Below are 72,089 nucleotides of genomic sequence, written 5' to 3' on the forward strand. Positions count from 1 at the left end.
ATAATCATAACTATTCAGTCCAACTGAATTCAGGAGCTAGCTCTCATATAACTGCATAACCTCTCAAGACTCAACCTTGCGTACACGACACGGCAACTATAAAAACCTGTACCAAAATACATACTTCAACAACCTGTAGATGGCAAAACCTGCCCCTGCTTGCGTATAGACGTCAGTGTTAAATGAGCAGTATATGCATGCCAAAACCTTTACTATGTGATTAACAGTGTTATCGAACTCACATTTAGCACGAAAACGTATAAACAGATATCCTTGTATTGGTTTGCATTATTTGACAATAAGCAGTTACATTAAAAAGTTCATGGCCAAAGTAACAGATAAACAAAAATGTTAGAAAGGGCTACAAACATAGAAATGTTGAAACATATGCAAAGAAATAATCATAACTATTCAGTCCAACTGAATTCAGGAGCTAGCTCTTCAGCTCACTCTACTGCTATTACTCAAAAGGGTAAATTACACAAAACCCCCAAAAATCTTCAGCATTTTGTAACAAACCTCTGATAACTTTCAAAATCACAATATATCCCCAAAGAACTTTCAGTATATCGTGTTTGCTATTTCAGGTCTATGTCATGCTTGTGAGTTTTAGATGCCACTTTCGTTCACCCACGTCCTGAATGCTGCAATTTGGGAAGACCTTGTATTTTAGGAATGTCCGAGAGATCTCGCTGATATGCGGCGAAGCCGATAGCATTGTTTTACGAATCAAGAATATGGAGATAGTTGTGCTGCCGTTCTGCAACCTGGAGATAGTTGTTCAGCTGCTCCGTCAAAGCCTGCAAGTCTCCGTCAAATACTGTTGACGTTACAGTCGACGCAGAGAGAATCCTGTCAGTACAAAAGAATATTTCGTACATGATTATAACTAATTAAAAATTTTATCTTCTTGATCAACTATTTCATCTTCTTCTAAATTATTACTATCTTCTTCACTAATATTAATATTTGATGAATTAGATTTATGACTATTAGAAAGTTCTTGACAGATTTCTTTTTGTCCTAATAAAGTATCATCTTCTAGTGAAAATTCAATTGTTTTTTTCATTTCGTTTTTCACTTGGTTTTTCTGAGTTATGATTTTTAGTATTAGTAACAACCCGGTTCAGAGTCATAATTACATAAATTCTTGGTTTTTCTGAGTTATGATTTTTAGTATTAGTAACAACCCGGTTCAGAGTCATAATTACATAAATTCTAAAGACTCACAAATTACTCATTGTAAGGATATTACAAACAACTAAGATAACAAATAATGTTCAGAGTCATAATTACATAAATTCTAAAGACTCACAAATTACTCATTGTAAGGATATTACAAACAACTAAGATAACAAATAATTTGAGATGTGGTAATCGATATTATTTGTTATCTTAGTTGTTTGTAATATCCTTACAATGAGTAATTTGTGAGTCTTTAGAATTTATGTATTATTTGTTATCTTAGTTGTTTGTAATATCCTTACAATGAGTAATTTGTGAGTCTTTAGAATTTATGTAATTATGACTCTGAACCGGGTTGTTACTAATACTAAAAATCATAACTCAGAAAAACCAAGAATTTATGTAATTATGACTCTGAACCGGGTTGTTACTAATACTAAAAATCATAACTCAGAAAAACCAATTGAAAAACAAAATGAAAAAACAATTGAATTTTCACTAGAAGATGATACTTTATTAGGACAAAAAGAAATCTGTCAAGAACTTTCTAATAGTCATAAATCTAATTCATCAAATATTAATATTAGTGAAGATAGTAATAATTTAGAAGAAGATGAAATAGTTGATCAAGAAGATAAATTTTTTAATTAGTTATAATCATGTACGAAATATTCTTTTGTACTGACAGGATTCTCTCTGCGTCGACTGTAACGTCAACAGTATTTGACGGAGACTTTCAGGCTTTGACGGAGCAGCTGAACAACTATCTCCAGGTTGCAGAACGGCAGCACAACTATCTCCATATTTGAACGAAAACCTTTACTATGTGATTCGTAAACAACCTGTAGACGGCAAAACCTGCCCCTGCTCGCGTATAGACATCAGTGTTAAACGACCAGTATATGCATGCCAAAACCTTTACTATGTGATTAACAGTGTTATCAAACTCACACTTAGCACGAAAACGTATAAACAGATATCCTTGTATTGGTTTGCATTATTTGACAATAAGCAGTTACATTAAAAAGTTCATGGCCAAAGTAACAGATAAACAAAAATGTTAGAAAGGGCTACAAACATAGAAATGTTGAAACATATGCCAAGAAATAATCATAACTATTCAGTCCAACTGAATTCAGGAGCTAGCTCTTCAGCTCCACAAAAACCTTCAGCATTTTTGCAACAAACCTTCAATAACTTTCAAAATCACAATATATCCCCAAAGAACTTTCAGTATATTGCAGTAAACCCCAATAACTTTTGCAGAAAACCCACACAAAGTTAACATTGCTACATGTTGACATGGCCTGTGCAACTCCCCTGACTTATAAAGACCAAAATACCCCTTAAATTATTAAAACATCCCTTTTTGACCGTTTTATATTTTCAACTCTAAAAACAGAAATCTCTCATCTTTTGTCATTTGTTCTCCCATTGCTCACGCCCATGTTGGGGTCCCTGACATTAATTATTAATTTTAATTTATGTCAATTTTTTGCTGAAGTTGTCCTTCAAAATGTCTTTTATATTGTTTTTTGGTTTAATTTATGCGCTTTATCTGCAACACGAAACCTTAGGGGTTTTCGACAATTCCAAAAGCTGTTTGGGGTCTAGTGTGATTTTATAAGTTATTAGTGGTTTACGACAAAACACTGAAAGTTCTTAGGGTTTTAGTGTAAATTTTGAAAGTTATTAGGGGTTTACGGGAAAATGCTGAAAGCTCTTGGGGATTTAGTGTAATTTATGTTGGGACAAATCCGAGGCCTAATAGAGCAGGATCGCAGCAATAGTAGTGAAAATAGAGATAAAAAAGGACACACAGATTTACGTAGTTCAGTACAAAATTGCCCACGTCCACGGACAATGATAGAAGAATTTACTATGAGGAGAAAACTCTGGAGTTACAATCTCTCTTAACAAGGAGATAGTCTCTCTATTTTTTTCTCTCTCACTCTTCTATATGAGGAGTTGTTTCTGGGATGAGTTTTTCCTTAAGGATTTGGAGCCTATTTATAGTGTTTCGAAAAAATACTATGCATAATAAAGTATTAATATTACACCGTGCATCTTTTGAAATTTCCACACTCGGTGCCTAACCTAGTGCATTTTTCAAAAGTGGGGCCCACTCTTTTGCTTTTGGTCAAAAACGTGGGCTGCTGATTTCGGTGCCTGACAATCTCCCACTTGAAGATTTGATTGAGTATCAATCATATCTTCATACCATTCTTTCTATCTTGCCATCTTCATGTTACTTTACGGCTCTCTCAGACCATAAGAGGATCGACACCAAATAAATTTGTCAATACTGACTGCTTTTGTCAAAAAATATGCTAGGTTATCTTCGGTGTGAATTTTCTGCATATCCACTGTTCCTTCTTCCACTTTCTCACAAACGAAGTGGTACTGAACTCGAATGTGTTTGTTCTTTGAATGAAAGGCTGGATTTCTTGCTAAATGCAAAGCACTCTGACTGTCACAAAATAAAGATATATTCTTTTGTTCATAGCCGAGTTCTTCTAGCACCATCTTCAACCATATCGCTTCTTTACTGGCTTTTTTTTTTTTTAGCTTGTGTAGCTGCTACATATTCTGCTTCTGTTGTTGAAATAGCCACAACTGACTGTAGTTTTAAAACCCAGCTTACAGCCCCGCTAGCAAGTGCAAACACATAGCCTGTGGTGGATTTGCTATTATCACGATAACCTGCATAATCAGAATCAACATATCCCTTGATAATAAAATCAGATCCGCTATAACATAATACAACATTTGAGGTTCTTTGAATGTATCTTAGAACCCTCTTTACAGCATTCCAATACTCTTTACCAGGATTCGCCATGTATCGACTAATTACTCCCACTACTTGTGCAATGTCTGGTCTTATACAAATCATAGCGAACATTAAGCTTCCTACTGCTGATGCATACGGTACTCGAGACATCTCCATCCTCTCTTCTTCACTGCTAGGACTCATATTGAAGGATAACTTGAAATTAACAGGAAGTGAGGTAGAAATTGACTTACAATCTTGCATGTTAAAATACCGTAAGATTTTGTTCAAGTAATTCTTCTGAGAAAGCTAAATTTTCCTATTAATTCTGTCTCGGTAAATTTGCATCCCTAGAATCTTGTTTGCAGATCCTAAATCCTTCATTTCAAATTTCCTAGCCAACTGAGCCTTTAATTCTTTAATACGATCTTTATTGGGGTCTACAATTAACATATCGTCAACATACAACAATAAGATAATAAAGTTATTTTTACCAAACCTCTTGAAATATGCATAATGGTCTGAATTAAGCCTGTTGTATCTAAAACTCATGATGAATGAATCAAATCTCTTATACCAACACCTCGGCGCCTGCTTTAGACCGTACAGAGATTTGTTCAATCTGCAAACCAAGTTCTCTTTTCCATTCTCTTCAAAACCTTATGGTTGGAGCATGTAAATTTCTTCTTCAAGATCTCTATGAAGAAATGATATTTTCACATCTAGCTGCTCTAAATGTAAGTCAAATATAGCGCTCATAGCCAGGACTATTCGAACTGTTGTAAGTCGAACTACAGGAGAAAATATTTCATTAAAGTCAATACCTTCTTTCTGAGCATATCCTTTTACCACCAATCTAGCACGATATCACTCCACTTGATCATCACCATTTCACTTGATCTTGTACACCTATTTATTTTGAATGGTCTTTCTTCCTTGTGGTAGTGACACAAGTACCCAAATCTTGTTCTTATGGAGAGATTTAATTTCTTTCTGCATTGCTGTCATCCACAAAGATGCATCTGTGCCATTTATAGCTTCATGAAAAGTTAATGGCTCTCCATCCTTCGTTAAAAGACGGTATGCAACATTACTCTCCGTAATATACTCCGAGTGCCAAGTTGGTGGTCTTCTCTCACGAGTTGACCTTCGAATTTTTGGAGCCTCGAACTCGATCGGTTCTTGTACATCATGCTCCGGTGTTGCTTCAAAAGAATTCAGATTATCTTCTACCTGAACAGCTACAGTCTCTGAGTCCTTCCACGAATTGCTTTCTTTCTCTTTATTTTGTAGTTGGTTCTCTACAAAGATAACATCTCTGCTGATGATAACATTATAGACAGTGGGATCCCACAAGCGATACCCCTTTACTCCATCAGCATATCCTAAGAGTAAGCATTTTCTGAATTTTGAATCCAACTTTGTAATTTCTTGGGCATTGTACATTACGTACACTGGATTTTCAAATATATGAAGGTTAGAATAATCAGCTGGCTTGTCAGTTCACATCTCCATCGGCGTCTTCAACTGTATTGCGATTGATGGAGATTGATTCACCACTTAACATGCGGTTTTTACTGCTTTCGCCCAAAAGACTTTATCCATATTTGTAGTTGCCAACATAGCTCTTGTTCTTTCCAACAGAGTTCTGTTCATCCGCTCCGTCACTCCATTTTGTTGAGGAGTATAAGTCGTACTGAATTATCTTTTGATGCCTTTATGCTTGCAGAATGCTAGAAATTCACTGTCTGTGTATTCTCCTTCATTATCTGACCTCAAGCACTTGATCTTCTTCTCAGATTCAAGCTCGAACCGCGCTTTCTAGGTTTTAAAGACTGAGAACACATCCGCCTTCTTCTTGATAGGATACACCCAATATCTCCTGGAGTAATCATCAATAAAGGACATAAAATATTTCGTTCCTCTCAAGGATGTAACCGGTGCTTGCCATACATCAGAATGAACCAGTTCCAGAATAGCCTTGCTTCTAGAACTCGATGTGTTGAATTTCAATCGATGCTGCTTACTAGTAACACAATGCTCGCAGAATGAAAGAGCTACCGAATTAAGTTCAGGAAGCAGCTTCTGATCAGAGAGAATCTTCAAGCCTCGTTCTGATATGTGGCCTAGTTTGCGATGTCACATCATGGTTTGTTCTTCTTCACGGCTAGTTGATGTCACACAGGAATCAGCTTCCTGCAGGGTTTTTCCCGTGAGCATGTATAGATTTACAGCTATCTTCTCTCCTTTTATAACAACAAACGCTCCTCTAACAATCTTCATGATCCCGTTTGCTATATTGGTCTTACACCCGAGCTCATCTAATTTTCCTAAAGACAATAGATTCTTCTTCAGGCCCTTCACATGCCGCACATCTTGAATAGTGCGTATTGTACCATCAAACATTTTGATTTTGATAGTGCCAATACCAGAAATTTTTGAGGTATGATCATTTCTCGTGAATACAGATCCTCCTAAGATAAGTTCATATTTGTGAAACCATTCTCTCCGGGAGGTCATGTGCCAGGAGGCTGCTGAATCCAAAAGCTAGACATCAGCAAACCTTTTTCTGCCTTCATCAACAGTGGTTGCTCCACTGTATAAAATTTCACCATCGTTTGATGTGCTGACAACACATCCTTGAGATGTTAATGGCTCTGAAGACTTTTTATCTCCATTCTTCTTATTATACCAACACTCCGATTTGACGTGTCCCTTTTTACCACAGTTGTAGTATTTGATATTCTTCTTACTTCGTGATTTTGATCTACCATGGGTATGACTCCCACTGGAGCCACGTTCTGTTGATCTTCCTCTCGTCATTAATAAGGCCTCTGCTTGTTGCGAACTTACATGTTTGTCTTCCTTGTTCTTTCCGATTATCTTCCTCTAGAACAGCGGCTGCAACGTCGTCGAAAACTAGATAGTCTGTAAGAACGTTGTTTGTCAGGTTGATGATGAGTTGATCATACAAGTCAGGTAGACTCTGAAGTAGAAGTTCTGCACGTTCATTAGAACCAACTGTATACCCTAACGTTGTGAGTTGGAAGAACAATGTGTTTAGGGTGTTGATGTGGTCGGTCATCGATGTAGATTCTGCCATCCTAAGAGTGTAAAGTCTCTTTTTTAAGAAAATTTTATTGTGCATGGATTTCGCCTCGTATAGCTTTGTTAGAGTATCCCAGATCTCATTTGTTGTCTTCTTCTTCTCTATGCTTAACAGCACCCCGTCTACTAATGTCAGATGGAGATTTGCAATAGCATTTTCGTCCATCTCGTTCCACTTTTTATCATTTGTGATGTCGTCCGGTCTTGCACCAATGACCGTCAGACAATTATTTTTTCTCAAAATAGCATTTATCTTCAACTTTCACAGTGACAAATTACTCCCGTCGAATTTCTCGATCTTGAACTTTTCCGCCATTGCTTCTACCATGACTTCTTACTATCTCACGTAAATAGTAATTGTATTTATGAACAGTAACTGTATCCGTGAATAGTACCATACTTGTGAATAGTATCGTATTTATGAACAATACTGTACTCGTGAACAGTGCTCGTCACCTTCAAAGGGTAAATGATAACCTAAATTATTTTCTGATGTGAAGGATCTACCTTTGGTGGCAGTCACAGAACTTACGATAAGTAGATATATACAAGCACCCTAAGTTAGCTCTGATACCACTTGTTGGGACAAACCTGGGGCCCAATAGAGCAGGATCGCAACAATAGTAGTGAAAATAGAGATAAAAAAGATGGACACACAGATATACGTGGTTCGGTGTAAAATTGTCTATGTCCATGGGCAATGATAGAAGAATTCACTATAAGGAGAAAACTCTGGAGTTACAATCTCTCTTAACAAGGAGATACTCCCTCTATTTTTTTCTCTCTCACTCTTCTATATGAAGAGTTGTTTTTGGGAGGAGTTTTTCCTTAAGAATTTGAAGCCTATTTATAGTGTTTAGAAAAAACACTATGCTTAATAAAATATTAATATTACATTGTGTATCTTTTAAAATTTCCAAACTCGGTGCCTAACCCAGTACATTTTTCAAAAGTGGGGCCCACTCTTTTGCTTTTGGTCAAAAACGTGGGCTGCTGATTTCAGTGCCAGACAATTTAGCCATTACTCAAATACTACACACGCGAAAGAAAGAATTTTAGGTAACTCAATGAACATGAATGCATACCCAATTCCCAAATTTGTATAGCACTGTGACCTAAATCACGGTCAAAAATAAAACTGGTATGTGTACTTAGACTTTTAGCATAATATTAGCATGACGTCCCCAATTCCAATTTGCGAATGGATAGACCATTAATAGAAATGAACTCTGAGACCGATATCCAGTAGCTATAGTACAAACTCAATCGAACTTCACATCATTGAAAGGGATTAAGTCTGAACCAATAGTAAGCTGTACCTTTGTTTATTATGTTTCACGGCAAGTAAATATAATGCTCGTCATTTGATTTGTATACTATACATATGCCCTAGGTATGTCTTAGCTTCAGAGCATTTTGTGACATTGCCACAGAGGAAGCCTCTATCCATGTCTCACTCTTCACGTATCACTCTTCCAATGAAATATATTTAAACTACGATTACAAGATTCGTAACCTTGTAGAATAAGCTTCAAAGCTTGTCGCCTTTATCCTCTTTCATTATATTCTTCAATCAAATTTTCCCTTTTGCAAGATCAACAAATCCATTATCATTTAAAAGTGCAATAGAACTAGCAGATGTTATCAACAGAGAACATAAATCATAGGGAGATATATACGAGACCTGTAATTCTGTGAACAAATCTTTATGAAGAGTATCACAGAAAATAATGTGTGACGGTATATTTCAATTATATTTCATTTTATATTTTACAAGGTAATTTGGTATCTCAACCCTTAAGTAAAGCAATACTGGTGAGCATATGACCCTTGTAGCTGTTGTTATCTTCACTAGACCTAAGTGATAGCCTAAGTCTGAAAATTAACGATATCTTTTCTACAGTTATAATGAGCTTGGAGTATAAATTAAGTCACATTGCAACAAAATAATCACTTTGCATATAGAATGCTTTACCCCTTTGGTACTGTGGCATATTACAAGCTCAAGCCGAAAAAAGAAGAAAAAGCAGGCTTTACCTTCAAATGAAGTCAGGATGGACCTCCTCTTCAACAATGAAGTCATTAAACATGTTCTCTTTCACATCCAATAGCTCACTGTCATTGCGATCAAACTTTGAACCGACCCCTTTTCCTTCTTCTTCTTCTAAATAGTTGCTCCATTTTGATGATCCTCTCTCTATGGCAGCCCTCTGGCACTTCGCAGATCCATTGTTCCCTGCAACAAATAAATTGGATCGATGATTATGTGGAGAAACTGAAAGTTAGTGATTTGAAGAAAAATACCTTGAAGGGATTCATTGTGCCTCTTCTTTGAAAAAATTGGCTTCAAATTTCTATTTCCATCGACAGGCTGATTCTGATGCAACTTTGAGGGGCGTTTTGGGAAGATTCGTCTGAACTTTTCCTGTGGCAATTCCGTCGTGACCACCAACCCAGAACACTCCCCTGCAACATATTTCCATGAGGGCATCTTGGAATCAAATGAATATCCAGAAGTATGCATATCCCCGATACTGCAAAAATAGCTTATTGAAAACATACATTTTGATGGCGGCAATTTGGGAATCAAGGAAGTGAACTGTTTAGTGTTTTTGTAAAATTATAATAAATTGTTTTTAGCAAAAAAATAATCATAAAATTTCAAATTAGCAGAAAAACTAATACATGCTATAAGAAAACTACACTGAATTAAATAACATGAATGTCTATTTATATTTTACTGAATATTATAAATTTTCAGACAAATCATCAAACCCTAGGAAATCTACGAATAACTATTATGTATTTTTGTTTAGTACACAAACATTTTCTGTTGATTTGAAACTTTATGATATTTCCCTGCTGATTTGAAACTTTATGATATTTTCCTCTTAACAAAACAAGTTTGTACTGTTTTATACAAAATTCAGAATATTGCACCATAGTGTTGATATAAGAAACAGACCACAGCAGGATATTGAGATCTTAGTAGCCAGAAAACAAGTTTTTTGGTAGAAAAACTATTAATTTACCTTTAATTCACTAAAAATTGACAAAAGCTTATCTTTATTATTTAAGCTTTTCTTTTACCTATATTCCCAACAAATCTATCCTATTGTAGATTTACTTTCAAAACCTGCATATTTATAAAATTTACCTCATATTCACCCGAATCGAACTTTTCAAACAGTGTTGATAGGTGGGACATTTCAAACTCAACATAAAAAAAATGTAGGAGTCAATTAGTAAATATTCACAAATTTAAGTGTAAATCTGCAAATAACATAGTTTAAAGTATATATAGATTAAAAAAGAGTTTTTCCTAGAAACCATTTTTAAGGTAACTATATGAAAACCATCTTTTATTACAATTTATACATAAACCACCTTTAAAGTTGGTTTTCGTTAAAATCAACCGGCTCGTAGTCAAAATTTTCACAAAAAACGCAAAACTACCCTTAAAAACTCATATTCAAGGCACATGACTGTTTCTTTCAGTGTCTAGGTCTTGTTAGAATACAACTCAGGTACATTGAACTTGAATTTTTCAATCTTATTTTTGATTTTTTGGTGAAAGTTTGTGATTGATTGTAACAAAAACAACTTTAAAGATGGTTTATGCGTAAAATAAAAATAAAAGGTGGTTTCTATATGATTACCCTACTTTTAAGGTGATTTCTAGGGGAAAAAACAAGCAATTTAACATCAAAAGGACAAAGCTCACCTCCCTCTTCCTTCTCCTCCTCTTCTCTCTCTTCAACATCCAAATACTCACTCCAATCCCTCCTCTTCTTCTCCCCTCCTCCCTCCAATCTCTCCGATATCTCCGGTCGCAGCGGCGACATCCACCCCGATCCCTCTGATCCCCCCCCCCCCCCCGCCGCCGATCTCGAGGAATTGAACCCCTGAACGAATCCCCTAACATCCTTGGCCTTGTACCCTCGAGCGTGGATTTGCCGAACCGATTGCTTCTCGCCGCAGATCACGCACACCCATTTGTTGCTGCTCTTCTTCTGCTGCTTAACCTGATCCGCAGGAACAGTAGAACGGTGAGGAGAGGGTTTTTTAGGGTTAGGGTTTGGATTTGGGGGCAGCTTTTTACCTGCATCGTTGAGCAGTTGAAGCATTGTACTGCGATGAAGAGGATCGACATTTTGCCGCTATTTTCAATTTTTTTGGGGTTTTTTGTCGATTTTTTTAAAGAAATTTGGGAGGGGTTTTTTTTTTTTAAAGCGGAGGGTTGGTTTCGAAAATTGAAACGCCATTTTGGTGGAATATTATATATTTATTTGCCCGCGCTTTTGCTAGGAGAAGCTTGGGCCGGTCCTATTCGTTTGGGATGTTACATGGGCTGAAGTTACTAGCTGGGAAAGGCCTACTAAGGGGCTGTTCGTTTCGAAAAATAAACTAGGAAATCAAAGAATAGGAAATCAAAGAATAGAATTTCTTGTATTATGATTGTTTGGTTGGTTAAAAAAAGAAGAAAATTAAAGAATAGGAGATGAGATGAGATGAGTTGTCACCATATTATTGGATGATGTGAGTGATTTTTTAAGAAAACTTGTTTTGAGGTTGTTTGGTTGGTTAAAAAAAATAAGGAAATATATTATAAGAAACTTATTTCCTATAATGATTTCTTTCTTGTGTTTGGTTCATTCTTAAAAATAAAAAAATAGATGAGATGAGATGAGTTGTTTGTATATTATTGGATGATGTGACCCACACTTAAGGAAATCAATTTCCTTTTTTTTTGAGGAAATGGGTGGAAATAAAATGTTAATGAGATGAGATGAGTTGTCACCATAGTATTGGATGATGTGGGTGATTTTTAAATATGAGATGAGATGAGTTGGATGATGTGACCCATTTCTTGTGTTTGGTTTATTTTTAAAAGTAAGAAAAGATATGAGATGTGATGAGTTGGTGGATAAAAATAATATTTTATTGATAAAAGTGTATGGATTTCTTTTTATTGGGATGAGTTTTAGGGATGAAAATAGATTATAATAATATTTTAATACAAAAAGTACATGGAAATCCTTTTCTTGGTTTTTAGGAAACCAACCAAACAGCCCCTAAATAGACTTTTTTTTGGGCGCGTATATATTCTGTATATATAGAATATGATCCTAACGAACAACCTTACATTGAATCTAAAGATGCACCTCACGATGCATGGATTAGGCTATTTCAATGGACGATCCGCTCCATTTATTATGATCTAAATATCTTAGAAATTTTATAAAATAAAAATCATAATTTTTAAATACTTCTAACACATTTTTTCATTGTCTTTTTAAGTGTACTGTCATAAAATCATTAATTTTACAATCACTTGATGCATGAGTAACTACAATCCAACATGACTAGTTTTTTGTTTATACACCATCCAAAAGATATAGATCAAAATGAATGGAGTGGATTAAGTAATGTGATTGTTGCATATATTGTAATTTTCAAGATGCATCCTTAGATTCAATCTAAGATGGCTCCTTAGAATCATATTTCCTGACATATTTACATATATACCATCTAAAATAATAGGTATTTTTAGAATTAACCTCTAAAATCATCATAATTGCTACATATACCCCCATATGGGAGTCATCTCCCACTCTTAGTCCATCCTAACTTTTTTTCTTCTCTCCTATTTCATCTTTAACCTTTTAAACCGGGTACTAAACAATGCTCTAATAATAGTAAAATTTAAAATTTTTAATTAAGGACCTAAAATAAAGAGTAATTTGGTATTTTGTTTTGGAAAAATGTTTGTTTTTTCATCAAAATATCTCAATTATATCCCTCGTAAAGTTATGATGAATGGTGAAATTGAAAGACCACCTAGACCTAGAGGGTAAAACGCAACTAGAATGATTTCTTGGGTGAGTTAAGAATATCTATAATGTGGAGGATATATATATGAAAAATATATATATATATTTATATGAAGCTTTGACAACAATACCATATTACGTACATATATGCATCATTTTCAGTGTGAACAATCCTCAGCAAACAAAGGAACAGAAGAACCCCCAACCACTCTAATCACCCTGGTCTAAACAAATTCTCCACCTGTTACTTTACTTAACTTTGATTCCGGCGAAATAATAATAATAATAGTAATAGTAGTAATAATAATGTGTATGAAAATGAAAACGAGCTTAATTATATTAAGTCCTCAAACCAAGCTATTGACCTTTTTCTCAGATTAAGGAGTTAAAATATTCAATCTAAGGTTGTAACCATATAATGAAGAATAATGAAGACATCATTGTCTCGTGTTGTATCGTTGGGGCATTAGGCAGAGACAAGGTGAGTAAAAATTTTATCAGGACATGCCGCATAGAAAAGAGTTCATAGATTTTAAGCGTCAATTCTTTCTATGATTCAGAGCTCGCATGCAGATGCTCTGATAAGATTTGTATTCCACTACAGAGTAAGGCAAATGTGGGAGAAAGACGAATGTGGCGTCAAAAATTGGTGAAAGGATATTCTCGTTTTTGTGGTACGTCAATTCTTTTTATGATTTAGAGCTTGCATACAGATGTTCGGGTAAGATTTGTACTCAACTAAGGAGTAAAACAAATGTGACGTCAAACATTGGTGTAGGGATATTCTCATTCTTGTCAAACACTCAAAAGAATGCATCAGTTTGAAACAAGACATGTCAATTGAGGAATAGGAGATGGAATATGAGATTCAAGTAGAATTGAGGCAGGGAGGTAGCTAACCAAAAAAAAAAGTATTAAATAAACCATTACTATCATAAAGCACAATCAACAATTAGTAGACAACAGAAAGCAACATCAAAGCTCAACAAAGTCAGAGACAGAATGTTAACAATGACAACTTAAACCTGTACTTAAATTAGATGGGGCTCAGATAATTCAACTAAAGAGGAGTTAAATATTGCATAATTTTGACTTTTAAAGCATTTTGATTGCATAACGCACAACCACCCTACCCCACGAAAAAGCTACACCTGCTTATATTTATGTTAAATATATCACAGTTCAGAAAATCAACATAACATGTATATCAAAACCCCGAAAAAAGTTGTATCCTCTTTCCCGTGACAAGGTATAAACTGTAAATTATGTCATTTGTTAGCACCAAAAGTAACAGGAGCCTCCTGATCAGAGTTCTAAGATGCGGATGCAATTCCTGATTTTAAGATGCAGATGCAATTCCTGGTTCAACTTCAGGTACAAGCTTGACACTTGACAGTCTCTACAACATCCCAGCTCAGTCGCGACACGAACTCATCAGGCTTTGGCGCGTACTCCTGCAAAATACGCAAAATTAAGAGCATCGGTGAAGAAATTTTACGCGATGATTGATTGCATAATTACTTGATATAGCTACATATCAGTGCATGGTGATAATAGAAAAAGATAAATGCACAAATTTCTTTCGCCAAAACCAGGGGTAGAGCCAGAAGTTGTCTTTGTGGTGTGTGTGGGGGGGGGGGGGGGCGGCTAAGAAGGACAATAATCTATTACATTATATTCACTCTTATTTATTTCATATAAAGTGCACTAAATTCAAACCAAATTTGTATGTTTTTTCATTCAAAGATATTCATAATAAAATGCATATACTAAAGGTCATATGACAATATGAAACAATGTAAGAACGAGAAATAGATAAAAGACCTATCAAAAAAGATGCACCCTACGACTAATTTAGAAACAATTGAGCGACATTTAACAGCATCAACTTCCTCTGTGATCATGTCAGTGGTAAAAATTCTATGCAAGTTCCTTTTCAGTGTAAACAACCAGGTTGTCTGCAAGAAATCTTTCAGTCATCTTGTTGCGAGTAGTTTTCAGTGTAAACAACCAGGTTGTCTGCAAGAAATCTTTCAGTCATCTTGTTGCGAGTAGTAGCAGTAGACACATCAAGTGTTAAACAAGATGAGCCAATCTATCAATTAAATTGTAGACTTGTTTTCTTTCATGTAATTGATTGATAGTCCCGGCACATTGTATTTTTTTTTTTTGGGTATTCCAAAACTAAAACCTACTAAAAATCTCACACGCTGGTTAATGAATATACCTACAAATTTTCTATTCCATTATAATATATAGTGGGGCCTACGTGCTCTTACTTCTTCCTTTCCTAAATCCTAACGTATTCTGTTTTATTCCTATTAGCATGTGAAGTGGGGTTTTCATCCTTTTCTAATCTCGTTTATCACGGTCATCGGCTAGCTATTTTATTCATACATATGGTACGCAATAGGTTAAAAACTTCATTCAAAACTTTTTTTTTTTTTGCGGGGGGGGGGGGGGGGTGCCAAAGCCCCTGATTTATTGGAATTGTCATAACCGACATTAATGTAAAGGGTGAAAGGTCTAACTACCTTTATTAATATCTACCAAGCCTAACAAGTCACCTGTGACACAAGTGACAGCTTAATTTGTCGGTAGACATGGTATTTAGTATAAGAAGTTGAGGAGGTTTTCACTAATTTATAACGTTAATTTAGATGTGGGTTTGTGTAAAAATCCTATAGTTCAGAGGGATTATGAAATTTACCCAGGATTTTATTAGAACAGATAGCATATCGCAAGCGAAAGAAGTTCGCTTACTCTCAACTAGAAACGCTATCTAATTGTATTCTATTTGATCCAGTCAAGTGTAAAAGACTTACAAACTAACTACATTGTGATCATTGTATTTATTCATGGAAAAAGTACGCCAGATATTATGCAAACTGTTCAAAATTGAATTTTAGTTTTAACAATTTGTAAATGAAGGAATTTTTTCCATGAATAAAATGTTGACCCGCAATGTTATGTTAAGTTGGACGTATACGAGTTCTATTTTGATATTATTTACCTCCAACTTCATGACCAATTCCTTAGCCGACGGCGCAGACACTATGATGCTTCTTGCATTGCTTGATATAAACCCTTCGCCAACAGCCAAATCAATGAAGGACAGCAGTGAATCATAAAACCCATCAACATTCAAAAGCCCCACCTGCCATAATACATATACATGTTAGAATATATGTTAATATATTTTGTATTAGGCAATTATATTAGTAATCTTGTATATTTGTTAGGAGTATATTTAGTTCCCATAATTGTAGCCTAAGATTACGTAATTGTAGCCTAAGATTAGTCTTGTACTATGTGTATATAAGCCTAATCAAGTGAATGGAATAATCAAGGAATTAACTTCTTTCATGGTATCAGAGCCCTAGGGCACGATTCTCTCCTCTCCTTCCTCTTCCGCGGTGCCCTAGGTCATCTCCATCTCCATCTCAGAATTCTCATTCATGTCTTCCTCCATGGCTGACTCTAAAAACTCCTTTCACCCGGCCCTTGCTGTGTCAAACATCAAGAACCATATCTCTATTACTCTTGAGATGGAAAACGTCCAGTATTCGACATGGGCGGAACTTTTCAAAATCACCGCTCGTTCTCACCGTGTAATCCACCATATCATCACGCCGGAGAAAGGGACCGTTAAGGCTCCGGAGACTGATGCTGAGAAGGAGTTGTGGTCAACTCTTGATGCTACAGTTCTCTCTTGGATATATGCTACAATATCCAATGATCTTTTGCACACCATTATTGAACCCGATGCGACGGCAATGGAGGCATGGAACCGTCTACGTAACATCTTCCAGGATAACAAAAACTCAAGGGCGGTGGCTCTTGAGCAGGAGTTCTCAACCACAAAAATGGAGGATTTCCCGAATGCCTCTGCGTATTGTCAGCGCCTCAAGGTATTAGCCGATCAATTGAAGAATGTTGGGGCTCCTGTATCAAACAACCGTCTCGTCCTTCAAATGGTTGCAGGTCTCACTGAAGCATACAAGAATATTGGTACGTTACTTCGTCAAAGTAATCCTCTTCCCCCTTTTTATGAAGCACGTTCTAGTCTCTGTCTCGAAGAAAAGGGATTAGCAAATTCGATCTCCACCGCCTCTGCCATGGTTGCTGCTAGGGAAGTAGACGATGCTTCCGATAATTATTCCCATCATAATAATCATAATCGTAATAATGGTGGAAAGAAAGGGAATAATAAAAACTACGGCAACAAAAACCGCGGAGGTGGCCGCGGTGGTGGTGGCGGCAAAGGTGGAAGCAACCGCTCAGGGGGTGGCGGCGGTGGTGGACAGCAGCACTCCGGCCAGCAGGTCCCGCAGTGGTTCCAGGCAGTTGGGCAGCAACAACCTTGGTCTTGGCCGTTCATGCCTTGGGCTATTCCTCCATGTCCCTATCCTACTTCTTCTTGGGCCAGGCCCAATGCACCAAGGCATGCTGGAATTTTAGGATCACGCCCACAACAGCAGCAAGTTTACTCTGCAGCAGTTCAACCAACGCCCACGGATATCGAGGCAGCAATGCACACCCTCGGTCTCACTCCTCCGGATCCGAATTGGTACATGGACACCGGTGCCACTTCCCACATGACTTCCGGGCAAGGTAATCTCACGTCTTACTTTAATTTGAGCAAAAATCGTGGTATAATTGTTGGTAATGGTCATACAATTCCAATTCATGGTTATGGTCACACGAACTTGTCTCCCCCGAACCCTCCCCTATCCTTGAAAAATGTTCTTCATGCTCCTCAAATTATTAAAAACTTAGTTTCAGTGCGGAAATTTACAACTGATAACTCGGTTTCTGTTGAATTTGATCCTTTTGGGTTTTCTGTGAAGGACTTTCAGACGGGGATGCTTCGAATGAGATGTGAGAGCCGGGGTGAGCTTTATCCCATCACCACCACCTCAAATCAAGCCACTTCCCCATCTACTTTTGCGGCTTTATCACCATCATTATGGCATGAACGTTTGGGTCACCCGGGAGCACCTGTTTTTAACTCCCTTAGGCTAAATAAATTTATTGAGTGCAATCAAACTCGTAATTCCCATGTTTGTCACTCTTGTCCTCTTGGAAAACTTGTTAAGTTGCCGTTTGTTTCTTCAAATTCATGCACTATTATGCCATTTGATATTATCCATAGTGATCTTTGGACATCTCCTGTTTTGAGCTCTTCGGGCCACAAATATTATATGTTATTGGTGGATGATTTCTCTAATTATTTGTGGACATTTCCTTTGTCGAAAAAATCACAAGTTTTTTCCACTTTTCTAGCCTATAGAGCTTTCATCCGTACCCAATTTGAACGGGAAATAAAGAACATTCAATGTGATAATGGTAGAGAATTTGATAATGGGCCTTTTTGGGAGTTTTGCAAGGTTAATGGTTTATCTTTTCGCTTATCTTGTCCTCATACTTCGTCACAAAATGGAAAAGCCGAAAGAAAAATCCGAACCATTAACAACATCACTCGTACTTTATTAGCTCATGCATCTTTACCTCCTTCGTTTTGGCATCATGCATTGCAAATGGCAACATACCTTCTCAACATTCTTCCAAGTAAACAATTAGCCTATCAATCCCCCCTCCAACTTCTATATCGAAAAGACCCTTCGTATTCACATTTACGAGTTTTTGGTTGTTTATGCTATCCCTTAATTCCTTCCACTACCATAAACAAACTTCAACCTCGTTCCACTCCTTGTGTCTTTTTGGGTTATCCATCTAATCATCGTGGTTACAAATGTTATGATTTATCCTCTCAAAAAATCATCATATGTCGCCATGTATTTTTTGACGAAGCCCAATTCCCGTTTGCTAAAATCCACACTCCACAATCTCATACCTATGATTTCTTGGATGATGGGTTGTCTCCATATGTCATTCACCATTGGGCTTCTCAATATGGCCCAAACACTAAGCCCCTTGCTGCCCCTAATCAGCTCAGTCAGCTCCCCCTTGCTCCTGAGCCCAATTCACCAGGCCCATCATCCCCCTTGCTTGACCAACCTGGCAGCTCTACTGGGCAGCCCACTTCGCCAGGCCCAGCGAGTGGCAGCAGTCCACCGCCAGCTCTTTCCTCTCAGGCCAGTCCTATTCCAGCTCAAAGACCGATTACCCGCAGCCAACGAGGGATCTTTAAACCCAAGAAACAATTTAATCTCAACATAACTGTGAGTAAATCCCCGTTGCCTCGTAACCCCGTGTCGGCCCTTCGTGACCCGAATTGGAAAATGGCTATGAATGATGAATTTAATGCTCTTATTAAAAATAAGACGTGGGAGTTGGTGCCCCGTCCACTTGATGTTAATGTGATTCGTTCAATGTGGATTTTTAGTCATAAAGAAAAATCTGATGGCACTTTTGAGCGGCATAAAGCCCGTCTTGTAGGTGATGGAAAAACTCAACAGGTGGGTGTAGATTGTGGTGACACCTTTAGCCCGGTGGTCAAACCGGCGACGATTCGCACTGTTCTCAGTTTGGCCCTCTCAAAAGCATGGCCCATTCACCAACTTGATGTGAAAAATGCTTTCTTACATGGAGAACTCAAAGAAACTGTGTATATGCATCAACCCGTTGGATATCGGGATCCAGATCGTCCTAATCATGTATGCTTGTTGAAGAAATCTTTGTACGGGCTCAAACAAGCCCCTCGGGCTTGGTACAAGAGATTTACTGACTATGTTTCTTCTCTTGGGTTTTCTCACAGTACTTCTGATCATTCACTCTTCATTTACCGTAAAGGTAATGCTACAGCATACATTCTTCTATATGTGGATGATATTATTTTGACAGCTTCCTCTGAGACTCTTCGCAAGTCTATCATATCTCTTCTTAGCTCAGAATTTGCTATGAAAGACTTAGGGCCATTGAGTTATTTCTTGGGCATCGCTGTAACTCGTCATGCAGGTGGTCTATTCTTATCTCAGAGGAAATATGCAGCAGAGATCATTGATCGGGCCGGCATGTCATCCTGTAAGCCTTCGCCTACTCCGGTTGACACCAAACCGAAGCTCAGTGCTAGTTCTAGCACACCATATGAGGATCCCTCTCATTATCGGAGCCTTGCAGGGGCTCTTCAGTATCTCACATTCACGAGACCCGATATTACTTATGCTGTGCAACAGGTGTGTTTATTCATGCATGACCCGAGGGAGGAACACATGCACGCTCTCAAGCGCATTGTGCGCTACATTCAGGGTACTCTTGATCATGGCTTACATCTATATCCATCTTCTACATCTACTCTCATTTCCTATACTGATGCGGATTGGGGTGGATGTCCGGATACCAGACGATCGACGTCTGGTTATTGTGTGTTTCTTGGTGATAACTTGATCTCTTGGTCCGCCAAACGGCAAGCTACCTTGTCACGTTCGAGTGCGGAAGCGGAATACCGGGGGGTTGCCAATGTGGTTAGCGAGTCTTGTTGGTTACGAAATCTTCTTTTGGAGCTTCATTGTCCTATTCGGAGAGCTACATTGGTGTATTGTGATAATGTTAGTGCGATATATTTATCTGGTAACCCTGTTCAGCATCAACGCACTAAACATATCGAGATGGATATTCACTTTGTCCGCGAAAAGGTTGCTCGGGGCGAAGTTCGTGTCTTACATGTTCCGTCTCGTTATCAGATTGCCGATATCTTTACGAAGGGCCTTCCTTTGGTCCTATTTGAAGATTTTCGGGACAGTCTCAGCGTACGACTACCTCCCGCTTCGACTGCGGGGGTGTGTTAGAATATATGTTAATATATTTTGTATTAGGCAATTATATTAGTAATCTTGTATATTTGTTAGGAGTATATTTAGTTCCCATAATTGTAGCCTAAGATTACGTAATTGTAGCCTAAGATTAGTCTTGTACTATGTGTATATAAGCCTAATCAAGTGAATGGAATAATCAAGGAATTAACTTCTTTCAATACATTTTTTTAAAGCTATACAATTAAAAAGGATGAAAGCAGCCTATTAAGCAAAAATTAGCATAACACCCGATTCAAACCTAACAAACGCATGCAGAGACATTTCAACCAGAGAAAAGTGAGGGCTCATTAGTTAACTAATTAGCTAGTGTACTGATAGTTTGACTTTAATTTGCCAAAAAAATTTAAAGGGCAATTTAAAATTGAGAGAACGATAGAGAAACAATTACCGGCTTACTGTGGATCCCGAGCTGAGCCCAAGTGATCACCTCAAGCAGTTCCTCAAGAGTCCCATATCCACCTAGAATCATATATATCAGAAAACAACGATGGGAACAGTAGCCACATATGTAATAAATAGGATGAAGGTGAAAGTAAATAAATTTTACCGGGCAAAGCGATGAAAGCATCAGCTTGGCGAGCCATCTCAGCTTTCCTCTCATGCATATTAGAAACAGCTCGAACTTCTCCACAAGTCTCCCCGGTAATCTAATAATCATAAGCACCAGAATTCTATTGAGATAATAATTTAAATGTAGCTATGTGGATGATTTATCGAAGGAACCCGCTAAGAGCACTAATAATTTTGGTTTTTATAGGATTTAGAGAATTTGGTTTTACCCTTTCAGCCTCAGAGAAAGAGAAAATTATTTTCTGACAAATAAACCTGAAAGTGCTAGAGTAAAAAAAAAAAAAAATTCACTCAGTGGGTCTTTTTGCAACAATAGACAGAGGGTCTATCTGCAATTGGGCGATAGTACAGGACTTATCCACAACTATACCTAGAACTTGAAACAAATGTGAAATTTCTGACATTTAGAAATATAATAGATTTTGCGTAACATGACCAGAAAATAAAATATGAACCTTGATTAAGTAAGGTCCTAACATGTGGCATCTACATATAAGAATCTTATGCAGATAATGTTGTAAAAGGCAAGACAAAATGTCTCCTAAGAATTAAAGAATCTTACATGAAGCTAGCCAGTTTGTTGAAGTTTTGACAAAAACTACATAGATTAAGTAACTTCTGGCGCAATTAATTAGCCAACTAAACTTAACAACCAACACAACTTCCAAAGTATCCCTCCCTACTGCGAAACTTTAATATGATGGGTAACAAAATGCAAACCAAGAGACAAAGAATATAACAAGACTTATCACATATCAGACAAAAAATTCAAAGTGTGTGCTTTGTTCCCTTGAATATGATGAGGTCTTAAAAGTCAAGTGCTTCATCTTCTAGAGAATTAAAAAGTTGAAGATTATTAATTAAACATAAATAATAGAATTTCTTGGTCTGAACTTACCTCCTTGGGCATCAGAGACCTCGGAATGACTCTGCAAGGAAGCAACAAACAATTACAAGAATGAAGAATTAGTCAATTCGTTGCATAATTGCAAGGTTGAAATTTAAGTAGAAAGAAATTAAAAATAACGGAGCTTAAGTTTACATGATTGATAAAAAAAGAGAAAGTTTGACCCCAAACATTATTTAGATTTACCAGAAGGTCAACATAAATTGACCTCCAAGCCAACATATCACAAAATTTAAAAGTAAAAAGAACTAATTATACCTAGAATTAAAATACTAAGCTAGTTTTTGAAAGAATACTTGATCGTTGAATCTCTCTCTCAAAGGGCCTTTCTACTCCTGTACATAATTTATAATGTGAAAACTACGACATTTTGAAAATTAGATACAACTAGATTAAAAAAAAGGTTAACCCCCCCCCCCCCCCCCAAGGCAACTTTGGAGCGTGTTGCGCGCATGACATAAACCGCGTGAACTTTGTTTATCTCACAATACCTTCCCTGAACTATGGTACTCACAAAATGCCCCCTAAACTTTACCTTATCTCACTTAGACCCCCTACCTGTAATTTGCAAATAACTAAAATTTCTTGAGAGAAACGAACTCAAAATTTTGGGAGGGAGTATGTTGCATGTAAATGACAAGCGACAAAGTTTGGTATTTTTTTCCCGCTCAAAGTCATTTTAGTTATTCGAAAATTACACGCAGGGGTAATGTGAGATAAGATAAAGTTTAGGGAAGGTTTTGTGAGACATCACATAGTTCAGGGGGATTATGTGCAACAACCCCCAAAATTCAGTGGAGTTTCGTGAAATTGACCCAAATAGGGGACCCAAGGCTTGAGACATGTGAGGTGTCATCGTCCGGTTGCATGATGCACTGTTTATATCATACACTGTTCATGAACAGTGCATCATGCAACCGGATGATGACACCTCACCTGTCTCATGTCATGGGTTCCCTATTTGGGTCTTTGAGGCATTAATGTAAAAAAAACATATACCAAGCCTGGAGCAAAACAACAGCAATAAATTCATCTAAACTACTAACTTAATGAAGGACCAAAAAAAGTGCAGTATTCAGCATGCTTTACATGCCAGTCCTAAAATCAAGAACCCATTTTCTACATTTACAGCATAATAATGAGAGAAAAAGTGACTGTAAACATTAATAATCACAATCATAGTTGTGAGAGGGGGAGAGAGAGAGAGAGAGAGAGAGAGAGAGAGAGAGAGGACCCCAAGACATGGCGGCCTCCATCATGAACAGCTTGAGAGACGAGGCCCATCAGTCCTATACTTCCACCTCCGTACACCAAATCAATGTTTCTCTCCACCTACAGTAAAAAAAACCAAAAATTTTAAATCCCATAAAACCAAAATTAATACGATTATTTGCGAAGTAAAAAAAAAAAAAACTCCTCTTTCGAGATGGGGGGTAAAAAAAAGAACCAAAATTAACCACAAAAATCAGTTTCCGCAGAGATCATGCAAGAAAGCTGCGCATCATCCAGGTGGACTACAGCTAGCAATCCAACAACATTACACCCATCTTCCTACCTCCATAACATTTTTCAATGGAAGTAAAAATCAGTGAAAACCCATTAAGCCCAATACTATCTCATCATCACAGAACAAAAAAGATTGAATTTTGCAAATCTAGAGAAAGACCACCGTGTTAAAAACCTCAACTGGGTCTCTCTAAAAATCCACAAGTAAGTTGGGAAAAAAAACCAATATCTAAAATTTTTTTTTTTTTTGTGCCTCCTCTCAATACCAGTTCATTGCCAAGCTCAATGGCAGCTTCTTGATATCTAGCTTTCTTCCCTGGACTGCTCCCACAAAAAACACAAACCCTCTTGAATTTTGAGCTCTTCGCCTCAATTAATTGATCCAACTCAATGTTTTTCTTCTCTTCCTCCATTTTGCTTCTTCTCCCTGCTCAAAGAAGAAGGACTTGAGAGTTTTGAGAGAACAAGGTGGGCTTTTATAGTAGTAGGCACAAAGGAGGGGACTATGGTTATCAGTGCATATCTATGTCAATAAATGAGTATTATATGAGCATTAGTTTCATTCACTTTATAAATGATCATTATATGGTGCGATTTTGTTTCTTTTTATGGAGATTTTGGGTGGGTCCTTTTCTAGTGATTTTATTGTGAGGCAGACCAGATGAATCGTTTTTTTAATCACATTTTGTATAATTTTTGAGAGAAATTTTCTTTTCCGAAAAATAGAAAGTTTGTGGGGGTTTTTGATGGATTTTTTAAAGACGGGTGTTGCTACAGGGACCCAAATAGAGGATCCAAGGCATGAGACATGTGAGGTGTCACCATCCGGTTGCATGATGTACTATTCATGAATAGTGTATCATGTAACCGGATGGTGACACCTCACATGTCTCATGCCTTGGGTCTCCTATTTGGGTCCTTAAGACATTAATGTTTTGTTATTTCAAATTTTACCGTCTAAATTGTCAAATTATTCACATTTCTGCCCCTCAAGCTAACTTACAAAGAATCATGAGTGGAATATTCTATTAAAGTAGTTTCGACGTTTTAAAGTTGTCTTATTTACCCTTCAGTATATATAAATGTAAAGGTGTAAATTAAATTCTTCAGTAATAGAATTGCCCCCATTTCTTTCTTTCTCAAATTCTTCGTTAAGGGTGTGTTTGGCAACCATGAAGTAAATGGAAAGTGTACCGATAGGGATGTCCATCCGACCCGACCCGACCCAGCCTGACCCGGAAAACCGGGTCTGGTCCGGGCAAAAAAATCGGAGCTCGGACCCGGTTGCCCCGGGCCGGGTCAGGGCGTGAGCGGGCCGGCCCGGTTTTTATAATTTTTTTAAATCTCTTTAAAACTCTAATTTTACATAAAAAAATTACACAAAATTTTAATAAAAAACAATAATATTATTAATCACTTGAAATTACATAAATTACAAATACAAAAAATTATAAAAAAAACAGATGATAAAAATAACTTCTTTATTAATAATCAGTAAATTATTTACAAGTATAAATTTATTTCGGAATCCGTCGCATCATAATAGATGAGTACATCCCAACTAGGTTGGCACCTACTCACCTATATCTCTATCATTTGCAACTATTTTCAAAATAATTCATTACAAAATTTAACTAAGAAATAAAAATTATAATTTGATGAATATTATTTAATCTTTATATCTGCTAGTCCCAATTCTTCAAATTTATCTTCAATTCCAGCTAGCCGATCGATGTCTTGCATTCTCTTCTCGTACCTCCACCAATCTTGTAAGCACATCACCGCCTGTACAATATACGGATCTAACGATGTCCCTATGGTCGTCGATCAAACGTCCTGCTGTGCTGAAGGCAGATTCCGAAGCTAACGTCGAAACTTGCACTGTTAGTAAATCACAAGCCATGATGGAAAATATAGGATATAAAACTGATCCATATACTCTCCACCATTGTAAAATATCTAAATTATTATTTTAACATTTAACTAAAGAAGCAGATAAATATTCATCTATTTCAAAAACCTCTAATGATGATCCAAATCCAGATCCACCAGTTAGTTTAGCTACCATTGCATAACTATCAAAATTTACACTTTTACCTCGACTTGAGCTCGAAGAAGTTGAAACTGTAGACTGTTGTGCAGCTACACCATGTTTAGCTGTATACTCATCATATAAGGTTTGAAAATAATTTCTAATAACATTATGGTGAGAAGTAACAGTAATGGTGGATCCATCATCTAAGTCTATAATCTGATTATTATACAATGATTGTAACAAATTTCGAAGGCCGATATCATTCAATTACGGATCAATAAGAACCCCCAAATCAAAAATATGAGGAATATGCCTAAAATACTTATTAAATTTGCTCTCCATTTGAAAAATTATAGCTCCAAAAGTATCATCTATACGATATTTAGCAAATTTTTTTGAATATTTAAAGTTTGTAAAGCAGCTAAAGTAATGGTCGGATAATAACATCCAGATAATAATATTGTAGCATCATAAAAAATTTGTAACATCTCTTTTAAATCACTTATAATTGTTCATTCCTCTTCAGTTATTCCATAGGTGATACCAGAGCTAGAACTAGAAGAATAATAAGCAATAAAATTATTTATAATTTCTTTATATTGCATTGCTACACTTAACATTGCATAGGTGGAATTCTACCTATGGTCAACATCTTTTGGAATTAGTCTAGGCTTTACTTTTTTTCTTTTACAGAATTGTTTCCATCTTCTAATTCTTTGTTCAGAAGTATTATGCATATAATTTACTAACCTAACCTTTTCTATCATGGGTTTAATTTCAGTAAATGTACTTTGAACAATTAAATTTAAAATATGACAGATGCATCTAATATGAAAAAGATCACCATGACATGACAATGACAGAGTTGTTTTGATAAAATCAACAACAATATTATTGTTACTTGCATTATCTAGTAAAAGAGAAAATATTCTTTCTAAAATTTCTAGTTTCATAAGTTCTTCAATTATTAATTTTACAACATTAATATCAGTATGTGACTCTTCAATTGCAATAAATGAAACAACTCTTTTAAACATTTGTTAATTTTTATCAATTCAGTGTACTTATGATGTGATGCATAATAACCAATTTGTGCTTTAGATGTCCAAATATTAGAAGTTAAAAAAATTTACAATTTAAACTTTGAAAATAAGAAATTATTTTTACTCGTTCCTCTTGATAGTGTTTTAAAATATCACGTTAACAAGTTTGATAATTTTTTTTAAATGTGGGGTAAAAACAATCTGTAAATAAATCTTCAAATTCATCATCTTCTACTAATCTAAAAGGAAGATTCTTAAGAATGATTAACCTGATAACGTATTTCCTGGCACGGGCTGCATCATAACTCCAACTTCCGAGACTACCAGAAATTGAGGATTGCGAGATCATAGATTGTCAGATATCACCTTGAGGCGTATGGCCTCTGTTGTGTTTATCTAAATGGAATTTGAGGTGGTTGGTGCCGCTCTTATGATGAGCTTGGAAAATCTTGCCACACGACGCATATTTAGCCTTTTGGGTGAGGATCCTACCGTGTTCATCCTTGGTGACGTCTATCTTCTCGTAAAAATTTCACACATCAGATCTAGGCCTTTTAGGAGCTCTTGGTGTAGAATCGTCACCACCGGGTCCGGGATTAACATCGGTAGGAGTAGACCCGATAGGAGGACTCATTTTAAAACCGAGAGATAGGTTTTGCCCTTCATAATCAGATCCGAAAGCCATTTGATTGAAGAATTAGAGAGTATATGAGATTAGAAGAGAGAAGTGGATGAGTTTTGGTGTGAGGAAAACAAATGAAACCCTCCTCTATTTATAGAGGCAGCTCCCTAGGCAAATGACCAAAATACCCTCACCATGTGATCGTTTTTGACTGTTTTTAGGGGCAAAATGGTCAAAATAGGCAATTTGGCCGTTATGATCGGGCCTGACCGGCCCGGCCACAACGGTCACAAACGTGACCATTTTGGCATAAACAGTCATAATTGTGACCATTTATGTCGGGCTGGGCTGGGCCAACCCGGCCCGGCCCGGCTTTTGCTCCGAGCCAATCCCGGGCCGGCGGGTCATTTAGACAGCCCTATGCACTGAGAATTGAAAAATGGCTTCACTTTTTATTTTTATCCCGTTTGACACTTGACAAGTGATTGGAAAGTTGAGAGTCTCATATCAGGATTTTAGCGTATGTCACTTTCTCCAAAAATTAGAGAAAGTGGATGGAAAGTGAATTCATAGGAGAGTGAAAATATATTTCTAGACTTTTACGTGTCATTTTAGTTTTACTTATTCGCTTTCTACTATTACTTTTTGCGATAACTAAACATAACAAAAAGAGAGCAAATGCCACATCATTTGTCACCTCGGCTTTCTATCCTTTTACTTTCTAACATCTAAACAAGATTTTATAAAATGAAAAATAATAAGAAAGCACCTTCATAGGAAAGCAATTTTTCTTTTTCTTTCACTTTCTATTTACTTTTCCCTTGCCCTAATTCTCTTTGTTGCAACCAAAGGCCTCTGACGAGGACCCACCACAACCTAACTTATGTTGGGTCCTTTTGTTTTGATGATGATTAACAAATAATTTACAACTAATATTGTTTGTCTAGTGTTTTGTATTTTGTATTTATTCTAGGCAAACAACACATTGGAGGTTGGATGAAATTGCGCTTCAACGATCATATCCAATGGAGGTTGGCAGAATAGTAGAATAAAACAATACAATTCAAGTTGAAGATCCAAGTTCAAGCTTTATCCGCAAGTGTACCAAGATAGAGCTTTGTTGAAGATCATAAGCTTGGGTAATTAGTTTAGGAGTTTATATTATGTGTGTTGGTACTTTAAGCTCAATCATATACACACATACACATTTTGGTTTTGTATATATATAGTTATATATATATACATATATGTTTTGGTTTAGCAATATAGATATGAAACAATATATACACTTTTATATGTTTCATATTCTATTGTATTTGGAAAAATATTATGTTTTTGGTTTATATGGTTTATATACTTAACAACTATAGTTTATACTTTTTTATCAAGTCTATAAAATTGTTTTACAAAGTTTCAAAACTTGGTTTATGTCAAAACATCAAAATTCAAGTATGTTTAGTTTTCATGTTTTGGACATATTTGCAAAATGATGATATTTTATATTTGGGAGGTCCTTTTTGAAAACTAGTTTTTTTAGCATGTTTATTATCATGTCTACAATTATTTTCCAAAGTTTTACATTTTTCTAATTTTATTTGCTATTTTTAAAGGTAGTTTGAAAATCAGATTTTCTGTTTTAAACAGGCTGATAACCTGTTATCAGTCAACTGGCCAGTCGACTGATGACATCAGTCGACTGATGACATCAGTCGACTGATGTGTCGACTGAAGAAATCGCCTAGAATATTAAAAAGTTTCTGTTTTGTTTCAGTCGACTGATCAGTCGACTGATGAAGTCATTGGTCGACTTACGAGTTCATCAGTCGACTGATGATGTGTTGATGGCCTGTAGCGGTCAGCTCATCAGTTGACTGATGAACAGTATCAGTCGACTGACGGCATCATAACGGCTAGTTTTCTAAAATTTCCAGTTTCCATTATTTTGTCTTTTTGTGATGTTTTCTCTTGGTTTTTTAGGTTGTTTCATGAGCCTATATATACCTCATGCCCTCATACTTCTGAGGTTAATCAAGAAGTGTTTAAAATAAGTTTTACAAGGGTTTTAAGTTTTGTTTAAGTTTGTTTAAGAGTTTGTTTATGAAGAAACTTTCACAAGAGCAAAGTGGAGATCATCCTTTGGTGTTTGAGCATTCACTCTTCTCTCTCTCTTGTTATCTATAGAGAAGTTTTTCTAAACTCTATTTCTAGCTATTTATTATTTTGTCCATAATTTTCATAAGCTAGATTTATTTGAGTTTTGTTTGTTTTATTGAATCTCATTGTTACACACACCTACTCTCCTTCTTTATGCCGAAGAATTCGCTGAAGTCTTCTCCGCCTCTCTGAAATTTGTGGCTTTTCAGTCTCCAATTCAGCAGGGCTTCGCCAACGCTCGAGAATTCCAACTCTCAAAAAATAAAGGCTCTGGGGCTGTATTTATAGGCTTTAGGACCCTTGTTTTCGGATAAGAATGATTGATTCATTCTTATCTTCAGTTGTAACCACTTTATCACGTTCTTGGATAGATTCAGATCAGTTGGAATAAATCCAGGTGGTTAACGTCGAAAAACATGTTAAAACTGCCAAAAATCAGTTTTTGGGGCTACGGACACCCGTGGGTGTCTCAGCGTGGCCGAGACACTTGTGAGTGTCTTGGCCAAGCCGAGTGTGAGTGTCTCGGCCATGGCCGAGACACTTGTGAGTGTCTCGGCCATGGCCGAGACACCTCCGGGTGTCTCGGCCTGGCCCGGAACGTAGTTTCGCGCACTCTGTCCGTTTCCGCCGTATTTTCGTTGTCCGAACTTGGAATTACGTGATTCAAAGTGCGTTGGAAACCCGACGAGGAGATCTAGGAGCTTCCATGTTTGAATCACATATAGAGTAAATATAATACGAGGGGATCTTCGCCTTTTATAAGCGACGTGGGGCTCTCGATCAGTTCGTGTTTCCATTATTCCGAAGTTCCGTTGCTTCGTATGGTCCGTCGACTCACTTCGTGCATTTGTCGTCGTCACATGAGCTTCTGTGACTTGAATAGCGAAGTTCATTATCTTCTCTCTGTCTTGAGCCACGTGCGGGGACCTATAGGTAATTTTTGATGCCTACAGATACCCCCTCCAAAGTGTTTCAGTCTCGTTTCATAGGTAATTTTTGATGCCTACAGATACCCCCTCCAAAGTGTTTCAGTCTCGTTTCTTTTATAGATGAGTCTGAAATACTTTGGATTGTTTCAGTCTCGTTTCTTTTATAGATGAGTCTGAAATACTTTGGATATGATCGGTCCAACCTTCAGTCAGTGTAAAAGGACCTATAGTTTGTTTTGACTCTTGACTTCTTCGATTTTTAGTCTATTCAATATCTTAATGAATAGCCAAAGTTGTTTCGGCACTGCATTTATTGTCTGGCCGTCGTCAAAGTCTCGAATCGAAATTGGTGAGTTAATTTTGGCTCGTATCGTCGAGTTGACTTTGATTTGACCCTCTCCATCACAATATATATTGACTTGGGGCTATGCGTTGAACGGCATTGACTTTTCATCGCAATGCGTTGACTGGCGTTGACCCAGGGTTATGCGTTGACCGGCGTTAACCTTAGGGTTTCGGATCGCCTCCCGTTGACTTTTCATCACAACGCATTGACCAACGTTGACCTAGGGTTACGTGTTGACCGGCATTGACCTAGGGTTACGCGTTGACCGACGTTGACCTTAGGGTTTCGGATCATCCCGCGTTGACTTTTCATCGCAACGCATTGTAGTCTTAAGTATTGAGGTTGCAGGACTAACTATTAAAGCTGATTCATCTATAGGTATGGATCTTATCCTAAAGTTGTTAGATGCTTAAGTCACGAGACCAATTAATGAAGCTGGTGCGTCAATGACTCTCACATGTATAGGATTTTTGGCAAACCCTCAGCCATCAACGGGTTTGATGAGCCTTTACTGACTACCGTTTGAGTCGGGCTAGCATGCGGATTGTTTGAGTCCGTTTTGCATGTAACGTTGTGCTAAGAGAGTTAACTCTCTTAGTGCTACGATATTGAATACGTAGACTTCGTCTTTCTCACGTGAAAAGACTAAATGATGACGCGTGTTAGGCGTAGACTTTAGGATTTTTGGAAAACCCTCAGCCTTCAACGGGTTTGATGTGCCTTTACCGATTACAGTTTGAATCGGGCTAGCATGTAAATTATTTAAACACGTTTTCACATGCAACGTTATGCTAAGAGAGTTAACTCTCTTAGTGCTACGATATTGAATACGTAGACTTTATCTTTCTTACGGGAATAGACTACCCGATAACGCGTGTTAGGTACTAACTTATCCCTTCTTAGGATTCGGGATGAAAGTCCCCATACTTGGATTCTGGTATCTTCTTCAATCGGTAAAAGACTAAACCGGCAACGCGTGTTAGGCGCTGACTTATTCCTACTTATGATTCGGGATAAAATTCCCCGTACGTGTGAGGCTCGGATTATGGTTTTATTAATACCCCCCTGCCATAATGTCGAATATATAGGCTTTTATCATTTTTACGGTTAAAGACTAACCGGCAACGCGTGTTAGGTGCTGGCCTATCCCTACTTAGGTTTCGGGATAAAATTCATCAGACTTGGATTCTGGTGTCTTCTTCAATCGGTGAAAGACTAAACCGGCAATGCGTGCTAGGCGCTGATTTATCCTTACTTAGGATTCGGGATAAAATTCCCCATACGTGTGAGACACGGATTATGGTGTTATTAATAACAACCTGCCATAATATCGAATATGTGAGCTTTTTTTTTCTTTTTTACGGTTAAAGACTAATCGGCAACGCGTGTTAGGCACTGACCTATCCCTACTTAGGCTTCGGGATAAAATTCCTCAGACTTGGATTCTGGTGTCTTCTTCAATCGGTGAAAGACTAAACCGGCAACGCGTGTTAGGCACTGACTTATCCCTACTTAGGATTCAAGATAAAATTCCCCTTACGTGTGAGGCACGGATTATGGTGTTATTAATAACAACCTGCCATAATATCGAATATGTGGGCTTTTGTCCTTTTTACGGTTAAAGACTAACCGGTAACGCGTATTAGGCGCTGACTTATCCCTACTTAGGCTTCGGGATAAAATTCTCCAGACTTAGATTCTGATGTCTTCTTCAATCGGTGAAAGACTAAACCGGTAACGTATGTTAGGTGCTGACTTATCCCTACTTAGGATTCGGGATAAAATTTCCCGTACGTGTGAGGCATGGATTATGGAGTTGAAGGATGGTGTCTTCTCTTGGGGCAAAGACGAACCCGAAATGAGAGAGGAAGAATTTTATATTCTATCTCCAATTGCAAAGGAGACTCGAAGTGGGATCTCCACCTCGAGAATCTGAAGAGTAAAACTAAAAGTGGGATCTCCACTCCGAGAATCGAAAAGATTCGGATAATCCTAACTGTCGGAAGGTTTGATTACCGAACTAAAGGTAAATTTCTCATTTATCGAGAGTGAATTGTGGTTTTGGCCCTAACTGTAGGAAGATTTGACCAAGCAGGAGTTTGTGGTGATCCTAACTGTAAGAAAGTTTGATCATTCGATTCGAAAGTGGACCTCTCGTTCATGGAAGAAATCGAGAGGAGATTTTGGCTTTGGTTGTGGTCCTAACTGTAGGAAGGTTTGACCAAATGAACAGTAAGAGTGGGAGTACAAATTAGAGAGGGAGTATTGATTCGTACAAATCACTCAAAGGGGGTTCCTAGTGTTAAGTGATAAATACCTAACATGGAGGGGTTTGACAATTGTCAATAAACAGAAGATTAAAATTCCGAGTACTATGTCCGGACTCTAACAATGGGAGTGTTGAGTGCATAGACGTAGCGAGAGTTTGAGTGGGAGTTTCTTATTCCGGACCTTCTTGTAGTGGTCGGGTTATCCCTAAGAATACACTATATAGAATTCTTTAAGGAACTTCCCGTTACATGAATCATCCACCCCCAGCTTCCTTCGTGAAACCGGGTCTAATATTGAACTCAGTTGGATGACCAGGTTATCCTTAAGAATACCAGGCATGACACTCTCCAGGAACTTCCCGTGAAAGAAAGGAAACACAGGCATGACACTCTCCAGGAACTTCCCGTGAAAGAAAGGAAACAGTTTAGACTCATATACCTATTGGAATATCAGGGTGTAGTTTAACCTCTTATACCGGTTGGAGGATTAAGAAACATTTTATACTCATATACTCGTCAGAGTGTTCATTCGACTTAATTGAGCGTTATGACGCCGGCTTCAACCAAGGTTTGGATGCTATTTTTGAGAGTGAAACAAGCCTTGGTAGGATAAAGGATCCTCCTGTGGTACGCACAATACTTCGGATCTGCAGTATTGTCATCTTCCTCCTGATATGCGCTAGGTGGTAACTTAATCTTGTTATTTTCAAGGAGGGACTCGAAAATGGCTGGAACGTCTTCGTCCTTGAAGGAGTACTCTTTTTGGAGTCTCGGATCCGAAGTTTTTTGCTGTCTTCAGGATTGCTGTTATGACGTCTGATTAGCATCAACAGCAACTGCAGGGGCCTTCCCTTTACCATGGGAGACGAAGCTTAAATTTGTAGGGTTAGCCATCGGTTGGCTTCTCTCAGCTTTCTTCCTTCTGAGGAAGCGCTCGGTCTGTTCTCCGCACACTTTCAAATCTTTCCAGGTGTTGGATGGTGCTACTCTCATAACTTCCAACATGTCTAAAAAGAGGTTGTTGTGGTATGTTTGGAGGATGAAGTCCTCTGTGATCGGATCTCGGTAGTTCATCGCCTTATTCTGAAAGCGCTTGACGAATTCGTCGACCATCTCATCGTCTTCCTATTTCTCATCGAAGAGTGTCCTGATTAACACCTCAGCGTCATCATCAAATAAGTGAGCAAGGAACAGGTTCTCCAGGTCGTCCCAGCTGTTGATGCTTCCAGGCTTGAGACGACGGTACTAATCAAAGGTGGGCCTACGAAGGGTGCCAACGAATGACCGAACCATCAATACTTCATCACTGGAGATTATGCCTAAGTAGGACATGAAATAAATTAAGTGTTAAGTAGGGGAGCCCTTCTCGTCGAATGGCATGAAGTTGATCAGGTTGAATTTAGCCGGATACGGGATTGACTCCCACTCTCTCGGGTAAGGACATGAAATGCCGGTCCTTTTTACCTCTCGAGCAGACATTAGAGCGTTAATTTTTCTCTCGAGGTCTTTCATCTTTTTGTCCTCGTCTGTATCATGCTTTGGACGATTTATGAGAGGAACAATGCGGCCACCCCCGGCATTATCATCTTCTGTGGGACCACCCCCAGTGTTGTTGCCTTCAGTGGGGCCACCCCCAACATTCTAATCAATGGGAGAGTTATCAGCATTGAGATGTTCATCCGCATCCGAATCGCTACCTGCTCGGTTAGCATCATTGCGACGACTGGATTCACCGAATTGATTAGACAGAGCCCGAATTTATTGGTCATGCTCTTCCTTCATCTGTATCATGACCATTTTCAATTTGAATTTAAAGTTCTCTTTTTTGCTTAGCCAAAGCATCCTCGATGATTTTGGTCATTTGCTTGGTATTGACCATAAACGCCTCGCGGGATTGTCCTATGCTAAACACCGTATTGTCAGAAGCGATGGCAGAGTTCGCATCTGATGCTTCATCATCCGAGGATAATCCGCTATTCATCCTCTTATAGTCCCTACACCTAGTAGTTCCCGCGTGTAACCGAGTTATACGTTGGGATATGTCTGAAAAATGTCGGGGATTGAAACTTCGCGTTAACTTCTCCTTATCGACCATATTGATGATGACCTTTGGGAGTTCATCATCTTGCGCAACTGATCTTTTTCTATAGAAACACCTTGGCTTGCACTTGGATGTTTTGGTGAAGATCCTTTCAAATATTGAGACCCTCTGTGGAGCGGTCTTGGGATAGCTACACGCTGATAATACTACCCTGATAAGTTCGGTATATGAACAGTGAGAGTCCGCTTCCTGGGTACTTTTTTTTTAAGATTTATTCGCACCCCCAGCCCGATAGTACAATTCATCGACGTTGCGGTAAGAGTAACCTATCGGCTGTTGGTTTGATTCCTCAGATGGAACGCTGTCGTTTGTTCGGCGCATCTTCTTGTGAATAGGTAGCGCTTTATTAGCTTTAACAGGAGTCACATGTTTGGAATCACACCCGTGTGAGGATGAAAATTTAACGGGCTCCTGGTTTTGTGCAGGCATCTCCACGCGGGCAGTTACAGGAATCAACTTGTTAGGATGTCGCGTACGACCCCACCCCCAGTCTGGATGGTTGCTCGGGGTTCCTTCAACGGTCCCAAGCGTTACTTAATAGGCACTTTGCCTTGATCTTCGTGTAAAGGATCCAGGCGACCCTTCAACGGAATTCTAAATTTGGAGAGGTCCACGTCGCTGTAGGGTTTCATCGAAGGTGTGGTGGCAGAAGGGGCGGGGTCCGAAGTTGACGAAGGCTGGGGAGCAACGTCACTTGCTTTTGCCTTAGGCGTTGATTTTGCCTTTGGCATCCAAATTTGTTTGGATCTCGACGATCTCTTAATCGCCTCTTCCTTTTGCATTTCTTGTGCTTTTCGCATAAGGATCTGGGCACGCGCAAGAAGTGCGCGACGCTTTTGAATATGCTCCTCAAGAGTGGAACGGTTCCGTTTGACACGAACTCATTTGTTAGTAGGTGGTTGGGAGGAGGTTCGCGAAGCTTGCTATGGAGATGGCTTAGCCACTTGGCGCTTTCTGAACTCCAGATCCGCTTGGTAACGGAGTCCGTCTACCTGATTCAAAGCCTTGGCGAATTGGCGCGCGAGGCGTTGGTGTTACCTTTGACGTGTTCTCTTTGATAGAGTTGGCGCGTCTTCAGCAGTTAACTCCTTGATTGTGGAGGAGTTCAGATCTGCAGATCTGGCTTCATTGGACACTGGCGGATCGTTGCGAGGTGCATCTGCAGTAGCGGTAGCGGGGAGATTGTCTTCTCGGATATTCAGATCTGAAGACCAGCGGATCTTCCGAGAGGAGGAGGCCTTCCTGCACTTGCGAAGAGAGGATGATCTGGAGGAGGAGGAGGATACGTACTCCTCGAACTTCTGTTGGTCGAACTCGTATTTGACCTCTTCAGCCACAGGGATCTTGATCGTTGACTGCAGCACGACAGCCTCGGTGACGAGACTGTTGGCTCCCACTGTGGTCGCAAGCTTGTTTGGGCAGAAAGTCGATTTGTTCATCACTGTGTTCATCACAACTTTAAACGTTACAATAAAAACAAAAGTTAGTCTTTTTATAAGACCTTTACATAATAAAAACAAAAAAAAGTATAACTCTCGTCAAACAGCACAATGGGTGTTTATCGCCCGCTGCTTGCGTGGGATCTTGGCCTGTGATGGGAACATTGATATCCATGGACCACCAAACGATCAGATCAGATTCAGAGATTCGTTGATTCACGAAGGAATCAAGAAACCGAAGTAATTATCTCGGTAATAGCGAGATAACCACTCTTCTCGAGATCACCGCAACGGGGCAATCTCAAGGAAAAGAACCGGGTTGCAGATCTATCAAACTCTCCTTCTTTATGCCGAAGAATTCGTTGAATTCTCCTCCTCCTCTCTGAAATTCGTGGCTCTTCAGTCTCTAATTTAGCAGGGCTTCGCCAACGCTCGAGAATTCCAGCTCTCAAAAAATGAAGGCATTGGGGCTGTATTTATAGGCTTTGGGACCACTGTTTTCGGATAAGAATGATCGATTAACTCTTATCTTCAGTTGTAACCACTTTATCACATTTTTGGATAGATTCAGATCAGTTGGAATAAATCCAGGTGGTTAACATTGAAAAATAGCTTAAAACTGCCAAAAATCGGTTTTTAGGGCTGCGGACACTCATGGGTGTCTCGGCGTGGCCGAGACACTCATGGGTGTCTCGGCATGGCCGAGACACCTTGGGGTGTCTTGGCCTGGTTGAGACACCAAGGGGTTTCTCGGCGAGGCTCGGAACGTAGTTTCGCGCACTATGTCCGTTTCTGCCGTATTTTCATTGTTCGAACTCGGAATTGCATGATTCAAAGTGTGTTGGAAAGCTGACGAGGAGGTCTACGAGCTTCCATGATTGAATCACATGTAGAGTAAATGAGATACGAGAGGCGCTTCGTCTTTCGTAAGCGACGCGGGGCTCCCGATCAGTTCGTGTTTCCATTATTCCGAAGTTCCGTTGCTTCGTATGGTCCATCGACTCACTTCATACGTTTGTCATCATCACATGAGCTTCTGTGACTCGAATAGCGACGTTCATCATCTTCTCTCTATCTCGAGCCACGTGCGGGTACCTATAGGTAATTTTTAACGCCTATAAGGTTGTAATTCCTAACACTTGAGGGAGACACGGGCTAGAGACCAACACTTGAGGTGGTAGTTAGTGTAGTTACATTGTGAGTGATTGTGAACGTTTATCGGTGAGCGTTAAAAACCAATATTGTGAGGTGTAAACGTTTTTCGGGTAAGCATAGAAAACCCGGTGTGATAGTGGAGATCTCCTCGAGGTGAGGAGTGGAGACGTAGGTTGTGGGGACCGAACTCCATGATCATATCTTGTGTTTGAGTTTGGCTTGGCGCACTCATCTTTATTGTCATTCTCTCATTGTTTATTTTATCCACTATATTGTCTATATTTATATTGCCCTTGTTTATTTTAATATCCTTGCATATATATTGTTCATATCTCATTTGCTAGGATATATTTGTTAATAAGCTTTTAATTGGCATAAATCGGATTAGATTAGTATAAACCCTATTCACCCCCTCTAGGGTTCCTTTCCTAGTAGCATTAGGGTACTTTCAATTGGTATCAGAGCACTTTCAACTTAGATGAAGATGACACTTAACGGCCTATAGCACACACAACATTAGGGTGTGTTTGGAAACCATGGTGTTTCCTCCATTTTCGTGATGTTTTTGTCATAATATCATATGTTTGGAACCATAATATTTTTATGGTAAAAAACACAAAAAAACAATAAACACCACACTTATTTGAAAACATGTTTTAGGTATTTTGAGTTTGCCATGGTGCTTTGAATTTGGGTAGGATGTTAGTATAATAACTAAATATAATCTATAATAGTATAAATGATAATTTGTTAATAATATAATGCTAAATATATTATAGATTATTATATTGTATAAATAATAATGTAGTATATTAAATTATATTAAATATAATACATTATATTATAATATAAATAATATTTGAACTTAATAATTTTTGAAAATATGTTAGAAATTACAAAATATTATACCCAATATCTTAAAATTATCATGATTAAATTATTTTATTTATATTATAATAATAATATCTTATATAATATGCTATCAATTATATTAATAAAAAATATAATATAATTAAAAGTTATAAAACATAATATAGAATGTATTAGATTATTATTATTATATTAAATAAATATAATATTATAAATTACTATAAATATATACTTTTACCTAAAGTAGTTGTAATATTATACTACTAAATATAAATATATAAGAATAATAAAATACATTAAATGAATTTCTATAATTTACAATAAAATTAATCCTTATGTTAAAGTTGAATACATAATATTAAATTAAATTGATGGAATATAAATATTATAATATAATACTTTCTTATGTATAATATATAAATAATATAATTTATTTAATATTATAAATGATTATTGTTCAACAATATAATGAATAAATATAATTATATATTTTATATTGTATAAATAATTAATATAATATATTTTTTATCACATTACAATATAAGATATTAAATTTAGATAATATAATATATTACTATTATAATTAATATTTTAATTTACAATGATTTAATATAATATACATATAGTCAGGTTTTTAATAAAATTATTATATTATATTTTAATATTAATGATATATTAATGTAATATATTACATTAATATATTATATTATATTGATAAAAAAAATCTATAATATAATGTTAAAAACTTATGAACAAGATATAATATACAGTAGATTACTATAAACAAAAAAAAAAAAAAAAATATATATTAATTAAAATAGTATTACAAAATTATCATATATTAAAGTTAAAGATATTGCTAAAATTATAAATATTATTAAAAAGGATAAACTATTAAACAATAAATAATGTGCTATTTTATTTAAATATTAAATATTTATTAGTATGTTTATATTAAATTAATATAAAATTAATAGAGTGTATAAAATATGCTAAAATCAATTTCTATGATTACATTATATTAATAAACCTAAAGTCATGATGTATATCGATGTAATACAATGTAATATTTATTATCTATATAATATACAAAAAATATTATACTATTAAAAATAATATAATAAACATAATATAATATAATAAAATTATTATATCAATTAATACAATATATCTTATGTTAATCTATATTATAATATATAATTAATATGATAGAATATAGTATATTAGTTAATATAAAATATATTATAACATATATGTTATATCTCATATATGATATTATTATAATATAATATATATGTATGTAAATGGTCAAAGTAGTATTGATACGAAACTCAAAATGGTGTTCTCAAAACACTTTGGAGAGGAACACAACGGCATAATGTTTCTTTAGAAAAATACTACAAAAAGCTCACGATAGTATCCAAACGCACTCTAAAAGATTCAAACTATGATTACATACTCGTCTAGGTCTGCAAGCACCAAACTGATCATGACCCAAAGATCAAATGCCACCATCTTCAAGAAAGCGAGGCCACTTAATTAATTATCACGATGCTTGTTATAGGCTGAAAGTTAACCAAGTATTAATATTTGCCGGGAAGCCAACATGTGTCCAACCCATGCTTAATCAGATCATTCCAGAAACTGACAACTCGAGTTGTACCTGCGGTCTATTGCTCTAGCCAACAAATTGCATAGGTGACTAAAAAGGCGGTACTTATCGGCCTACCCCTAGATCGATCCTATGAGCACCACCAATCAGCCTATTGTTCCAGCCGACAACTTGCGTAGCTGACTAAAAAGATGGTGTTTGTTTACCTTCGGCCAAACGACTAGAGAGACAGTATATTCTCGAACCCCCTACTGACAACCAACTACCCTCGCATTAGCTGCTTTGACAGAGTCATTATTGCTCTAGCCTCTATAGTCTTTATGACTCATCAGATCCAGTTAGCTCTAAGCAACAACTGTCTTCCCTACAATAAATGACTGAATGAATTAATTATCTTCATCAGTGGCCGACACCTGTCAGCTATCTGCTGAGTCAGCTACTTGCCTGGACTCATCCTCAGTTACAATAGATTTCAAAACAACTGGACATTAGGCATCTGAACGATTTTTCTCATTTATATAACTATGATTTCTCATCAACCCAATTTCCCTAATAGCGACTAGTAGAAATTGATCACCTTGCACGCTCATATAATTGTCTTTACGCAACTTTAAAATCTTCTTCATTATCTCAAAATTTCCCACTCAAGTTCATATACTGACGTGATTATTGGAGGAACAACAGGAGAACCTAACTCCGGCATCTTATGTGTTCTTCATGTGCAAAAAAGAACAACTGGCTTTCAGATCAACCATCTAAAGAATCTTGAGGACCCTCATTTAACTCCAATCGTTAAACAAACCCCCTGTTTGATAACTGACATCAATAGTTTGGCTCCCACCATGAAGCTCATCATCCTTCTTCGCGCAAGATATCTAGTTCTGAACGCCTAGGTCGATCCGTTAACCCACTCTCTGGTGAACGGTGCGCGAGCTATGTCACTCAAGGCTAGTTGAAAGAATCTACACTAAGGATCTCTTAATCTTTCCAACAATAGTTTGCTGCATTTACTAATGAGCTCCTCAGTCGGATTCCTCCCCAGCAACCCTCCTCATCATTTCCTCCGCCTCTGGTAAGCCAATCCTCAGCTATCCCTCCACCTCTGATGAGGCAACCATTCATCCCTCCTCCATTTGCGTGTGCCACGCAAACTGCACAACAAGTGAATTACGTTGAATACATGTCTCCCCTATCTCCCCATCAAACTCGCTTTGTAGCTCTTTCCCGACACTATCATTAGTATGTGGAAGCAACGGGGGGAGCCCTAGCTTTGGTCATGATGACCAATAATAATCTATGGGGGTGGCATCACATGGCCCTCGGTATCTTCGTATTGCTCTAGGACCGTCGACCATGAAAATGGCTTCTGGTTATGACCAGACCTTTCAACTAATTATGGAGGGCATTGGGGGGAATACTCCCCTCGCTGACGAGATCATGAACACCACTTGTGAGAAGTTCAAAATGCCTCACATGGAGAAGTATAAAGGTGAGGGAGATCTAGCTGAGCATGCTCAGAATTACTAGGACATGATGACCATGCTGCAAGCATCAGATCCAATCATCTGTAGGTTGTTTCCCATTACTTTGATGGGAAGTGCCAAGCTATGGTGGAATTCCTTGGCAAAAAAGTCCTTCCATAACTTTGACCAGCCCAGCTAGAAGTTCGTGCATCACTTCCTAACCGACACCAAGCAAAGGCTTCCCCCACGTCTTGATGCAGATATGTCAAGAACCAGGAGAAAGCCTCAGGAACTATTTCAAGAGGTTCTAGGATAAAAGGCTGGAAGTCGCTGACCTTAGCGGTGCAGTCGCTATGTCCACTGTCGTGGCCGGCTTGGAGAGCAGTAACGAGCTGGCCGATTCGCTCATTAAGAAGCGAGTCACCATCTATGAGCAATTGATGGTCAAGGCTCATGGATACGTGGACGTGAAAGATGCCCAAGCCTATAAGAAAGCAGTCAGGGTGGCTGAAGCAACAACAATAATACCCATACTAGCAGTAGAGGGTAACCCCTCTCCAAAGAAGGAGGCAGCAATAGACCCTCCCAGAACTGAACCGTGGCCAAACAAGGCTGACAGGAAGGATCATAGGAGGGGGGTCTTCAAGAAGCTGACCTTCATTGCCTTCAACACCTCTCTCACAGAAGCTCTCTACATGGTTCAGAAATAGGGGTACCTCAATTTCTCTTCTCCTCGCATGAAGTCGGATCCTCAATTTGGAGATACGAGGTAATACTTTCGATATCATCGAGATCATGGCCATCTTACCAATGATTGTCAAGTCCTTCAGAAAGATATTGAGGACTTGATACAGAAAGGATACTTGAAGAAGCTTATCCCCCAGCAAGACCAAAAAGAACCCATTCCGAAAGGATCCGACCAAAGGTCTCGGTCTATATCATCTCGCCCTAACAACCGACAAACACTCAACCTGCTGAGGATGGAACTAGGGTATCATCAACACTATCAGTAGAGGCCCTGTGACAGGAGAAATATCCAATAACGCTCGAAATAAGTATGTCAGGCAAGCGTTACAAGTCAACTTATGCAACAAAAAGCTAAGGACGGACCAACTCATCCCCTTTGGTAACTCGGATTTGAGAGGCATTGAGACACTTCATAACGAGCCCCTTATCATCTCGGCCGAGATCAACAGCTTTCAAGTCAAGAAAATTGTGGTTGATACAAGAAGTTCAACTGATATCTATTTATTGACGTCTTCAGTCAAATGGGCATTGATAAGTCCAAGCTGCAACCTTGTCGTGGTCTACTCATTGGATTCATAGGACATTCGCTCTTGTCAGAGGGGATCTCACAGTTGGTGAATAACCTCAGGAATCCATTGTTCAAACCCAATTTATGGTAATGAACCTCAAGTGGGCTTATAATGTTATTTTGGGAAGAACTACCCTCAATAGCTTGCAGGCAATTCCATCCACTTACCACCAGATGGTGAAGTTCCCGACTCCTAAAGAAGTCAAAATTGCCAGAAGCAACTAGTGAGAAGTTAGATACTATCATATGCTTTTGATGAAGGGAAGATGAGTACTAGAGACCCTACCCATCCAGAAGACATGCCTCCAGAAGGAGAAAGTATCAGAGCGAGAGAGGATGACCCTATCGAAGAGCTCCATGAGATACCAATTGATCAAGAAGGAGAGAAGAAGGTCAAGATTTGATCAAGCCTCGCTGAGCCCCGACTGAGAGGAAATGTGATCGCATTCCTACTTGAGAATACAAATGTATTTGCTTGAGGACTAGAGCCAGGGATTCCTCTTGAAGTAGCCTGCCATGAGTTCTTAGTCGACAAACATGCTATGCTAGTTTGACAGAAGAAGAGGCATCTCAGCCTCGATAGATAGAAGGTGGCTACCGATGAGGGCGACCGACTCATTAAAGTCGGTTTCATCAAAGAAGTACAATATCCGGAGTGGTTGTCCAATGTAGTGCTAGTAAAAAAGTCCCATGACAAATGGAGGATGTGTGTGGACTTCACAGATCTCAACAAAGCTTACCCAAAAGATAGCTACCCCCTCCCTAGAATTGACCAACTTGTGGATGAGAGCACGGGTCATGAACTACTCAGCTTCATGGACGCTTTCACTAGTTATAGCTAAATCCTTATGGCAGAGCATGATCAAGAGAAAACCTTATTCATTACAGACCAGGGAACCTATTGCTAAAAGGTGATTCCCTTTGGTCTCAAGAATGTAGGTGAAACCTACCACAGGTTAGTCAATAAAAATTTCAAACCCCAGATCATCCGCAATGTATAAGCTTACATGGACGACATCCTTGTGAAGTCTAAACAGGCGTTGTCCTACGTGTCGAATCTTGAAGAAACCTTCTCTGTCCTTCAACTCTACCGTATGAAGTTTAATCCAGCCAAATGCACTTTTAGGGTACAATAGGGCAAATTTTTTGGGTTCATGATCACTCAGAGAGGCATCAAGATCAACCCCAAAAAGATAGCCATCATAGAAGAGCTATCTGAACCCTATACGTGGAAGGACATCCAAAAACTAAATGGGAAGATTACGGTACTGGGCCACTTTCTCTTGAAGTCGGCTAAGTGGAGTCTCCCCTTTTTCAAAACCTTGAGAGAAAGCAAGGAGCTGAAGGAGGGCGAAAGCTGTATGAAAAAATGTAGTGAAACCTTCAAAGACCTCAAGAAGTATTTGAGCACCAAGCCACTGCTAAGTCAACTCAGAGAAGGGGAGACCTTGTTTCTCTATTTGGCCATCTCCCCTAAAGCCATCAGCTCCATCTTAGTTTGGGAAGAGGATAACATACAGAAGCAAGTGTACTATGTTATCCGGATCTTGAAAGTGGCCGAACTCAATTATACCCTCATTGAGAAGGTCTCCTTCATTCTCATCACTACTGTCGGGAGACATCACCCTATTTTTAGGCCCACACCATAATTGTGCGGATGAGTCTGCCTTTGAAGAAGGCATTTGGTAGCCCTACCACTTCAGGGAGGATGGTCATCTGGTTAGTCAAACTCAACGAGTATGATGTACAAGTCGAGCCGAGGATAACCATTAAAACCCAAGTCTTGGCCATCTTCTTGATAGAATCGACCACATTAGATGATCAACGTTCTCCATCTTTGTCTCTTACCAACCAGAGCCTTAGACATCCTAAGCATTCAAGGCACCTACTCCTCGAATGTGTCATACCCTCGAGCATGACTCACCAAAGTTCACCTCTTGGTGGTTGCTAAAGGTGGACGGGTCTTCCAGAGAAGGAGGTAGTAGAGCTGGAGTTGTCTTGCGTAGCCCCAATGAGCTGACTCACGAACACTCCATCACTTTTGATTTTTCACCTCGAAAAACGAGGCCGAATATGAAGCTCTCTTGGGGGATTTTCGAGCCACCTTAGCAATCAAGGCCGAACTTGTCTATATCCTAGCTGGCTCCCAACTTGTTGTCTGTCAAGTAAAAGGAGAGTATGCGAAACAAGGACCCAAAGATGATCTTGTACTTGATGGCAGTCAAAGAGCTGTTGTGATACCACCACACTTTAGTCCCACATGGACTAGTGTGAAGAAAATTTTATGGTTTAAATAGAGAAAAGCCAAGACTCAAGGGTAACTAAGTGCTAGCATTTTGGCAAGTTGATGTTAGCCAACATCGAGTTGCTCTCTGTGGGTCCCACGACTTGCACGCGCCAACAAGGGCTCGTGGGTCCGGAGTGTGATAGCTGTTGAGCAACTTCGCATACTAGGGATTGCCTAAGTCCTCTACACCCTCAGCGCACAGGCGTACGCCTTATCCAATCTCAGGTCGATTAGGTTAGGAAGCTCATCATGACCTATATACACATACATTCTCAAGCACCCCAGCATTATGGAGAATTTAAACCCGGTCATGCAGGCTGAGACGCCTACGGAACCCTGTTGGATGGATCCACTCATCCAGTACCTAATAGGGGTACCTTACTAGATAATTCTACTGAAGTGAGTAGTCTACAGAGGAATGCCAAATGATATTTAATGCTTGATAACTAGCTTTATCGAATGTTGTACTCCAGTAGTAGAGTGGGACCCTATCTTCGATATCTCCGACCGGCAGAGGCCAGTTATGTTCTCTGAGAGATTCATAAAGGAACTTGCGGGAATCACCCAGGGGCCCGAACTCTTGCCCAAAATGTTGTTCACCAAGGATATTATTGGCCCACAATCTTGGCTGAATCCAAGAGGCTCATTTCCCACTATAAGAAGTGCTAGTTTTTCTCGACCACACCTCGAGCCCTAGTCACCGAGCTCACCCCCATCCCGAGCCCAATTCCATTCGCCCAATGGGGGTTGGATTTGTTGGAACCTCTCCTCATAGCCTCTTGGCAGTGAAAATTCCTGATCGTTGCCATTGATTACTTCACCAAATGGTTCGAGGCCAAGCCATTAGCTAAAATTGGTGAAAGCAACATCATAGTTTTGTGTGAAGGTTCGTTGTCTGCCAATTCGGTGTTCCCCTCTCTTTCATCACCAATAATGGTATTCAGTTTGGCAGCATATGCTTTTGGAGTTTTTATGAAGAATGAAATATTTGCAAAAACCGTCAACAAATGCGTCCTCTAAGCTCTGAAGAAATAGGTGGACAAGGTGGTTGGAAATTGGGTCAAAAAGCTGTCGGGAATCCCGTGGTCTTATCACACTACTCATAAAATCTCCATGAGGGAAAACCCTTAAAGCTGGCTTATGGAGCTGAGGCGGTAGCCCTAGTTGTCATCGACATGCCAACAATCCAACTGCAGCATTTTGATGAAGAATTAAATTCAGAAGGGCTTCAAATTAGGCACAACCTCATTGATGAAGTTCAGGAGGATGCTCTCTGATCCCTAGTCATCAATTAACAACACGTTGTTCAGTACTACAACAATAAGGTCTGGCCTCAGAGGTTTAATGTCGACGATCTGGTTCTTTGAAAAGCCATTTTTGACAGAGACACATGGCGCAACAAGCTAGCTGCCACTTGGAAAGGGCCTTATACAATCATTGAGGAAGTGCATCCAAGAACTTATCGACTGAGAAGCTCCGATTGAAGGATTCTGCAACATCCTTGGAATATAGAACACCTTAGAAAATATTTTCAGTAATTTTGAGTATAAAACTCACATATGATATAAAATCTTTTGAATTTTGACAATTTTTATTATGTTTATGTTTGTATAGTATCATGAATCAAGCTGGGTCGTCCCCTGATTTGCCGAATCATGCTCAAATGACCTTGGTATCATTGCGAGTAAACCCAAAGCATGAAGGTCAGTCATCAATAGCTTAGTCGGCCAAATCAGAAGGCCTTGGTATCGCTTTGAGTAAAAGCAAGACACTCTATCGACTCTAAGACCTTGGTACCCTCTCTGGATAACATCAAGGCACATAAGGACACGACCAAATAGAAAGATCTTGGTATCACTTTGAGTAAAACCAAGACACTCCATCGACTCTAAGACCTCGATACGATCTCAGGATAAAACCAAGGCACACACCAACACGACCGACTCGAAAGACATTGGTATCACTTTGAGTAAAACCAAGGCACTCCATCGACTCTAAGACCTTAGTATCACTTTAAGTAAAACCAAAGCACTCCATCGACTCTAAGACCTCGATACCCTCTCGGGATAAAACCAAGGCACACAACGACATGGCCGACTCGAAAGACCTTGGTATCACTTTGAGTAAAACCAAGGCACTCCATCGACTCTAAGATGTCGGTACCCTCTCGGGATAAAACCAAGGCATACACAAACATGGTCGACTCGAAAGACTTTGGTATCACTTTGAGTAAAACCAATGCACTCCATCGACTCTAAGACCTTGGTACCCTATCAAGATAAAACCAAGGTGCACAACAACACGGTCGACTCGAAAGACCTTTGTATTACTTTGAGTAAAACTAAGGCACTCCATCGACTCTAAGACCTCGGTACCCTCTCGAGATAAAACCAAGATGCACAATGACACAACCGACTTGAAAGACCTTGGTATCACTTTGAGTAAAACCAAGGCACTCCATCAATTCTAAGACCTTAGTACCCTCTCAGGATAGACCTAAAGCACATCATCAACTTGGTCAGCACTGACTTGAAACACCTTGGTATCACTTGAGTAAAACCAATGCACCACTCCGACTAAAAGACCTAGGTACCTATTCAGGATAAAACTAAGGCTTGCTGACAGTGCAGACCTTGATGACATCACAGATAAGTCCACAACATAGGATCGAGTCATGATACTTACCACACACACAGTCGAGATGCCTCGACCCAAAGAACCAACTCATTTCAATTATAAATCTCAAAACGAGGTATATTGCACATAAATATAAATGTAAACAAAGAGGTGAGCTAGTCAAAAAGACAAAAACACACTTGTCATTCAAATATCAAGATATTTACATCACCATCTACTTTGGTATTTACATCGATAAAAAAAGAGAAAGATATATGAAACTTTAAGGAGTTCAACTAAAGTAGGCTGAGAAGAAGCAGAGATGTCCTCTTCCTCTTGATCAGAGCTTCCTTTTGATTCCTCGCCTCCTTCATCCCCATTGTCAACATTCAGCACTAGCCCGCCTCCTTTCATCTCTATTTCCTTCAAGATATCGAGGCAATTGGTGACTCGAGAGGAATAATGGAGATGATCTGGGTCGGGTTGAGATTTGTAAGGGAGTTGGCCCAAAAGGAAGTCGAAGCCAGCTTTACAAGCCAGAGCTAACTCTACCTTGCTTAGAGGGTTATTGAGGTATTTATCCATGACTTTTACCCTAAAGGCTTCAGACTCGAGATAGCCAAGGCGACCCTGTAGTGCTTGAACTTTAGCGAGAAGCCACTCTCGCTACTTCTCGGCCTCCAATACCGTTCAGGTCACCTCTTTCTTTAGCAGCTCATGGGCGGCCACCTCCTCTTTAAGTTGTACCTGGAGATTATCGACTTCTTGGCGAGATCCGCTCTCTCACCTCTCAAGTTGAAGCTCACCCTCTAGGTATTTTACTCAGCCACCTTGGTCGAGAATGTCATGCTGAAGATGGCCGAGGTGTTCTTTAAGCTTCTCGATGGTGACCGACTTCTTATGGCAGTGGGCCTTGAGTCCCTCGATCATCTAGTCCATAGTCTCCTGCTCTTGGTGTCACTTGCCATCACTCTATTTCTAGGCATCCAACTCAACCTCTATGATAACAGCTTTCTTCTCGGCCTCTTCCCTAGCCACTCTGTCAGTCTCCCGCACCTCTTGAAACTTAGCGAGGAGGTCACATACGAACTAGACATGAGAGAACAACTCCTGCTCAATTAGCGCCCCCCGTAAGAAATAACCCTTGAGGGCTTGGTGAAGGCTAATAGTGGGCATCCCTCAAGTATTTTGTCATCCATGGGGAGATAAAATTGCTCCAAGGCCCAAGCCTAAACCATCTTGGGTTCCAAGATCAAGCTCCTCTTGTCAAGAGATCGCTTGGCTACATATCGGTTGTCCGAGAATGGCTCCCTGTCATATCGGGGATTATTTCTGGATGAGCTGATTAGCATATCCTTTAGCGATCCCCACACATTTGGGTCAAACTCATCAACATGGTGGGGGAACGACCACTGGAAGTTGGACCCTGGAGTTGGAGCTGTCCTGGTCGACTCCTTAGCTAGTAGAGGTGGGGACCGACTTTGTTAGGGGAGCTTGAGCTGTTGTAGGTGTGAATTTTGATCTCCCGGAATAGGGATTTTATTTATATTAATAAGAATAGCTTATTACAAACTAATGAATTGAAATTACAACAGAAGCGGAGGGAATGCCCTCCTTGTTTAATGTGGGGACATTCGGTAGCTATAGGACTCCTCGCTTGATTCTCACACCGAGTCTGCTTCCCTTGGACGATCCGACCGAGGTTGCTGGTGAGCTTCAGTACGCAGTGGAAGCTCGGGTCGGTAGAGTTCGAGTCTCCGAGTTCGATGGCGATCAGGGCCCGAAACTAGGAGAAGATGCTACAGTGCAAAGATTATACAAAGAGCTTGTTGTCAACTCCGTTTTGAGAGTCGAGAGCTAGTAGTTCGATTAACTGATTGATTTAGTTAAAGGGATTCTGGACGAATCGCTCTTTAATTGTTCTTTTGGACTTTTCAATCTCGAACCCCTTTCTTGTTGCAGGAGAGGTTCTTAAATAGGGGGAGAAATGGCGTGGCTGCTCCCTGAATCATGGGATGTGACCATGTACTATTGGGAAATGCCATGCTTTTGGCTTGTACTATGAGCGGCTGCTTAATGGGCTCGGAGCATTGTACTCCTTCCCTTCACATCATGAGGAGTGGGAAAGCCCATCCTCGTACGTGCTATTGCGGCTGCCGGATACTCTGGGTAGCTCGGCGAACTTGTTGATCGCGGGCGGATTCAGCTCTTGACTCGTGCAGGCGAGATGAGCTTCAATCGTGAGCATGCAGGCAGACTTAGCGGTTGCACGGATATGACTGGTCGCTCATACTGTAAGCGGCTACTTGATGGGTTTGGAGTACTATGCTCCCTCCCTTCATGTCGCGGGAAGTGGGAAGGTCCATCCCTGTATGTGGTATAGCGGCTGTCGAGTACTCGAGTGAGTTTGGCCAGCTCACCGTTTGCAGGCGAATTCAGCCCTTGACTCATGCAGGCGAGGAGAGCTTCAATCGTGAGCATGCAGGCGGACTTGGCGACTGCATGGATTTGACTTGTCACTCGTACTGTGAACAGCTACTTGATGGGCTTGGAGTACTGTGCTCCCTCCCTTCACGTCGTGGGGGAGCGGGGAATCACATCCCTGTACGTAGCGTAGCGGCTGTCGAGTACACTGGCGATCCTAAAGTTCGTAGGTGAATTCGACTTTTGACTCGAGCGGGCGAGTCGAGTAAACAGGCGAATTTTAGTCATTTGGATGATCTTGACTCGTGCGGGTGAGTCGAGCATACAGGCGAATCTGTGATCAACAAATGCGAGTGAATTTGGCGACTGCGTGGTTTGGGTTCATGCTAGTGAGACAAGCCCATAGGTGAGCCTTATCCTCAAATTGTGTGGGCGACTCCGACTCGCAGGCGAATTTCACGTAAGTCTTCAAAGGTAATTTTTACCGTCTACAAGACCCCCTTCAAAGTTTTCAGACCTAAACCGACTTACGTGTGGTCTGGAATACTTTGAATAAAGAGGTTCCTGGCGAAGCAAGTGTATCTGGCTCCCTTTAGGATTTTTAGCAAACCCTCAGCTATCAATGGGTTTGATTTGTATTTACCGATTACCGTTTGAATCGGGCTAGCCATACTATTCCCCTCAATATGATGAGTTGTCGAGCAGTTTCTTTTAGGCTTAATGCTAAGATATCTGCTCTAACCCATAGCCGTTTATGGCGTGGGTTTGAGTAAGACCATTCCTTTGATGGTTTAAAACTCTAGACAGGTCGCGCTATCCGGAATTCGCCTTCAAAGGCGAACGAATTGCACAGGAGAAATTCATTTTCTCAGGCAAAATTTGAAGTTGTGTGGGTGAGCCATGTCTTTGCAAGCGAAACCCTTCCTTCAGGCGGGATTTGATTTGGAGGGAGGTAAACCACGTGTTCGCCGATGAAGCTTCGTGCTGCCCAGCTAAGGCAGCATGGGTCCGTCAGGTCGCATTAATTGCGATTTGATGATGTGACGTCAGCTTCGTGCACCTCGCTCGATGATGAATCGTGGCCCAGATTTCGGTTCGGGTCCCGGGTTCTGACCGGCCCGTTTCCTGTTTTGACTACTACCTTCCCAGCATGCCAAGAGGGTTCTCAATTGTTGAATTGTGGTCCCTTGTAGTCCCAAGAATGATGAACTAAGATTTGACCCCAACTCAAGACGGGGTGACTTGCGGTGTCTTTACAGGCTCCATGGCTAGGTACGGGGTGGACAGCTCCTACAAACGTGTGACCGCTCTACATCCAGGTCTGTCGTTCAACGAGTTGCCCGCCGGGGAGACGACTACGGTCGCAGAGACTTTCTGTCATCGTTTTTTTCGGGCTAGGGGAAAATTTCCTCCAAAGGACTTCAGAGCTCCGGGGTGGATCTACTCTGTGCCTGGTAGCAACACCTGGTAGTCCAAGATTACTGACTACATTTTGGCTGAGAATTATGATCTCATGGATTCAGGGCTGTACGTAGCTATTGGGGCCACTCGACATGGTCTGAAAATCAATGCTCCTCAGTTCCACAGCATCTTGGAACTGTATTGTTCGGACAGTGGGATGTTCTTCACCCCCAATGGTAAACTTGGCATAACCCTTCACGAGATGTATGATGTGTCAGGGTTGCCCTTGGGAAGCTTCCCCTACGAGGAGTACATCCCAGGTCAAGATGAGATTGACCAACTTTCAAACCGTTCCCCCTTGGTGGTTGAGACTCTATGGGAATTGCTCTGTCACTATCATATATGCCTCAATACCTTGGGGATGGTAGACCACAAAGGCAAGAAGAAGAGGGCTCCGGGGATCTGCCATAAGAACTGGGCTGATTACTTATTCCCGAAGAATGATATCAAGGGAAGACCTACTCTGCCGCTGGGCGAGTGTGACCAGGCCGAAGTGGAAAGGAGGATGATCGAAGGGGGAGCTACCATGACCCTGGAGCATGACGAGGGTGGGTTCAAATTCGGAACAGTTTTCCACTCGTTCCATCACTAGGCGAAGTTCCCTATATCAGGAAAGGCTCTGCTCGCTGGGTACCTCATGTTGTGGTTGAAGAGGTGCATGGCTCCCACACATTCATTCGAGGCGCTTCCAGTGGAGGTCGTCTACCCTGTAGTTTGTTTAGCCCACGGGAAGTCCTATGCATTGGTGTTGGTGATGGTGGCATGTATCCATCGGGGACTCCGTACATTGACGGCCTAATTTTGTCGTGTGTCGAGTGTCGACGAAGGGGAAGGTGAAGTCATTAGGACTCCTAACCCTAGAGTGGGGCTGCCCTACACTTACCTGATGGCGTGGTTTGTCTACCATTGCGAGTGCTTGATGAGTGCCCCAGCTACTCTCCAAGGGGAAAAGTTTGTTCCGTTCGTCCAGCGCCTGGAGAGATGCTCGTGGAAGTGTAAAGACATCCCTGACGCGAGGAAGACGCTGTCCTACTTTGGCCACTACAATTTCCACCATTTCTTCCCCTACTTCAGTGGAGGAGGGTATGGCGAGTCTCTTAGCGATGTATCGACGGTGGACCATCACACCGTTCTTTCCTATGGTGCTTTTCGATGGTTGGTGAACATTCGACTGGGGTATCATATACTGCGAACATGCTCTGTGTGCTACCTCGAGCCGTACATTCCTTGCAGATTTGTCCGCCAGTTCGGGTATGACCAACTGTACACGGGAAACATCAACCCCCACTTATATTTCAAAGGAGGGTTAGTGGATGGTGCTCGGGGATGGTTCTGGACTCATGCTGGCGGCACCCATGCTCGTTTCGAACTTCTTACAAAGGATCGCGATCTGCACCATACGCTCCTATATTTTCGGTGGTATCGGGGTGCAAGCGCTAATCCTGAGGGCTTTTGGTTCCAGAGTTCCCGTCTGACAGAATACGGGCGTCGCCCAAGGGGAGCTTCTCGTCCCTCGAGGCAGAAGAGCCGCCAAACTACTAGAGAGTGGTTCTCAGAAAATCTCGCTGAAGACACCGAGGGCTTTGATGTAGGTTTAGATGAATCCGGGGCACTTGAGGCTCAAGCTCCGTCCCCTGGCCCTTCGTTGGATCCCACCGGTGGGCAGAGAGAATCTGATGAGCTAGTCCGGGCAGGTGAACGTCTGGAACAGGCCTGGAGCACGATAGCTGGATGGATGGGCATGCCCCTCCTATTTCTGAGTAGTTAGCTTCTCTCTAAACGACAACGGGAGACTGCGACCGAAAGTTCTAGGATGGAGGCGGCCAAGAAGGTCCGTCATGAAGAGACGGTCGAGGCTGCCAGAGCGGTGGAAGGTCGGCATGATGTTACTCAGGTGATCATTCCTGGGGTGACTCCTCCTGTGACTGGGGGTATTTCGCCTGCACCCTTCGCCGCATCGGGGATGGTCTCGGCGACTTCGGAGGATGCTCCTCCACAGTCTGGTGTGAGGCTATAGGCGGGGGTTTCGACGACCTCCATGACCGTACCAGAAGGTAATCTTTAACACTGTGCCCTTGGGCGTAAGGTTGAATCCGCACCACCTGACATTTGTGTTGACTTAATGTAGGTACCGTTGAGAGAGTAATCTCCATTCCTTCCGACGAAGAGGAGGGAGGTGGAGTCGAAGAGGGACTTGGTGGCTCAGGTAAGAGTAGGATCTAGCGTTGTCGTTCCGTTCATGCTGAATCGTTAATGGGGCTCTTCTCGGGGGTATTTACTAACCTTCCTCTTCGTAACTGACCCATCCCATAAGCTGCTGGTAAAGAGGATCTCCCATCTTGGGAGGGCCATTCGACTGGAGAGATGGGTGAATCAGAGGCGGAAGATGACGTCTCGATTCATGAGGCGATATCGAGCGAGGAGGATGCATCAGCTCATGAAGAGGTGTCAGACCGTGATAATCATATTTTATTACAATTTTATACCCTCGTTATCTATTTTATATGAATAAATATGCCACTAATAATTTTTTTCATCTTTAAATGCAGGTTAATAAAGAATAAATCTCAAACTCTCATCTCTCAACAAAAACCCCTTGAATAAATATCTCAAACTCTCATCTCTCAACAAAAACCCCTTGAATAAATGAAGAAATGAAGCAAAGAAGCCCATTGAAAAATCAATTGCCAAATTATCCAAAAGCCAAATGAAGAAATGAAGCAAAGAAGCCCATTGAAAAATCAATTGCCAAATTATCCAAAAGCCCAAAGCTAGAAAGAAGAAGAAATGGCAGAGCCCAAAAGCCTAAGTCCAAGAACAAGAGAAAAGCTCGGATCATCAACAGGAGAAGGCTGGGTATCGATGCCAGCATCGATACCCGTATCGATGCTGGTATCGATACTGACGTACAGTTTGTTACGATTTAAGGGCTAAAATTTATTGTTTTTGGATAAGATTTTAATTCAATGGCTCTCATTCCTTGATGTTTACTATAAATAGGGGTAGAGAGTGAGGGGTTAGAGGTGTGAAAAGTTTTATAACTCTATTTGGAGAGGAGGGCTACTCTTAATTAAGAAGGCCTTCCAAAAATTGTAAGTTTTTGTTACAATTAATAATAATAATTTTTTTTTACTTTAAATTTGCCTTTTCTCCTCTTTGTTGAATGATGAGGATGGAGATGAAGAGCAATTTGAAGGTTTGCATTTTTTTATTTTTCTCTTTTATTTCTTTTTAGTAATTTTTTTATTATTGTTTAATAGTTAGATTTACATTCATGCTTGTAGTGTAGATTTATTTTCTTGTCTTTTTATTTCTTTTTGCACTTTAATTTATAGAGTAGATTTATTTTCTTGCATTTAATTTTTGTAATATATTTTGTAGTTTAGATTTTAATTCTTTGTAGTTAGATTTATTTCTTGTTCATAGTTTAGATATTTCTTTTCTTTTTATTTTTGTAATTAGTTCTTTTTCTTCTTGCTTTTATTTCTTAAAATATGAAATTAATTCTTGTAGGAATCTTAGAATTGTATGATGCTAGTCTAATTTCCTTTATAGTATGCAAATTATTCTCTTTCACTTAAAATGTTTATGTTTAGGATAATCAACTAGAAAACTAATCGATAGAAGAAGAATTTGATAATCTATGTTTATCTTAAATGGTTTGATAGGTTATTCTTATGAATTCTAGGATTACTATCTTGTTGTTGTTCTTATCATGAATATTAATTTTAACTTAGATAATAATTTGATAGGTTATACTTTTCTTAAATGGTTTGATAGTCTATGCTTAATAAATCTAAGTTGAAATATTAAAAAAAAAAATAGTTTGTATTTTGTAATTGAGATTAGCTAGTGGATTAAATTCTAGATTTCTCATATCTTAAATTGAATCCTCCATCTTAACTTTCTTGAATTCTCTTTTCATTCTTGATTTTATTTCTTGATTTTATTCATTCTTCTTTCTTGCCTTGTGATTTCATTTATTCTTTGATTCTTTCTTCTCTCCTCTAAAATTTAATTTATTATCTCTTGCATATATTCACAACAATCACTCATCACAATCACACTTATTCTTTAATCCTATTTTGTCACGCATAAAACATAAGAACCAATTCTAATAATCTCTTAAAATCACCTTCCTCGTAGGATCAATGACTTTTTATACTATAACTTGATCAATTGTGCACTTGCAATTTTGGTACATAATTATGCCGCATCAAGTTTTTAGTGTCGTTACCGGGGAAGGTGCTTAAATAGGATTTTATTATTTTGGTTCTTTAACTTGTGTGTTTTTCTTGTGAAGGAACCGCTTGGAGCTTGAAAATCTTGGATTGAAGATCAAGAATTTGGAGCATTGCTTTCGGGTAAGTCTTCTTTCTAGCGTTTTCAATTCCACCCTCTTTAGTTAGCTTCATAATTAGAGACAATTAGGATTTAAAAAAAAGATTTTATTTTTGTTGACCATAATAAAATCCACCTTTCACTTGGACATTAACTAACAAGATAATAAATTCAAACAAGCCCCTTCTCATAGTTGTTTGATTGTTAACCCTAATAAAAAATATAAAGATTTTCTTTTTATCATCCTTTTTAGTCGCTTTTAATTTCTAGGGTTGTATTTCATATAGTGTAGGAATTCACCAAAGTGATTGTAGCACTTGATTTGGCACATACTTAAAACATTATTAAGGGCAAAACCCCTAATCAAGATAAGGTAAGAGATTTCATCACCCTTTCCTTAGCCTACAAATCATTAATTCCTCACTTAACAAGCCCAAGCCTTCTAAAACTCATTAGACGTTGGCCCCTAAGGACTCAAGCTCAATAAGGAACAAGAAATCCTAATTTTCTTTCTTTCCTTAAAAAAAAGTTGTTTTGGTGTATGCAAACTTGGGTTAGGGATAATTCTCATTGTTTAATCCATGTTGAACCAATCCAAGAAATGACAACTCAACCCGTTCTCCAGGATATGTGTTACCCCACCAGAAATGCAATTCCATCTTGCATAAGGCTCCCCGAAGTAAATGAAACAAATTTCGAGCTTAGACCGCATTACATAAACATGCTTCCCAAATTCCTAGGAAATGAAACAGAAGATGCATATATTTTTATTTCAGAATTTGAGGAAGTATGTATTATGATTAAAATGAGAGAATTAACCGAAGATGCGATTAAGCTTAGATTTATTCCATTTGCTCTTAAGGATAAAGCTAAAAAATGGCTGTACAGCTTACCGACAAATTCCATCTCAACTTGGGATGAATTTGTAACCGTTTTTCTTAAGAAAATTTTCCCTTTTCACAAAACGGTAAAGCTAAGGAACAACATTCAAAACTTCAAAATTATCCCAGGAGATCCATTCTGGAAATATTTCGACCGATTCAAAGATCTTTTAATCTAATGTCCTCATCATGGTCTAGAAAAATGGCGATTGTGCCAAGTCATATATGAAGAATTGGACTATTCTTCAAAAACATCTTTAGAATCGATGTGTCAGGGAGATTTTATGAGGAAAAACACAGATGAAGATTGAGAATTCCTAGAGAGTCTATCCGAATAAACAATGCAGTGGGAACATTGTGATGACAGGGTTTCATCAGTTTCCCAATCTAAGTCTAGTGGTCTTTCCCTGGAGTCAAACATTGCTTCTGAAGCAAAGATGGCAACAATTCTGCGGAGGTTAGAAGCCTTAGAAGTTAAGGAATGAGCTCCAGCTCAAATCAATCATGTTTCTACCCCGGGATGTCATAACTGTCAGTCTTCTACCCATGTTTCAGAGGAATGCCCTCTCCTAGGAAACAAACATGCATTAGAACAGATGAATGCTGCATTCCAGCGTTCTAGAAATGATCCATTTTCTCCAACCTACAATCCAGGTTGGAGAAACCATCCCAACTTTGCATGGAACCAAGGAAATTCTCCTGGAAATCAAAACTTTATCCCCGCGTCAAACCAACAATTCCCTAGGGGAAACACTATCCCGTTCAACTCACCAAACAATTTCCAACAAGCTAACCCAGTTTTTCCAACCCAACATTCTCATCCTCACCAGCCTATAAATCCTTCAAATTCTGATCATGACAAACGTTTAAGTGTCTTAGAAAAGGGTTTAGAAGCTATGATCAAAGCTTCTACACAAACTACCAACATGTTGACCCAGTCATCCACCACACTAAATTCCTTCATGCAAACAACCGGCCAAGTGCTCAACTCGAACACTCAAGCCATAGCCCGGTTAGAAACCCAACTTGGGCAACTAGCCACTGCCGTGAGTGAGAGAGAAAAAGGAAAATTACCACGTCAACCTGTTACAAACCCTAAAGACAATGGATCCAGTTCATCCCATCCAGCTCATGTGAATGCAGTTCACACACTACGATCAGGAAAACAAATAGACAACCAAGTTAGAATGCCACCGGATCAAACCCCTTCTACCATCTAACACACTCCTTCCGATGAAGCAATTCCTTCCGATGACCAAAATGCTAAACTTGAGATTGAGCCTGATCTAGATAGGTATAGGCCCGTTGCCCCCTTTCCAGATAGACTCAAACCTAGGAAAAACTCCCCGCAGGTTGAGAAAATCCTAGAAACATTTAAACAGGTTAAAATCAACATCCCTCTCCTTCGAACAAATTCCCTCTTATGAAAAGTTCTTGAAGGACTTATGCACTAAGAAAAGAACCACCAATGTCCCCAAGAAAGTCTTCTTAGCTACCAACCTCAGTGAAATTTTTTCGAAACCCATGCCGTTGAAATATAAGGACCCTGGTTGTCCCACAATTCCATGCGTCATAGGTAACACTCACATTGATAAGACACTTCTAGACTTGGGAGCCAGCGTCAACCTCCTTCCTTATTCAGTCTATCAACAGCTAGGTGTAGGAGAACTTAAACCGACAAGATGCACTCTACAGTTAGCCGATAGATCCGTAAAAGTTGGAGAGTTTGTTTTTCCTGTTGATTGTATTATCTTGGAAACGCATCCCGTTTCTAATCTCAAAAGTCAAATCCCCGTCATTCTAGGAAGGCCGTTCTTAGCCACCTCAAATGCTTTGATCAATTGTAGAACCGGTCAGATGAAACTATCTTTTGGGAATATGACTGTTGAACTTAATATCTTCAACCTAGGAAGGCAGCCTAGTGATCCATCTGATGAACCCATGGAAGTAAATTTCATTCAAGGAATATCCAGTGAACAACAAGAGGGAGAGTGTGAGTCTGATTCAATTGCATCTGACTTAATGATTGAGGAGTTTTCTGATGACGAACTAGAGTTAGAACCGCTGGTCAATCATGTTTCTGCTGTTGGCTAGCAATGAGAACCTTTGAAGATAGAACCCCGAGTCCAGCTTCATCCATCTGTGGAGGAACCCCCTAAGTTAGAGCTCAAACCTCTACCTGAAAATCTAGAGTATGCCTACTTAGGGGAGAGCGAGTCTTTACCAGTTATCATTTCTTTTGACTTAACTACCAGTCAAAAGGAAGCTTTCTTAGACGTTTTAAGAGAGAATAGGGAAGCCATTGGATGGACCATGGCTGATATCAAAGGGATTAGTCCAACCATTGTTCAACACCGAATCCATTTGATAGATGATGCCAAACCTACTAGAGATCCTCAACGTAGGTTAAACCCAGTGATGAAAGAAGCTGTTAGGAAAGACATTCTGAAATGTCTCGATCATGGGATCATTTATCCCATTTCTAATAGTTCATGGGTGAGTCTGGTCCAAGTTGTTCCAAAGAAATCTGGGATCACCGTGATCCAAAATGAGGCTAATGAGATGATTCCCACTCGGATCCAGACTGGATGGCGAGTTTGCATTGACTACCGAAAACTCAACTTAGCCACTCGAAAAGATCATTTCCCTCTTCCTTTCATTGACCAAATGTTAGAGCGTTTAGCAGGACATGAGTTCTATTATTTCCTAGATGGATATTCAGGTTACAATCAAATCCCTATCGCTCCCGAAGATCAGGAGAAAACCACCTTCACTTGCCCGTATGGAACATTCGCATACCGACGCATGCCCTTTGGACAGTGCAACACACCTGCCACTTTCCAACGCTGCATGATCAGTATTTTTTCTGACATGGTAGAGAGATTTCTCGAAATTATTATGGACGACTTTTCTATTTTTTGTGACACATTTTCCTAATGTTTGCATCATCTTAAACTGGTCCTAGAACGGTGTAGGGAGAAAAACCTGACTCTCAATTGGGAGAAATATCATTTCATGATCAAACAAGGCATTGTCTTAGGACATGTAGTTTCCAATAGGGGAATCAAAGTGGACAAAGCTAAGGTAGATCTCATTTCCATTCTCCCTCCTCCCAAAACAGTCAAAGATGTCAGATCGTTTCTTGGTCATGCTGGTTTTTACCGACCCCTCCTCCCAAAACAGTCAAAGATGTCAGATCGTTTCTTGGTCATGCTGGTTTTTACCGATGTTTCATAAAGGATTTCAGCAAAATTGCTAGACCCTTGACCAATCTCTTAGCTAAAGATACATCATTTGTCTTCTCTCCCGACTGCCTCAAAGCTTTTGAATATCTAAAAAAGGAGCTAACCACAACTCCTATCATTCATGCACCGGACTGGACCTTACCCTTCAAACTGATGTGTGATGCACCTGATTCTGCGATTGGTGCTGTTTTAGGACAATTGATTGATGGAAAACCGCATGTGATCTACTACGCCAGTAGGACTCTGAATGATGCCCAGCAAAATTACTCTGTCACAGAAAATGAGTTTTTAGCTGTAGTCTTTACCTTAGAAAAATTCAGGTCCTACCTCATCGGTTCCTTAACCAAAGTTTTCACAGATCATGCCGCACTAAAGTATCTTTTGACAAAAAAGGATGCTAAAGCACGGCTCATTAGATGAATTCTCCTTCTTCAAGAGTTTGACATTCAAATTCTTGACAGAAAGGGAACAGAGAACCCCATAGCAGATCACCTCTCTCGACTCCCAAATGCACCAACATCAACCGTCACGATCAATGAACATTTTCCAGATGAACAACTCCTAGAAATCCAATCTGTTCCATGGTTCGCCGATATTGTGAACTACATAGTCATGAACCAGATCACATCTCATTGGTCCAAACAGGATAGATCCTGTTTTCTCTCACAAGTAAAATACTTTTACTGGGATGATCCATATCTGTTCAAATACTGTCCTGATCAGATCTTTAGGAGATGTGTTCCTACTGAAGAAACTAGGAGTGTTCTATCCTTTTGTCATGAGCAAGCATGTGGGGGCCACTTTGGCCCAAGAAAAATAGCTGAAAAAATTCTCCAATCTGAGCTATACTGGCCCACTTTTTTTAAGGATTCATTTGAGTTTTGCAAAACTTGTAACCGCTGTCAGCTTTTAGGGAAGGTCACTAGGAGAAATATGATGCCTTTACAACTCATCTTATCTGTTGAACTTTTTGATCTGTGGGGTATCGATTTCATAGGACCATTTCCAAATTCCATTGGAAATGTGTACATTCTAGTAACCGTTGAATACATGTCAAAATGGGTTAAGGCGGTAGCTTGCAAAACTAATGACAACAGGGTCGTTGTCAAGTTTTTGAAAGAGAACATTTTTACACGGTTTGGAGTACCTCGAGCAATCATCAGTGACAACGGTACACATTTTTGTAACCGTTCTTTTGAGGTTTTGATGAGGAAATATTCAATCACACACAAATTGTCAACTCCTTATCACCAACCGTTCTTTTGAGGTTTTGATGAGGAAATATTCAATCACACACAAATTGTCAACTCCTTATCACCCCAAACCAGTGGACAAGTAATCCTTATCACCCCAAACCAGTGGACAAGTAGAGGTCACAAACAGGCAGATCAAACAAATCTTAAAAAAAAAAAACAGTTAATCATAACAGAAAAGATTAGTCTGTAAAATTATGTGATGCTCTGTGGGCATATCGAACAGCTTTTAAGGCCAATTTGGGGATGCCACCATACAGACTAGTGTTTGGAAAAGCTTGTCACCTATCAGTGGAGTTGGAACATCGAGCAATGTGGGCAATAAAATAGTTAAATTTTGACTCAGACTCGGCAAGTAAGAACAGATTGCTCCAAATAAATGAGTTGGAAAAAATTCGAAATAATGCATACATAAACTCAAAATTTTACAAAGAGAAAACCAAGATTTTTCATGACAAATCAATTTTACAAAAAAATTTCTCTCTATGACAGAAAATTTTATTGTACAATTCAAAATTGTATCTTTTTCCTAGAAAATTAAGATCAAGATGGACAGGTCCATTTTTTGTCAAACAAGTTTTTTCGTATGGGGCTGTCGAGATAGAAAATCCTAAAAATGATAACATTTTTAAAATAAATGGTCAACGTCTGAAACCATTTTTAGAATTTTCTACGCTTGGAGAGGAAGAGGTGTTGGATCTTCATGAACATCATTATCTATAAAAAAATAAAAAAAATAAAAATAAAAAATAATAAAAAAATAAAAATAAAAATAAAAATAAAATGAAAAAAAATAATTATAATTTTTTCTCTTATTTGATTTTTTCATCCTCACACTAACAGTAATTACAGATCCTTATCATCATTGTCGACCGAACAAATATAAGTTCTTCAAGTCTTATCTGCTTTACTTTGTGTATCAGCAAATTTGCATTGAGGATAATGCAAAATTTAGGTGTGGAGGGTGGGAATTAATTATTTTTCCCCTTTATTTTACCTTTTTAGTTGCATTTTTGTCATTTTTTTTCTTTCCTTTTTTTTCTTCTAAATTTTTTTTTGTCACTTGCCAAATTAATCGAGTTAAGTAATAATTGATCTAATTGATAGATTTTAAATTTTATAATTCCTAGTTAGTGACATACTCAAGTTCACCTTTTATGATAACTCCAAATAAAATTCTTAAGAAATAATTTTTCAACTAGTATATTTTACTTAAGTCTTACCTTAGATTTTTAATTAAAAATAATGAAATTTTTGCATGCTTAACGTAAAGTTGAAAATATTTTTTTTCAAGTTATCTTGATTTACATATTTTTTTTCAGACTATATATACTTACACACATATATATATTAAAAAAAACTAACCTTATAAAAGAAGAGTGCGAAAAATGGGCACAAAAAAACTCTTAAATTCAAGGTGATTCTATCTTATAAAGCCTAAGTTGACTGAGTAATTAAGCCCAAGAAATATTTTTATACTTAATGACCTATGACCAATTGGGTTGGGATTCATTGGCCCAAAACTCGTTAAATGGTCACTTGGAAAGCCCGTTAAAATAGAAAACAATCACCAAGAATTAGAGAGTAAAGAAAAAAAATTATATACATATATATCTATAACACTAACCATTTTTTATATATATTGTTGTTTTGTATATATGGTCTTGAAAAACAATTTTTGATCAAGAGACGTACTTGAAAGTTATTTAAAACAAAGAGTTAGCATGTTCTTTTCAAAACTTTTGAATTAAATCTCTAAGATTTGACTTGGTTTGTATTGCTATAATGAAAAAGATTTTCTAAGAGATTTACATTGAAGTTATATATAAAAACGTTTTCTTGATTATCAACTAGCTTCAATTAGAATGTCTAAATATATCAAGAAAAATTAGTTATTTACTGACTTATTTAACTTGACAAGTTGACCAAATTTTGTGGGTATATTTACTGCAAACCCTCACGAGACTACAACTCGTCTAATAGGGTAACCTAGGGGTTTAAAGGCTTGTTGTATGCGCTAAATATAACCGCGATTCCTGCGAAAGTGAGTTAGGATTTTCTTTTTATTTTTTTTGCTAGAGGACTAGCAAAAGTTTAGGCGTGAGGGTATTTGATAATTATATTTTATTACAATTTTATACCCTCATTATCTATTTTATATGAATAAATATGCCACTAATAATTGTTTTTATCTTTAAATGCAGGTTAATAAAGAATAAATCTCAAACTCTCATCTCTCAACAAAAACCCGAATAAATCTCAAACTCTCATCTCTCAACAAAAACCCCTTGAATAAATGAAGAAATGAAGCAAAGAAGCTCATTGGAAAATCAATTGCCAAATTATCCAAAAGCTCAAAGCTAAAAAGAAGAAGAAATGGAAAAGCCCAAAAGCCCAAGTCCAAGAACAAGAGAAAAGCTCGGATCAGCAACAGGAGAAGGTTGGGTATCGATGCCAGCATCGATACCCGTATCGATGCTGGTATCGATACCCCTATTGATGCTGGTATCGATACTAACGTACATTTTGTTATGATTTAAGGGCTAAAATTTATTGTTTTTGGATAAGATTTTAATCCAATGGCTCTCATTCACTGATGTTTACTATAAATAGGGGTAGAGAGTGAGGGGTTAGAGGTGTGAATAATTTTGTAACTCTATTTGGAGAGGAGGGCTACTCTTAATTGAGAAGGCCTTCTAAAAATTATAACTTTTTATTGCAATTAATAATAATAATTTTTTTCCACTTTAAATTTGTCTTTTCTCCTCTTTGTTGAATGATGAGCATGGAGATGAAGAGCAATTTGAAGGTTTGCATTTCTTTTATTTTTCTCTTTTATTTCTTTTTAGTAATTTCTTTATTATTGCTTTTTAGTTAGATTTACAATCATGCTTGTAGTGTAGATTTATTTTCTTGTCTTTTTATTTCTTTTTGCACTTTAATTTGTAGAGTAGATTTATTTTCTTGCATTTAATTTTTGTAATATATTTTATAGTTTAGATTTTAATTCTTTGTAGTTTGATTTATTTCTTATTCATAGTTTAGATTTTTCTTTTCTTTTTATTTTTGTAATTAGTTCTTTTTCTTCTTGCTTTTATTTCTTAAAATGTGAAATTAATTCTTGTAGGAATCTTAGAATTGTATGATGCTAGTCTAATTTCCTTTATAGTATGCAAATTATTCTCTTTCACTTAAAATGTTCATGTTTAGGATAATCAACTAGAAAACTAATCGGTAGAAGAAGAATTTGATAATCTATGCTTATCTTAAATGGTTTGATAGGTTATGCTTATGAATTCTAGGATTACTATCTTATTGTTGTTCTTATCATGAATAGTAATTTTAACTTAGATGATAATTTGATAGGTTATACTTTCTTTAAATGGTTTGATAGTCTATGCTTAATAAATCTAAGTTGAAATATGATAAAAAGAAAATAGTTTATATTTTGTAATTGAGATTATCTAGTGGATTAAATTCTAGATTTCTTATATCTTAAATTGAATCCTCTACCTTAACTTTCTTGAATTCTCTTTACGTTCTTGATTTTATTTCTTGATTTTATTCATTCTTCTTTCCTGCCTTGTGATTTTATTTATTCTTTGATTCTTTCTTCTCTCCTCTAAAATTTAATTTATTATCTCTTACATATATTCATAATAATCACTCATCACAATCACACTTATTCTTTAATCCTATTTTGTCATGCACAAAACATAAGAACCAATTCTAATAATCTCTTAAAATCACCTTTCTCGTGGGATCGATAACTTTTTTATACTATAACTTGATCAATTGTGCACTTGTAATTTTGGTACATAATTATGCCGCATCAGACCGACAAGGGGAAATCCCTGTTTCTGAAGAAGCGTTGGTCGGGAGTGAAGCACCGGCACAGGAATCTCTAAAACAATGGGAGACACTCACTCGGCTAGTAACCGCTTCCTCGTCCTTGGTGACCGTCGGCGTTGCGGCCGATATTCCAGTGACGTCGGCTGGCGCTTCGGTCTTGACGGCATCTGCCACCACTTCCACCGTCATGACTACCAACCCCTCAATCGGGGTACTTTAAGCGTTTGGAAGAGGTAGAGCGGGCTATCCGATAGCTGCTAACCCTTCGCGCGACGAGCTCCGAGATCGTTCGTCTTGCGTTCGGAGAGGTACAAACAGCATTAGAGGAATGCGATCGCCGACTGGATGAGACAATGTCATTGGAGGCGCGGTTGACGGAAGAGTTGGAGCTTGTCAAGATCGAGAACGAACGAGTGAGCCTAGAGCAACAAAAGGCTGACTCCCGCCTCTCTCGCTTGTCTTCGGAGATAGCGAAGACCAAGCAGATCATTGCTAACACACAGGCCTCGCTAGTCAATCAGGAGAGGGCTCGCGAACAGCTGGTGGGGGAGTTGGAGGAGTTGGTGTCTCGACGGCAACTGATCGTTGGTTCCATTGAGGAGAAAGACCGAGCCCTCAAGGAGGCCAGGCACACCGTCCAAGACTTGGTTTCACTCTCCGTAGAGGATCTTCGTCGAGAGATTTTAAGGAGGCTCGAGCTCAAGCATGCTGAGGAGATTCGCGAAGTGGAGTCGCGGTTGAGAGATTTGTAAGTTGCTTTTGATTCCATCGTTGTATTCGAATCTCTTTTAATGAATGGAATTATCCTTTTGTTCCTAGTCATTATTTCCCTTGTGCACGCACCTCTTTTTTTGTTTTTTTTGTTTTTTTTGCCATTGTTCAACACGGATCCGCACTAGTCAGAGTTTGGCTGCAGGGGAATCCTAGCTGCGGGCGGATTCCAGTTGTTGGCAGATTTCAGCCGTAGGCTTATTCTTTCTGCAGGCGAATTCCATCTGTAGGTGAAATTAGGACTGGCTCGAGTTCCGTGGAGTGCGAGCATGAACGTCTGAACCCTCAGACAGGTTCAGACCACATGAGTTCAGACGATGAATTCGCTTCGCGGGCGGGCTCCGGCTTTAGTGGTCCACGTGCCGGTTCATGCGTTAATGCGCTCGTCAGTTAAGATGACGTGGATGCGTCGTTTCACGTTAAAGACGGCGTAGTGGGCCTCTTCATTCTCCACGCCCGATCTGGGCCGTTGGTGAGCGATCGAGTCTAGAAACTGCTAGATCTTGGCCGCTCATGCAAGATCCCGAATTGTTCGGCCTTACTCTTGACCGTTTGGCGCTGAACGGTCCAATCAAACGATGGACCATTGTCCAGACCACGAGTATTTAACGCCCCTCCTCCTCGTTAAGGGAGATCGCAGCTTTCTTGTTGTCTTCTCTGGAGAAAATTCACGCTTCCTCTCGTTGCACTCGGAATGGTGCCGAAGGTGAAGAGGGTTGCTTCGAAGAAAAGAAAGGAGGTGTCCTCTTCGGGTACCACCGAGGCCGCTGCCGCCGAAGGTACCTTTTTGTCCAGGTTTTCGTGCAGTTCGATTAGAGGGTCGCAAGTCGAGTCGATACCTCTCGCCTTTAACTCCTTGTTGTGTCTTTGTCGTGTTGTGCAGTACAGGATGAAGCGCTAACCACTGAAGAGTGTACGATCGAGCCCGTTTTGATTTCTAACGACGAATCTGAGGGAATCATGACTTCCTCCGCCTCAAATCATGTTCCACCGTCTGGAGCCAAACCTTGTCTCGAGATTCCGCCCATTGCGACGCTCGCTCCGGGTCAAGAGCCTATTTCTTCAGATTCCTTGTCCATACAGGCTCGCGTTGAGGAATTTGAGAATGCTGTGAAGCAGGTAATTTCCCTTGTCAGTCTTAGCATGGGAACCTACGATGACTTTAAACAGTCCCTTCTGGATCGTGTGGCCGATCTCAGGCGGCTGGGCGAACGCCGGCTTGCCACACGTTGTGTGCAGAGGCTACTTTTTCTGGAGTCATGCCTGACGAGTTTGGAGACCTTGCTGCGAGAAGGTCCGGAAGCTGATGTGGAGCCCTTCTTTTCTCGCGTTAGGCATCGGGAGGCCTGGGATCAGGAAGTCCGCTCTAGGGAAATAACAGATTTGGAATCCAATGTCGCCTTCTGGGTGGGTCAATAGGCGACTTCACTTCCACCATATCCTGTCTGAGGGTCGAGCTGGAGCAGGCGGAGACGACCCTGAGGGGGCTTCAATCTGAGAGTGTAAAGGTCAGCAAGACTGCTGAGGAGGAAACTCGAAGCCTCCAAACATTACGCCAGGAAGACGCTACCACCAAGTCAAGCTTTGAAGACCGGGCTCGAAAAGAGGCTGAAGACAAGGCCCGGGAGGACCACGCGAGAAGGGTAGCCGCGGTTAAAGCAGAGCTTACATCCTTTAGTTTGTTGGATTAGGCTCTCAGGTCTAAAATCATGTTTAAGACATTTTGCTTCGTTTTGCTTTTGACGTTGTGTTATGATTTGTTTGATTGTGAAGTCATAACTTTGTTCAAATGTACTGTCTTAAGACTGGATGAACGTTATGCTCTTTTGGTTTCCCAAATGTGTTTGTGCACATACCCCTCCTAATCGTTGTTGCCTCTTATCTTTCGGCTTTTATCTTTCTTTGTGAGGCCGTTGCAGGTGGGCCTTTAATTATAGGCGAATTCAAACTACAGGCGAACTCGAGCCGCATGCGAATTTTAGCCATAGGTAAATTCTGACCACAGTCAAATCAAGCCGAAGACGAAATTAATGCTGATTCGGGAGTAACCACGTGTCAGATCGCGGTCTCGAGTGTCCGCCAGCTGGACTGACATTGGCACGTGGTCTCGCATTAAAGGCGGAGTAATGGACGATTTTTCTTTCCACCACCCAATCTGGACCGTTGGATGACAGACACACACTTAGGCCGTACGTCATATATTGCCCTATTTTCTTGTTAGAGGGGGCATTGTGCTGATTGTCTCCTTCTTGTTCAAGATGGTACCGCGAGCGAAGGCGTCTAGTGCGAAGAGGACAGGAGATAATGCCTCTTCTTCAGCCCTCTCGCCTGACCGTGCTCCGGAGCCTAAACCCTCGGACTCCGTTCTGGCCCAGTTAGAGGAGTTGGAGGATGCCGTGAAACGAGTGATCTCGCTTGTTGATCAGGGTCATGGTACTTTCGCGGAGCTGAAGCATCCCCTCTCAGACCGCGTGGTCCGACTCCGTTGTCCGGGCGTCTTTATGATCGCCCTACGCTGCTCAATGAGGCTCATCGATCTGGAACTGCTCCTAACGAAATTGGAGGACTTACGACATGCGGATTTGGAGTCCGAAGTGAAGCTATTCTTAGCTTCAGTCCGCCGTCGCACCGTGTGGCAACAAGAGTGTCGAAGGCGAGACATAGAGGACAAAGGGGCCCTTATTGATCGTTTGGATCTTCGGCACCGCTTATTGCAATCTGACATGGAGTCTGTCACTTCTTCGATCATTTTAGGTACGATTCCCCATGCCGAGGTGGAATCAGTCTTGACAGGCCTGCGCATTCAGAGCGAGGCGGTGCAAGGCGATCTTGCCAGAGAGAGGCGTAATCTTCCACTGCTGCTTCAGGAGGATACCGCTGCTAATGCTTCTTTCGAGGCGCGGGTCCAGCATGAGGTAGAGGACAAAGCTCGCGCCATGCATACGGAGAAGATAGCCGCAATCAGAGCCAAGCTTGCATCTTTCAAACTCCTAGAATAAACCCGTAGGATAGGAGTAGATTCAAGATGTTCAAGCTTGCATCTTTCAAACTCCTAGAATAAACCCGTAGGATAGGAGTAGATTCAAGATGTTCTGTTTCATGTTTTGCTTCTCGAAATAGGAGTAGATTCAAGATGTTCTGTTTCATGTTTTGCTTCTCGAATGTAATGTTATGACTCTCTTGGTCGTAAAGTCATAACTTTGTTCAAATGTACTGTCTAGAAGCATATAATGAAGTTTACATTTTCTCGTTGTGCACATGCTCTTTTCATATTTCGTCGTGTCGCCATTCAGCGTCTTGCTCATGTAATGGGTAAACTCAACCACCGACGATTTCATGCCGCAGGCGAAGCTCAGGCCCGGGCGAGTTTACGCTACAGGCGAACCAACGAGTTCGAGACTTGAGCCGATGGTGAGTTTTGTGCTGCAAGCGAAACTCGAATCTTGATGAGTTTGCGCTACAGGCGAAACTCGAGTGCTGGCGAGTTTGCGTTGAAAGCTAAACTCAAATGCTGGCGAGTTTACGCTACAAGCGAAACTCAAGTGCAGGCGAGTTAGTGCTGCCAGCAAAACTCGAGCGCAGGCGAGTTTGTGCTGCAAGCAAAACTTAAGCGACGGCGAATTTCTACAAGCAAAACTCAAGCGCGGGCGAGTTTGTGCTACAAGCAAAACTCAAGTGCGGGCGAGTTTGTGCTACAAGCAAAACTCAAGCGTAGGCGAATTTGTGCCACGCGTCCGCCCGCGGACCCAAATGCTTGCCATCTAGGACGATGCGGGCGCGTTAATCCCCATTAATGACAAAGTGACGGGACGCTTCGCCTTCCGCGCTCAGTCCGAACGGTCGGTTTGGAGTCCCGATGGAGAAGCTTTTATGGGCGTCGAACTCGAAGCGTTGCTAGGGATCTGAGCCGTTCGATCTACTTGAGGCGGCAAATCCTAGCCGTTCAGCTCTTGGCTATATAATGTGCTCGCGGTCTCTTCGGTAGAGTTCTAGTGTTTACGAAAATTCTCCAGAAGAGACCCTTAAAAAAAAGAAACTCTCTGATCTATGGTTTCTAACTCTGATTCTGGAGTCTTTGAGGTGGAGGGCGTTGGCTCCTCCTCTACTGCTTCCGTCGTCCACGAGACGTCGTCTTCACCCGGGGGAGGGCGTTGGCTCCTCCTCTACTGCTTCCGTCGTCCACGAGACGTCGTCTTCACCCGCGGGTTTGACCTAAGGCTCTTCCACTTTGAACTCTGGTCTGACGCTTACCATCCTCCAGAAGTTGGAGGATGACCTACGTATGACAGCCACCATCATCAGCCAGGGTGTCGGGAGGTACCATGACATGCTCCCCTTTGTGGGGGAGTGTCTTGAGGACCTCCAATGCGTAGGTGGTTGTCAGCTCGCCCGACGGTGTGAGTGGGAGCTTCAGCATTTGGAGGGGCTAATGTACCACTTAGAGGAGCTGGTGCAGGCCGACCCTGAACCAGTGCCTCTCGCCATGAGCACTCTGTTTGAGCACGAGGACTTGACGAAGTGGATCCTGACGCAGGAGGCTTCGCTCAGACGCCTGCACAGGTGACATTGAGCCATACTAGCGAAGATGGACGCCTATCTAGACGACAGCTTCTTCCTGGACACCGGATCCCTTAAGGGCGAGGCGAGGCTAAAGCGGCTCGAGCATAAGAAGATGCAGGCTCACCGGGCTATCGAGGTGGAAGAGAGGGCGCTCCAGCTCCTTCGCCAGGAGGAGGAGGAAGGCAAGGCTGCTTTGAGGCAGGAGGCGAAGACCCGAGCCAGACAGGCGGCAGAGCTCGCGACTGTCAAGGCGAAAATCACCAACTTCAGTCTTTTGAAATTGGTGTAATGCGTCCCCCTCTTTGCTTAAAAAATTGTTTAGTAGTTTTGTTGATGCTTGATGCATCTCAGTTTAAAACTTTATGTCTGTGAATTTGGCCTGGAATGGCCTGTTACGCTTTTGTTTACTTACTGCTTTGCATGCACAGTCTTTTCTTTATTTTCTGCGTTTGATCTGTGCTTCGGACTATTGGTTAGTCCTTGATAGCCACTGTGTTGGACTCGCCTGTGTTGCTTGGCGCCTGAGTTGAGCCAGTTATACCATTTCTGCAGTATGGCGAGCCTTCGACGAGTCTGTCATGGACTTAGTCGCTAGGATCCTCTTCTGCTTTTGGTTGTTCGCAGCGTGGGGTCGGGTTAACCCTGACTTTCGCGTTGCAGCTCAGGCGAAACCGAGAGGGTAACACTTAGCTTGAAACAAAGAGCAGTTGCTCGTGCATGCGACTAGATGAAGACCTCAACAATGACTTGCCATTTTGCGAGTTGCTGTTTGAGGGGACAGTTGGGACATGTCGCCTGTTAAGCCACCCTTGATAATTATCATTGTCCGCGAGGACGACGACGTAAATGATAATCGAATCATTCAGGGATGTAGGAATGTGACGATCGATTGCTGTAGGAGTCGTTGTGTGGTAGGCTGCTACCCATCGGTTATTCTAAGGGAATATTAGGATATCCGAAATAGGTCAGGTAGTTCAGGAATGTAGGAGTATGACTATTGACCAAAGTAGCAACAAGTCGCAGGTAGGTTGCTACTTAGGCTGTGTTACTCGTGGGAATAACGGCGCCAGTTATCAGAGGTGATCATTAACTTGCTAGAATTTTGTTGCGATTGGAGCAACTATGAGGACTTATCATCCCATTGGAAGGGATTGGTAAGTTTATTTTATCAGAGGTGATAGTTAACATGACAGGATTGTTTGCCGCGATGTGAGCGACTTTGGGGGCTTACCATCCTATTGGAGAGGATTGGTAAGTTGATTTTGTCAGAGGTGGCGGTTAACATGACAGGATTGTTCACCGTGATGTGAGCGACTTTGGTGGGCTCACCATCCTATTGGAGAGGATTGGCAAGTTGATTTTATCAGAGGTGATAGTTAACATGAC

At 39.8% G+C, this 72,089-nt stretch overlaps 2 protein-coding genes across 2 annotated transcripts; both read right to left on the reverse strand.

Annotated features, from left to right (window-relative positions):
* Window positions 8,559-11,293, reverse strand: LOC109832427 (MRN complex-interacting protein). The gene is made up of 4 exons (XM_020399793.1): window positions 11,166-11,293; window positions 10,788-11,088; window positions 9,368-9,529; window positions 8,559-9,299 (listed from the first exon to the last, which is right to left on the reverse strand). Exons 1-4 carry the CDS (start codon window positions 11,214-11,216, stop codon window positions 9,103-9,105), a joined length of 711 nt encoding a protein of 236 aa, XP_020255382.1. The 5' UTR covers window positions 11,217-11,293; the 3' UTR covers window positions 8,559-9,102.
* LOC109835638 (cytokinin riboside 5'-monophosphate phosphoribohydrolase LOG7-like) lies at window positions 14,039-24,166 on the reverse strand. Its single transcript, XM_020403613.1, has 7 exons — window positions 23,925-24,166; window positions 23,387-23,484; window positions 22,144-22,174; window positions 21,223-21,322; window positions 21,064-21,134; window positions 15,911-16,054; window positions 14,039-14,351 (listed from the first exon to the last, which is right to left on the reverse strand). Exons 1-7 carry the CDS (start codon window positions 24,069-24,071, stop codon window positions 14,268-14,270), a joined length of 675 nt encoding a protein of 224 aa, XP_020259202.1. The 5' UTR covers window positions 24,072-24,166; the 3' UTR covers window positions 14,039-14,267.

This window comes from Asparagus officinalis, chromosome 3, assembly GCF_001876935.1.
Source record: "Asparagus officinalis chromosome 3, Aspof.V1, whole genome shotgun sequence".
Taxonomy (NCBI): Eukaryota; Viridiplantae; Streptophyta; class Magnoliopsida; order Asparagales; family Asparagaceae; genus Asparagus; species Asparagus officinalis.

Excerpts from the sequence above, each read along its gene's own strand:
- LOC109835638 (XM_020403613.1), bottom strand. The coding sequence starts at position 24,071 with ATGGAGGAAGAGAAGAAAAACATTGAGTTGGATCAATTAATTGAGGCG. Across the intron at positions 23,485-23,924 it reads TTGAGCTTGGCAATGAACTG|GTGGAGAGAAACATTGATTT; the intron begins GTATTGAGAGGA and ends TTTTTACTGTAG. Across the intron at positions 14,352-15,910 it reads AATTGGTCATGAAGTTGGAG|GAGTACGCGCCAAAGCCTGA; the intron begins GTAAATAATATC and ends CGTATTTTGCAG.
- LOC109832427 (XM_020399793.1), bottom strand. The coding sequence starts at position 11,216 with ATGTCGATCCTCTTCATCGCAGTACAATGCTTCAACTGCTCAACGATG. Across the intron at positions 11,089-11,165 it reads TCAACTGCTCAACGATGCAG|GTTAAGCAGCAGAAGAAGAG; the intron begins GTAAAAAGCTGC and ends CCTGCGGATCAG. Across the intron at positions 9,530-10,787 it reads GGAGGAGAAGGAAGAGGGAG|GGGAGTGTTCTGGGTTGGTG; the intron begins GTGAGCTTTGTC and ends AATATGTTGCAG.